Source organism: Scleropages formosus, chromosome 22 (assembly GCF_900964775.1).
Source record: "Scleropages formosus chromosome 22, fSclFor1.1, whole genome shotgun sequence".
Classification (NCBI taxonomy): domain Eukaryota; kingdom Metazoa; phylum Chordata; class Actinopteri; order Osteoglossiformes; family Osteoglossidae; genus Scleropages; species Scleropages formosus.
In genome coordinates, this window is record NC_041827.1 from 24,446,317 (window position 1) to 24,516,564 (window position 70,248).

A 70,248-nucleotide genomic window follows, 5' to 3' on the forward strand; every position below is an offset into this window, starting at 1 on the left:
TGAACCAATCAGGCTCTTGAAATATTGTGCCACGGATTTTTAGCAAGTGAAATTTTTAAAAAGGTAATTTTTTAAGCGTTTTATTATGATTATATGACACGGCGATCCAAACAATATGATGCGTGGCAGCGGACCCATATATATTTATTTTTTCCATTCAGTGGAAAGTTTGTAATTTGTGAAAGCTGGACCTTCTCTGCAGGACTGCAAGTGCTCCTCTGAAATGATCGCCGCACCCAAAACTGCATCATCTTACAAAGAACGGCGAATGTCACATACTTAGTTAACTTGGTAAACTGGCATCACTTCCTAATCCTTCTTTTCAACACACAGAACATTTACACTGTGCATGCAGTCATGAACAAGATGGAGAAAGAGGAAGTGTCAGAGACAGTGGCTTTGCCGGGGTGTTCATGAAGAATCTGAGAGAAGTTTCCAATGTGTTTTGGAGAGCTGTGTCCGCGTGAAACTGGATGAGAAGTTCGGAAGCTGGGGTCCACAGATTTCAGAGGGTCTATGAACTTTAATGGGAAAAATGACCTCTTTCTGAAATGTAAAATTTCTATTAATTTTGAACATAGGCAATATTAATATTTGTATAGCTTTATTTCAAAATAAAGTTGTAATATAATTGGTTCCCTTTGTAATCCTAGGGTTTTTTTTATTAATTTAAATACAATATTCTGAGAACGGGTCCACAGGCTTCATCTGAGTGACAAAGGGGACCGTGGTATGAAAAGGTAAAGACCCCCTGAGCTAGACGGATGTGTCTATGAACTTAAATGTTTCCTTTGGGTGGACTTAACCGGTTCATAATTCAAAATTAATTTGTAAAGCTCCTCCTTTTAATGTTCCATTCCAGACAAATCATTTTCAGGATAAATATCGTCTTTTTCTGCAAAAAACACTCGAAATATAACACAACATAATAATTGACCACAGTTGTGATGGTGGTGGTGATGATGATGATGATGATGATGATGATGATGATGATGATGATGATCTCAGCCACAGTGGTGATCTCTGTTGACGATATCATCTTGACAGCTTGATATTGTGTTTTGCTACAATCAGAAGTACTCAGTGTGTATCTTTTGCGTAGATAATCCAAGAAAATTTATATTGAAGTGTGTTAAGTATAAGGTGAATTAGCATGACAAAGAGCTAAAAATCAATATTACTATGAACGTCTTTTGGGAGCTCGAGCGACTGATGTGACTGTGATAAAACCTTATCAGCGCTGGACAAACTCTTTCATTAGAGCCTCCGTTAGAAAATGTTTTTAATTAATAATTCTGGCTGCCCAAATGCTGCACACTTGGAAGATTCGTTCATCAGTTAAACTTCATATATTTGGGGGAAGTAATGAAGCGACATATTATGAAGTTACCAGCTTCTTGCAATTCTGTGCGCTGCACAAGGGAATTGCTGTAAACCTACTTTAAAATCAAAGCAGTATTATTATAACCAGTATTATTTATTTTCAGTTATATAACTGCAGACGCTTATATTAAACACTGTATACGCATGCATGTGTCAGGAATGTACTACTACCACTACTACTACTACTACTACTAATAAAAATAATGGTAGTAATAAATAGTAATAATAAAAAGAAGACGGAGAAAAAGCGAAATTAATAAATGTAAATGTACGAAGAGCAGTAGCAATAGAAATGCTGTATTTCTTTGGATTTACTATGACTTTTGCCTTTAACTCTTTTTTCTGGCAACCTTGCTGATGACCTTACTAGGGTAGGGACATTACATGTGATTTTTACTGTTACCGGCTTTGCTGGTGACCCCACTGCTAACTTCACTGTTGAAATTATCACTAGTAACTTTACTTTGGTGGTGACATTACTGGTGAAATTACGGGTGTAAAATATCACGGTCATTTCCAAAGTGCGTTCATTGTTTATGAATTTACCGTGAGGAAAAGTGAGCACAGAAATAATAATAATAAAAAAAACACGCTTCGGATTCCCGGGTCCTTCTTCTTCTTATTATTACCATCCAGGGGTAATTTTTCATCGGTGCACGCTAATCTTTGTTCTTTGTGAAGATAATATATAACCTAATCGTTATCAGGCAGCGGCTGGAGGTGTCAGGAGAATAGGGCTCATCGGGACTGGAAATGGGCCCCAAAGTGCCGCCGAATAAATGGCCTTTCTTATCTCGCGCTCCCAGATTATCGCCGCCTTTTCAAACCCGCGCCACGAACACATTTCAATGCATCTAATGCATCATTTTTACCAGAAGAGATGTGGCATCAGATAGAGACAGATAGGCCACGGGAGAGATAAATATTTACACGCTGAACGCTGCAATAAGCAACCTTGTCCCCCCGCATATTTGAGAGCGCATGTTTGCGAAGAGTGCGCGACTTACATGCAAATAAACATCTTCTTCATTCATGTCGCTTTCAGACATGACTCACTGTAGCGTCGGTCGTTTTGTTGTATGCGTGTGTTAAGGGCTGCATGGGATGTATTTGTAGCAAGCAAAACTGAATATTTATATCTGCCATTTACCCCATGAACTCATTCTCATTGTCATTCATTCATTCATTCATTCATTCATCTACATCTATCGAATATATTGTACAGTGACATTTTAATAGGCAGCTACGAAGACCCAAGAAAACAAAACTTGATTTTGTTCAAACATATTATATAAGAACCCAAGAGTTCTTTAGAATCTCGTTGAACGAATTGTAACGACCCGCGTTACCGTGACCTTGAGCTGGAAAATTTGTTTCTTGTAAATAGTTGGGAAAAATGTAAGTGTGCAACCGCTGAGGGGACTTACGGGGAAAATAAGGTGGCGACTGTGTTTGCCAGTGGATAAAGTCTGAAGTGTTTCTCACGAACTCTGTCTGTGCGTCTTTTTCGGCCCCTGGTGATCCGTAGGAAAAATAAAAAAATAAATAAGTAAGTAAGTAAGTAAGTAAATAAATAAATAAATAAATAAATAAAGCCCTTCTTCGTCCCCTCCGACTCCGAGCGCAGCGCGCCACAGTATATATTTACCTAAAATGTTATTACGTGCAAAATAGTAAAAACATAAATATATCGTTAAACGAATTAAAAATAATGATAAATAAAGAGCCTATCATTTAATGTTTTCAAGAAATTGTTATATTACAAAATACAGCATGAACACGTGTCCGTTAGGTCTTATTTCTAATAAGAATAAAACCATAGAATGATGATACTTACTAGATACACGAAATTCAAGAATATATCTTTGCGTCCCAAGGCAATGATTGTGCTCAAACGTTGTATGTCAAGTAAAACCGAGCGGTCACAGAAACCTGATAGGTATCTTCGTGTTATTCATCCTATCCAGGTGAACATATGTACTTTTTGGTTAATCGATTTATCTGTAAACGTGCCCTTCCAGAGAGCGTTGAGTGAACGGGGATAGCTGGTAGCGTAGTGGTTACAGCTACTGTCTTTCGACCCAGATATTGCAGGTTCTATCCCCCACTAAGTTATGGCTGTAGTACCTTTGAGCAAGGTACTTTCCCTAAAATTTCCTAGCTGTATAAAGGGGTAAATGGCTATAACTGTAACCTTAACATTGCAAGTCGCTTCGGAGAGAAGCGTCACCTAAATGAATAAGGTAAAAAAAAAAAAAAAAAAACGGTGTATTAACCGCACACGGGCTAATTATACCGCCACTAACTGACAAGCCACAAGGGCCTTAATTTGCTACTGTGCGTTAATGAATGAGCATAGTATGTCTCCGGGTGTCGAAACTGTCGGGCTTCGAACCAGCACTGCTCTCACACCTGCGGTTCTGGACCTCCAGCTCTGTGTTACCCTTTGGTCATTTGTTTTACACTGAAAAAACTGGTGAATGATCAACAAATTCTACAATCGCTATTGAAGTTTAACAGTTTATTTAGAATACTGAAAGATCACATGCGATTGTCCAGCAGGTGGCGTAATGGTTAGCACCACTGCGGTATGCTCAAAACACCCGGGACTGAATCCCACTTCCTGCTGTAGTACCTTAAAACAGCTCCAGTAAAATCAACCCAGCTGTATAAATGGGTTCTCGTTGTAATTTGATTAACACTCTGAGTCGCTTTGGAAAGATTCGTTATGTAAATAACTAAATATTGTTCAAATTGACGTTATTTTTTTTGTTGATTATTATTCAGACAGCTGATGCCTTGCTTTGTCAAACTGACTTACAGTATACAATGTAACACATTAGTGCTTAGGAGAGCGCTGGGTAACAATCATAACACTGAGAACACGAGGTCAATCTTGCACTAGACAGAAATGCCAAAATATCTTAAATAACGAAACAATATTTTAAAAGTAACATATTAGCTAACGGTTCTAGGTCTACATTTCGGAAATGTCAAAATTTGCTTGGATTGCGACAAATGCAAGAGGTTTTGGTTCTTCTTCTTATAATAATAATAATAATAATAATAATAATAATAATAATAATAATAAGAAGAAGAAGAAGAAGAAATCGTTTTGTTCAACGTGATAAAGTTATTATCTGTCATGTCTATGTATTGCTTGACAACTGAGGAAGAATGTAATGGAAAGAACTGAAGTTTTACTGTTTGTTCTTTTCTCAGTTGTCCACGAACAGAATACAGTTATTGTGAGGCGGAAAGTACAAACATAACCGATGCAAAAAACAGCTGGATTAGGTACAATCGACAGCTGCTTTGAAATCACTACATGCAGAAAGCAGTTGTAACAACTGAAAGATGACATTGTCCGCGTTATATGACGAGGGTTTAATGCGTTGCGACAGCCAGTAATTTCGTAGTCTAATGGTTTCCAAAGGTATTATGAATTTAATAACAGAGAGAACGAAATAACAGACTAATACTACAACAAACTACATAAAACCTAACATACAAGTAGTCATAAATTAATAGTGAAGTTTGATTTTACAGTCATTCAGTCTCATCATTCAAATTTCAGTTTCACATTTTCTTTTAAAAAAATCAAAGAAATTGATAAAACAAAGCCAACTTATTTAAGGGATTTTGAAAACTTACTTTATTGCTACCAGGCTGATTTATGAAAAATTCTTTTGCATGCTGTGCATAGGCATGTTAGTGAACAATTTATCAATAAAGAGACAAATATTATAAACTGCCTGTATTAATATGGAGTAATAGTAGAAATTGGTCAAAACTAAAACGTCTTTTTCGTTTCATTCCAGTGTTACAAACCTTAACCACCAGCGAAAATTTGGACTCTGTTATGCCGTGTTTTGTGTGACACTTGTGCCCAAATCTGTATTTGCACACATATATACAAACTCCTCGTTTAATAATGAAGTATCTCCACGTGTGTCTGGCGCTTCGATGGTTGCCACGGCAACCCAGATAAGAAAGCTGCAGTTTTCCATATCTTCCCCAGCCTGTTATATTGTGGGATTAGCCCTTTTCCGGAAAGGTCAAACACAATGTCATGAATTCTGGCATTTTTACTATTTATATTCACATCCTCGATGGTTACTTTTTGTAAAGAGTGCTCCAGCTGATTTTATTTTTGCTTCTCACTTAGAGGGAAAATACAAAACTATTTGAGACAGCATGTAACAAACCTAATGGTAGACCTATAAAAACTAATCGAATCTCACATCTTGCCCCAGAGCAAGGTTCTTAGTCTAAATTACTCCAGTAACAATTGCAGAGGGCTTGACGCTGTAAATCGCTTTGGAGAAAAGGGTCAGATGACAAATAAATAAATGCAGAATGTTTACATCGGCTGAAGCCACTAAGGTTGCATTCACACTTGTGAGGAAATGGCGACACCTGGTGGCAATGTAACATAATACAACACGTGCTACTGCGGAACTTCCAAGAATATAAAGATTTCATTTTTTGTGACTGTTGCAGTGCGCACATGTTCAGTCGGCAGTTTCTTATCTTCAGTTTTTTTCTCTTCATTATCCATCCACCCAATGGCAACTTGTCCTTATGGTGACACTAAACAGAGAATTTAGCATCAACAATTCCCCTGAATAATATGTTTTTGGACTGTGGGAGGAAACCAGAGCACCCGGAAGAAACTCACAAAGGCACAGAGCGATCATGCACGACCCACACAGACTGAGCTGGGATCGAACCCACGTTCTCTCGCACCACCCAGGCGCTGTGAGGTCACTATGCCGCCCTCTCACTGTCACAAACATTTCAACTATTCGCCAGTCACTATTAAAACAGTTTCCGTCTGAGCTTCTCGGTATGATCAATGGTGTTCTTGGAATTGGACTTCCTATAGAGATCCTTTATGTTAACATGCCCCCTTTAAAATTTCTTGGGACCTTCAGTTTCATGTTCCCCTTCTTTTTGACTGATTACCCCTTCTCAACAGGCGCAGGAGGTACAGTTCTTTCAGGAGGCAAGGTACCTTCTGCCCGAATTTTACACATACCATATCAAATACAATAAAACTTCTTTCTTTAGTTTTTTATTCAAGCAATTTTACTCAAACTGGACAAATAAAATACTAAACAAACTTTAATCAGTTGAGTTGAAATTATCAAAGTTAATGTATTACCTAAGAACTAAGAGTTCAACAGTCTGTTACATTCTAATCTAAGCGAAACAATAAGAATCTTGGAATCTTGGAAAAAGTAAATTACACTTTGAAATTTTGAAAACATTTATTTTGCCCTTTCAGTCCCCAAATTATCAATCGATGGACATAGTAGTGGCATTTTAGAAACTATTGTCATGTAACACTGCTCGGGGCATGTTATGCTAGAAACATTGTGTACAGTATATAATAAGAGCAGTGCTGTTTTTATTAACTTCTTTTTCAACAGTGCTATTCATTGCTATGCAGATCAGTGCGAATTTTGTGCAGTTTCGCCAATTCCTACATTTTTTTATTTAAATGGGAGGAATTCCGAGTTTGTGACTTTAGGTATATGGTTTTCACAGTAAGTGCGATGTCAGTCTTTGAGTGTGTGGGAAATGGGCAATAGCTGTTGCCAGAGGTGAACATGTGGAGTGACACAGGAAGCAGGTGTAAGAGAGGAATATTTCCTCCCCGTCTCACAGTTCCTGACTCCTTAGGGGTGGCACTGTTTGTTTTCTCCATGTGCTATAAACACAGCTGGGAGTCAGCTGCAGCTGTGGGGTGGCATGTGGGCCACTGAGGAAATAGACTCTCACAAGGAGGAAACGACAGGGGATAGTGGGAAGGAACTCGATTTCAGGAAGAAAGCAGCTATCAGCGTGAATGCGAGAAACGTTTCACAGCTCTATTTGTTATTCTCGCTCACAGTGTCTTGCCATTGAGTGGGCGCGCCTGTGTCCTAGTGAGGGTGTCTGGCAGCCCTGAGTGACATGAGGCCTTTCTAATGGACAAATGGGAAGTGTCCCTGTAAAATCAGCCCTACTGATAAAAGGGGGGAAAATGTGTATGCGCATGTCTGCAGCTATTCGTGTGATGAACATTGGTTCATACGGTGGAAAAAAAACAAAAACTCTACTTAAGAATCACGTCTGCAACTATGTCTCTCCTTTTCCTAATGTAATGAACACATTGTATTTTTGATGAGATGTACGTTGCTTTGGAGAAAACTGTCTGACAAATGAATACATGTAAATGTATTTAAATGTCTGAAAGAGAAACTATGCATTTGCCAGGGTAGGTGATGCTTTCTGGGTTTAGGCATGTGAAAATGTCAAGTCAGATATTAAATGTATTTTTCTTTTTTTATTAGTGTTTTAAGACAGACATAAATATACAATAATGAGTGCACAGCAAACCAGCACACACTTTGGTGAAGTTGCCGAATCCCAAAGCCACCCATATATCATAACCACACTAAAACTATAAAGAAGAACAGAAATAATAATAATAATAATAATGAAAAATAGATGAATATATTGTGACAAAAACTTCAGGTAGACACCCAGATAAAAAGAAATGAAGACAGAGGACAAAGAGGAGAAGGAGATAATGAAGAAGAAAAATATGAAAGTCATTGTAACACAAAGTAAATAAATTACAAACAGTACTTAGGATAATACAATATATTAAATGTAAGTATTATGACACAAAAAGTATATCTTAAATTTAGGAATAGTAAGTAATATGAATGAGAGATTTGACAAATAGATTGCATAGTTCAATACTGCACAATTTCAGGAGTGCAGTGGGAATGGAAAAAAGTGGAATGGAACAAAGAAGAAAGATAGCATCAATAAATAAAGATAATAATAAATGTAGCAGGCACTTTTCTGCAAAGCAACTTGTCAAAGTTCAGCTACTTAGAATTATTTACCCATTTAGACAGCTGGGCAGTTTTACTGAAGCAACGTAAGGTTGTTCAGCGGTATGACAGATAGAGGTGAGATTCAACCTGTAACCTTTGGGTCCAGATCAGAAGCACCACTCCTGTATTATACATATCTAACATCAGTTGTGCATTTGTAAGAGAAATTAACTCTTTTTTCGGTACGTCCGAGAGGTTCTGTGTGTGAAGAAATGTTTACATATATACACGTGTGCGTAGTTACTCTCTAAGGCTTTCCACTAGAAGAAGAGACTAATGGCACAGCACCTCCTTGGAAACTCCATGCTGGCCAGACATTGGTGGGGGTGTCACACACTTGGGATCAGGGGCTCTTTATGCAAACACATACAAAACGAGGACTGCAAAGGGGATTTATATCTCATTATGTGCAAGCAGAAGGAGGTGGACTTACACAAACGAGCACACATACTCAGACCACTCAGATAATGCTACTGACACTACCTCTCTCTCTTTGTCGCTCACACATACACACATCCTCCAGCCTCAGACAGAGTCTCTCTGTCAGCACCGGAATCTCATCTGCTGTTTCAAGTTGTGATGGTGAAGCCCATACAAGCCTGTTCTTCTGGGCTTCAGTTTGGGCTAAACGGTGTCCCACTTGTGTCTCTCTGTCTGCCCGCTTCTAGTCTCTCAAACGGCAGCTGTGTGCAATACATGGGGGGCTTTGTTTTCCCAGACACCTGTGCAGGACATCATTTCACAGTAAGGGAGCAATTCTTGGGTGCAAAAAAATTGTTACAGTAATCATTTCCATGTTTAAATCCCACACGGGGCCATTCCTCCATGTGCACATTAATTCAAGGCCTATGAGCCTCTTTGTATAATATTATATAAACTAATACTATCATGGGGCAGCTGGTGACATAGCTGCCTAGCACTAGAAGGACCCAAGTTTAAATCCCAGCTGCTGCAGTAGCACCCTTGAACAAGGTACTTCCTATAAAACTGCTCCCGTAAAAACTACCCAGCTAAAAACTGATGTGTAAATCAGTGTCATAGATTAATAGTACAAGTCACGTCTGTAGACTGTGGTGAAAAACAAGAGTTGCTGTATTCGCTTGGCGGACCTTCAGTGACGTCACCTGGCCTTCATCCATGAAGCCTTTCTGGGACATGATCATGTGTCCCTGGGAAAATATTTTTTTACTCATTATGAATTTCAGCTTTTCACTCACTTTTGGAAATAATTGAGCTGATGTACTCATGGTTTAAGGGATGTCATTTTGCAGTTTGATGATGGCGCTCTCCCGGGTTCCAGCAGTCAGCTGCTCTGAAGCATGTGAGAAGGAAGCTGCAGAACTGATTGATCTCTGAGCTACAATAGAAATATGATGAATGCATAAACTACAGATAGAGCATGAAGTAGGCAGCTAGCATCATTTTTTTCTGTGTAATTTCTTGCCCTTTCTCCTTCCTCAAGATCAGTTTTCTCTCTCCTGTATTTATCAAGCCCGAAATGGTCTCTGTCTGAGTTCCGCTGCCTTCCTTACTGTTCTCACTGTACAGCTGGGGATTCCAACTCTGGTCTTCCAGGTTTTCACTTAATCTTAGTCTGGGTGACTATAGACCTCTGTGTGTGCTTCCATATGTCTGAGAGCTTATTTTATGGTGTGTGTGTCACTATTTTACAGAAGCAGATCAGCCCTCTGTAATTCTGGCGCTGCTTTGATCTACATCTGTAGTTATCCTTAGGTTCCTGTCCACCTCCTACTTCCCTTTGCCATTTCTTTGTGTTTTTACCTTTTGTTTATTCTAATAATAACGAAATATGACAGTGAGTTGTAAGATTAGCAAGTAGCAAAAGGGATGCAGAGCAAAGCCTTTACAGTAAAATGTGTGAACATATAGCAGGGATCAGAAAGGCAGTGACACTAACATGCGATCAGTGTGTGTATACACCTTTCATTGCGTGTTTTTCCTTCATAGGTCTTCCTGTGAATTGTTAATTGTTTATTTTTGATGAGATGTACGTTATTTTGACAACTGTGCATACACTGAAACCCTTTAACACTTGAGTTTCTCACCTTGTTGAGAGCATGTTGGTTAACCATTTCTCAAACAGAATTAAATGCCATCTATTTCAAGAGAAGGGGGTGTGGTGGTGCAGTGGGTTTGGCCACTTAATGTTACATCTGAGTAACATTAAGGGAGCACCAGAATTTGAACCTGGGCCCACTTGATGTGTACACCAATGCTCCAGGCAGCTGATACTGTAGTGGTCAGTGCTGATGTCTTTGAAGCAAAAGGTTGCTGTTTGAATCTCACCTACTGCTGTACTATCCTTGAACAAGGTACTTACCCTATATTGCTCCAGTAAAATCATCCAGCTAGATGGATGGGTAAATAATTCCAAGTTTCTTTGGGGAAAAGTGTCAGCTAAACAAATATCTCCCCCCCATGGAATGCTCTACCCACAACTGGTTAAACTTTTCAACTGGTTTCCTCCTAGTTAAGAGACAAGTGTTTCAGGAAAACTGGCCAGTCTAAATTGCCCATTGTGTGTGCAACTATGTGAGTGAGTGAGTGGGTAAATGAATGGCTTCCCTGCAATGAACTGGTATCCTGTCTTTGTACCCCTGCTAGCCTAGCAACCCGTGATTCTGGGATAAACAAGTAGTTAAGGAAGTGAGTTGAAACTGATGGTTGTAATTGGCTGAGACTGTTGGTGTGGTACAAGTAGGAAGTTACATAGAGTACTGCAGTCAGTTTTGTTATAAAAGCATACATTAGCAGTCACTGTTTCCAGGGTAACATGGAAGTAAATATACTACATTTAGCTAGACTGATATCTCAGAGGGGAAAACTTGGGTTTGAGACTCCAAGTGTGCATCTCAGTACAAAACCATCTGCAACAAGTAACAGATTCAAGCCATTTTATAGAACAGCTGCTGTAGAAGTATAATGGCTGCATAACCAGCAAAATGTTGTTGTACTGAACAATAAGTTAATTAGTTGAAGAAAGACATTTTAACAAGCTGTAGAAGTTTAACACTCTTACTTGAGGGCTGAGTGTTAAGTCCCATAGTACTGTAATCGGTTCCTGCCCACTATATTTACATTTACTTATTTAACAGACACTTTTCTCCAAAGTGACTTCCAATGAAATCCATGTAGTGTTATCAGCCCACACACCTTATTCACCAAGGTGACTTACACTGCTAGATACACTACTTACCATGGGTCACTCATCCATTCATCAGTGGAACACACACACACACACACACACACACACACACACACACACACACACACACACACACACACTCTTGTCACTCACACACTATAAGTGAACCTAAATAGCACGCCTTTGCACTGTGGGAGGAAATCAAAGCACCCGAAGGAAACCCATGCAGACACGGAGAGAACATGCAAACTCCACACAGACTGAGCGGGATTAAACTAATGTCCTCTCGCACCACCCAGGCGCTGACATAGCAGCACTACTCACTGTGCCACCCGCTAGGCGGAACCATTTCCAAATCTGCCACTAGGTTTTAAAAAAAAAAAAAAAAAGTTGTGATTTTACTATGCCCTATATTTCCTCAAGAAAATTACTCCATGGCATATTTTAAAATAAAATAGTAAAATTTAACAATACACTTCACTGTTATACTAATATTGGGAGTGTGGGGGCGCAGCGGGTTTGGCCATGGCGCGCTGTGTGACAGGTCTGGGGTTCAAGCCCTACCTGGCGTGCTTTGCAGCGGACTAATGTCCCATCTGCGGTGTGTACCTTCCCCCTCCGGCCTTGCGCCCCGTGTTGCCGGGCTAGGCTCTGGTTTGACGCGACCCTGCTTGGGAAAAGCGGTTGTAGATATTGTCTGTTACACTGATTCACTGTGTGTACTTTAGCGTAATAGAATAAAATCAGACTTGCAACTTTAAGCAAATGAGTCTTCTACCTGAATTCTGAGACTGAGCAAAATGCATGACTTTAATCGATGTCACTACAACCTCTAACTTCAAAGATTAAAATGTTTTGCTGTTGAATAAGTAAAACTTCTCCATATACCCTGTGATGGACTGACATCCTGTCCAGGCTGTACCATGCTTTGTACCTGTGCTTTCTCCAACAGCCTCCAGACCACTGCAACATTGCTGTGGACAAATAAGTGATAAAAGCAGAAGGAAAAAAGGAATTCCCACAAAGGGTTAAGCTCTGAAAACAGACTTCATGAATATGTAGACTTTTCAAAAATGTTGTATAGGTGTGAGGTGCATTGATGAAAGGCAGGGAAGGGGAAACGTCAGACTATGTACAGGAAAATTAAGTTATCGAATCCCCACCACTTAGCCCCTTGAGTCCACAGTTTGAGCAGTTTCAGTTTAAAGCAATTTTAATATGGACCAAAATGACATGACATATTTTCAAAACAAAACAAGATATACGTTTATCTTTTTTAAACTTTATTTCAAATTCGGTCTCCCCTCCGCTTCATTTGCAATTTATAATTCAAGCCCAAGTTCCCTTCAGAAAACACTACAATCACATGCATGCATAACTCAAATTACAGCAACCGTGTCATTTACACAGGAAAATTACAAATGTATGAAAGCAATATTCCATTACTGTATGTTAAAACAAAAATGCAAGTCTTCTAGGAGGGAAAATGCATGTGAGAATTTACTTGAATTTTTAGTTAAACTGGCTCAAACAGATAAAATTGTTGGATATATCAAGAATCAATTCTTTATTAACCCAACATGAGCTCTGCACAGCTGTTAACACAACCGATGCACAAAAGAGGGAGCTGTATTACTGTCCCCATTTACCAACACAGATCAGGGGAGTCTACAGTAAACTCTGCCTCATATCCATACTGATTTGTCATAAAAATCTTGTTTTTGAGAGGGGGGGAAAACAAAAAAAAAAAAAAAAAACTACCAACTAAAGCCTTTAATGGTGGCAAAAATGCAAAAAAATACAAAACAGAAATCCAGGAATAATTGTTTTAAAAAAGAGCACTGAATTTCCACTGAATGCACCCACCATTTTTTCTTTTTTTAAAGCCCATCACCCTTCATACATTATATCTATGCTCCCAGTTAACGGAACAGCGGAAGGAGCCTGGTGCTTCAAATGAAACCGTAGACAAGCCACTTGAACTACATGAAGGCAGAGAGTTAGAGCAAACTGCATGTAGTTTCCATATGTTGTATACTTGTGTGTGTGTGTGTGTGTGTGTGTGTGTAGCTGCAATATGAATGGGTGGGTGGATACTGGTCTGCACACTCACAGTGCATCCAGCAGGCTGTCAATGCGATTGATCAGCTCCTGCCTCTTGCTGGCCAGTGACTTCTCATTCTCAATGTAGGCCTCCTTCTTCACTTTGCCTGCCACCAGCCGCTCCGCCTCTTGACAGGAACGGCACACCAGCTCCTTCACTTGGCTGTCCAGCTTTTGCACCTCGGCCACCTGAGGAGTGTGGGTCCATGTTCATCATCTTAGTCATTTAGTTATTTATTCATTATGTTGACACTTCAACAAAGTGAGCTACAGTGTTATGTTACATGCAACAATTAATGCATTTACACAGCAGGATAATATTCGCTGGAGCAAATATTGATGCGTACCCTTATGAAAGGCAATGCTAAATTTATTAATGTGCAATTTGTACAACTTCATGACACTGCTGAATGTATACAAACAAATTAGCACACAAGTAGTTATCGACACTCATTCTGTTACTCAGGCTCCTGATATCCATTTTTTTCATGAATCTGGTGTGTAACTATTAATACCATCTATCAGTTCAGATCTTCCTATCTCTTCTCTCATATCCATTCCGAACCCGTGAGATTCGGTCCAACATGATAACCAAGACTGCGTTCAAAAATTGTACCAAGTGCCTATGTGAGGGAAAGACACACTGCATACCCACACTCACAGCTCCCTTCTGACACTCTGCATCTCACTTTTATACTCATGTTTGTGGTTGCATCCTTCAATTCTGCACCATTGTGCAATAATTTCCTGTAATTCTCTTCCTTGAAATGTCATAAATTCCATACATGCATCTCTGAGGAATTTGTGGGGGGGGGTGGGGGCGTAATTTAATTTCAACCTAAAGGGGTTGGGGGTTGAAGCCACACCAAGCACTGCGCTGCTAGTGCTTACTGATCCTATGCTTATGTGCCATGGTCTCTTGAAACTGACAGTTGCCAGGGCACAAAGGGGTGATTTAACAATGGATTTATCCCAATAATTAGGGAAGCCAAGCTAAAACCCACCTTGTCTGCCAGATCGGAGCCCTCGACTTTGAGCCGGGCTTGTAAAGAGGAGATGTCATTGGTGAGGGTGCGGTGCTCCGCTTCCATGGTCTTGCGGCCACCATTGAGCGCACCAGTGTCTCGCGACTGCTTGTAACGGTTCACCACGTCATTCATGTGGCGGTACAGGCCTAAGCGCTTGTTGACCAGCGTCAGCACCTGCTCTGTGATGGAGGCCACCTTCATTCGCACCTCAGCAGCAGGGTCCTAGGAAGTAGAACAAACAGAAGTGGTTGGACGAAAGAATGATATGGCAGTTTAATGGCACAGATCAACCAAACACCTGCAGGGTCACCAGAAAATGCAGTACCTTGGTGATAGAGAAATCCAGGCGCACATAGATAATGACGGTGAAGAACATGATGTAGAAGGCTCCAACCACTAACAGTGGCTCCTGCAGCATCAGAATTTTATTGAAGGTGTAGTGAATCTAAGAGACGAGACAAACACGCTGCTTAAGCAAATTTCTGTCAGTCCAATACATTAACATTTGTTTAGCAGACACTTTTCTCCAGAATTCTATGTAGTGTTATTAGCCCACACACCATATTCACCAAGGTGACTTACACTGCTAGATACACTACTTACCATGGGTCACTCATCCATACATCAGTGGAACACACACACAGTCACTCACACACTATGAGTGAACCTGAACAGCACGTCTTTGCACTGTGGGAGGAAACCAGAGCACCCGAAGGAAACCCATGCAGACACAGGGAGAACATGCAAACTCCACACAGACTGAGCGGGATCAAACTAATGTTCTCTCGCACCACCCAGGCGCGGACATAGCAGCACTACTCACTCTACCACCCGCAAGGCGGAACCATTTCCAAATCGGCCACTAGGTTAAAGAAAAAAAAATTCCTCTCAAGTTGTGATTTTACTATGGCCTATATTTTCTCAAAAAAATTACTCCATGGCATATTTTAAAAAAGTTCAATTTAACAATATGCTTCACGTTACACTAATATTAGGGGATGCGGGGGGCACAGCGGGTTTGGCCATGGCTCGCTGTGTGGCAGGTCTGGGGTTCAAGCCCTACTTGAGGTGCTTTGCAGCAGACTAATGTCCCGTCCAGGGTACATCCCTTCCCCATTTTTGCACTGTGGGAGGAAACCCACGCAGACACGGGGAGAACACGTAAACTCCACACAGACTGAGCGGGGATTGAACCCACGTCCTCTCACACCACTGAGGTGCTGTGAGACAGCAGCACTACTCGCTGTGCCACCACGCCAGCAGTTGCAATTCTATGCCACTCCCCTTGAACCTCTTCCAAAATGAAATGTGTGAGACAAAGTTTATTCTGACCAGTGTTCCAATACAGGATGGCTGATCATTATTAACTCCAGCCACAGTACTTCCATGCATACAGGAATTTTAATTACATTTACAACAACATTGTCATACAAAGCCCCTCCCCTCTTACTACATTTCGTCAACTATTCCCTTTGGCTCACCACCACATCTTGGATGTGCTGCTCAACCAAGTTGCTCTTTGTGGCCACAAGCACAGGGCGGCCAAAAGTGTCCAGATAGGTGTAATGCAATTGGTCAGGCTCACGGTCAATCTGGTAGGGTGTGTCTAAGTGGATATTCCTAAAGTAGAGAGGGAGAAGAAAAACAACAATCAATAAAATAAAAAATAATATAGACAGGAACAGTCCAATCTATGAGATATCCTTACCTTGCCCCTTCAGGAAGAATGATTTTGACAGTAAGATGGTCAATGACTTGGTCATCATAAACATGGTCCACTAGACGCATCTTCAGAGCGTACTGATCACCTAAAATAAGAGTTTCCAGAAGGCAAGGAAGAAGTTGAGTGTTTTTTTTTTTTTAAGCCGATATACAAATATCATTGATTCAAGGTACAAAATACTAAAATGCCATGGATAAGTTAGGAAACTCACCCAGAGTATACAGGTACTCGTAGCTCGGCAAGTTGTAACCAATGATGTAATGGGTCTTCCAGCCACCGAAGAGAGGGAAGCGAGGCCGCACCTCTACTTCCACAGCATCTTCCAGAACCAGGAGGTGGGAGGTAGAAATATTACCTATCTCATCCCGGTAGTAGACATCCTGTGCAGATGCTGGAAGGATGGTCTGACAAAAACAGCACAGGGTGAGCCAAAAACAGAAAATGTCTGATCATAAATGTACCATGCTGAAGTAATTAATGGCCACATACCTTAAAGGATTTTATGGAGGAGATGCCGCTGTCAGACTGCCGCTGGTAATCGTAGCGTGAGAAAGGCCCCTTTAGAAAAGCTCCTGTATGTCTCAGGTCTATGGTCTCTTCTACCGCAATATTACCCCAGTGAGAAACCTCGATGGTGCGGGTAATACTACTGATGGTAAGGAAGGGACTGTTGTTTTCATAGTGGATTTTCATGGGGTCCTGCACAGTAAATAAATCTTTGTTACTTTAATTTCTGCATATATGTGCCGTATATAAACAAAAATATTTAATCTGACTCATTTGCACAAGCAAAACTGTTCATGCTTGTCTTGCAAAACTGATTTTCAGAATTACCAGAAATTTTTAAGGGTGTAGCACAGGTATCTTCAATCTGTTTATCAGGTGAAAAATAATTCAAACCATAGCCCTCTGGGTACTTTTGAATCTTTTAGCAGCCACAGATGTGGCTCAATTTGTCCTCAAACATATTTTGGTCACACCCGTTAGCCTATTTTTGATTTTCTAATAAAATTCAGCTCTCTTAAGTGTTGACCTTCTTCCACTCTTCAAGAGATCAAAATAAAAACTGTAAACTGAAACACTTTAAAGACCACAAGGAAAATTACCTGGCTGAAGGGAGGAATGTCCTGGAAGGGGCCGAACTCGATTATCTCATCACTCTTGCTGGGATTGCCCAGCTTGGTATAGCTCTCCACATTTTTTGAGGCGAGCCGAACACGGGTGGTCTGGCTGGTAGTAAGGTAGGGCGAGTACAAGTAATGGTTGCCTTGGAAGACCACAAGCTGCCGTTCAGCCTGGGTGATGTGGGTGGGAAAGGGCCGCAACACATGGCTCAGAACAGTTTCTACTTGCAGACGCAGTTTACTGCCTCCTGCCAGTCCGGACAGCAGCTGAACTTCAAAAAACTTTCCACTGCAAATAAGTGAGGTTAAGGTTAGGCTACAAAACATACTGTGGGCATAGCATTTCTTGTTTACATCATGCTTATTTGGCTCAAGAGTCTCCTGTGCAACTTGACAGTAATGCCCCTGGTGCAAATTCTACATTACAAAAATTACTGGAGTGGGCTGGAGGAGGTAAACTAACCAACTAATGAAAGTGTAAATAGACTGCACAGAACCTATAATCAACATCTGCTTTATACTACAGATACATTTGGTTTATTTCCAGTAATGTTCTTGGATATACATCAATCAAAAACATCTAAGAACAAGAGTTGTTGGTTCCATGAAAAGGCTTGCCATTGAACGCCCATATATTCATTTAGCTGATGCTTTTCTCTAAAGCGACTTACAATGTTAAGGTACTTATTTACTCATTTATAAACATCGGTAATTTTACTGGGACAATTTAGGATAAGTACCTCACTCACGGGTACTACAACCAGAGCTGAGATTCAAACCTGTGGCCATTTGGTAAAAAGGCAGCAGCTCTAACCAGTACACTACCAGCTGTCCCAAACTTCACCTGATTTCCTCAAGTGAAGTGTGCAGATATACAAGTTAAACAAAGTCATTTTGTAAAAAGCTGCAACAGATAACCACACACATCACACAATTATGAACTTTCACCTTTGGCCTTTAAGTGAGGTTTCTTTCAGCTCCAAAGAGCCATCCTTTTCTTCTTGACCACTCGCCTGATAGAGACAAACACATACATTCAAAGACGACCATTAAGAACAATACTTCTGCGATCTTCGTACACCCAAGCCAAATTAGGCAAACTCTCTCTCTCTCTCTCTCACACACACACACACACACACACACACACAAACACAAACTGAAACCGCTTGTCCCGAGCAGGGTCGCGGCAAGCTGGTGCCTAACCCGGCAACACAGGGCACAAGGCTGGAGGGGGAGGGGACACACCCAGGACGGGACGCCAGTCCGTCACAAGGCACCCCATGCAGGACTCGAACCCCAGACCCACGGGAAAGCAGGCACAGGCCAAACCCTTTGCGCCACCGCTCCCCCAAATTAGGCAAACTGCTCTGCTGAAATAGTACAAATTAAAGCAGGAAGCACAGATTACAGTCATGAACTTGCAACGTGAAGAATGTTGGTTCAATCCCCAGTTCCCGCTCCTGTGGTGCACCTGATCAATGACAATGAATGTATTCAGACTGAAGACAATGCTGCACGAAAACGTCCAGCTGTAAAGACTGGCAAAAACTTTAAGCAGTTTTAGCCGGTAAAGGCGCCAGCAAAGCATGGAAATATGAATATTGTAAACGACCCGCGTCACTCTACCATAATATATATGTAAGGTGCAAGAAACATGACAGCAGCTGAGCCCTCTGGCTGGATCATAATGACACGTCTTTTCTTGCGACAGACACACGAGGAAAAACGGTAGGATAGACGGACCTGAACGCACGCGGCCCACAGACTCTCGTGGCGAGCCGCCGCTGACGTGTCACACGGCCGTTCGCGCGCGCTGACAGCAGCGCACTTCCGGAAATGACATTCGCTGGCAGTCCAGCTCATTTTACAGAACGTCTGTCAGTTGCAGTCACGACTAAATGTGTATAAACTTTATTATAAAGTTTGTGGCACGAGGAACTGTTCATTTCCGCCAAGATCAAGAAAAGACGCGAACTGGTGAACGGAAGAGACCGGTTTTTGAATAGAAGCGGCCGGCGCGCGCCCGCTACGAAGAAGCGGTGGCCTCCAATCCCATCGCATCGACTCGAGGAAGACAACATGATCATCATCATCATCATCATGTCATGAAAAGATACATACTAATTAAACTCCATCTCTGCTATGCAGAAACTAAACTGCAAGGTGCTGGGCGTGCAGCGTTTTACCCACGGTCCCCACGAGAGCATGATGATTAATAAAATTAACAGACAGAGTGTACAAGAGAAGAGTTGACCTGCTGTGTTTCCTCAAAATAAAAAACGTGTCACAACAATCAACGATGTCATGATGGCAGCAATAGCCTACTGCCTACTAGCAGCAGAACCTCAGTCGAACTTGCGGCATCACAAACATCACTCGCTGTCCGTCATTCATTCCCTGAAGCAGGAGGCTGGTGAACCGCGCCGCGCCTGGCTGCTGCTCCTGTTACTCACGGTCACTCCGATGAAGGCGAGGTGCGGCGCCAACTCAGGCTCGAGCGCGACCACGAAGCTGTTCACGGTGCTCCTTCCCGGATTAGAGAGCAGCACCTCCGTGGTTATCTTTGCCAGATGCGTGCTCAGGTCCACCGTGCGTTTCACCTCCTCGTTCACCAGCGAGCCCTCGGCCGTTTGTGTGCAGAGGAGGCCGGCGGTGAAAAGCAGCGCCCAGCAGGACACGGCGAAGCAGATGAGCGTGCGAGACATGATTGGTCAAACAAACAGAGCTGTAAAGTCTGATGAGCTAGTTCAGCTCAGATTCTTCTTGTGTTGTTTTTGTTTGTTTGTTTTTTTAGGGAAAATGGGAGAAAGGCCTCGCAAAGCTCCAGTATCCCAGGCGATGTCGAAGCGATGACGCTTCATTCATTCCTGCATGCGCAGACGCAACATGGCGACGATCAAACGTAAAGTGGTGGCAAGTGTCGCAAATATCAATAAACGAAACACGCGCCCTTTTCTCTTTACCGACGACATTTTTCCAGCTGACAAACACAAAAGGCAGCTACAGTGCTTGTTTCATGGTTTTCTTTTTCATTGCTTGTGTTTGTATTTAAAATAAATGTATTTAAATATGAACAATTCGGCTTCATTATGCACAGTGATTGCTGTATGTTTCTCATTAAAATTCCAGCAAGACTAGCCTACAGTCTTCTCTAGTCTATTTCTGTATAACTGAAGTAATTGCTGACTTAACATTTCGGCTTTTCGACAGAAACAGATGCGAAACTAAAACAGACAGATGGCATGCTACAGCCAATTTCCACCCGCATCATTTCAAGTCTTAAGTGCTAGTTATTTACAACATCTGATTGTTAGGATACTAGTAGTATAGTGTATGAAATCGACGTCGCTAGTGGAGTTTTTAAGGTAACCGTATTCCTGTCACTGAATGATTTTTAATGTCTTTGCTCTGTAAGAAAAGGGGGGAGGGGGGAGAGCTGGTAGTAGTGCTACTACCTTCTTTGGATTTGAAGGCTTCCCATTTCAATTTTACCTGTTTCAACCCTAGCCTAGCAGGACAATAATTCTGAAGATACTGAGCTATAAATGGGTAAATTAGAGAGCTTAACAATAAATCGCTTCAGAGAAAAGAGTAAGTTAAATAAATAAATATAAAATTATGCTTATTTTTATAACTGTTCAAAAGCAGGAATTAGAATGTATAACTCGGTAAACCTCACGGTAACGCAGCGATTGCTGAGCACACGCGGCAGGCTGAGTGGAAGTGGGCGTGGTCCAGGGCGTGGCGTGCCGGACGTGCGCTTGACGTCACTGCTGAACGGGTTGTTTTGGAGGAAGTAAGCGGACAGGGAGAAAGAAAGAAGGACTCAGCTGTGACAGACAATTGTGCGCTGGCAAATATATATATATATATATATATATAAAATATGTATATATAAACCGAAAGGCGTGACGACGCAAAATAAATCTCCCAGACCGAAGAAGCAGTTCGAGCACACAGAGAAACACATTTCATCTGTCTTGCTGGAAATTGAAATCATCTTCTTCTCGCTCTGTTTGTTTCCTCGCTCAGAACGAATATTGAGTCCGGCCCGGGGGGAGGAGGGAGTGAAACACAACAGCAAAACAGCGCACACACACACAGCTGCCGTGAACCGCTGGGACTGAGACGGGTAAGTGTATTTGCTGTCTGTGTTCAATTAATACCATCGTAAATTGAAGAAGGCAGCCGGTGGGGATGGAGTGGACTGAGGGGCTGCTCGCTAGCTAGTAGCTGCGCCGCAGCGCTGAACGCCCGCACGCCTGTCCTGTCCTGTCCTGTCCTGTGTGTCTGTCACTTCTGCCTGGCTCAGTCTAACCGACTCGACTGAGCCGTGGCGTGGGCTCTCACGTACTGAGGAGCAGCAGGCCGCGCGGTTCCCCCGAAGGCGGGAGGAAGAAGTGCGGAGAAAGCATTCATGGGCTTCCAGTTAGCGAGCGAGTCAATGATGAGCGCTCAGGCTCATCATCCGTGTCGGCGCCAGCCCAGGGCTCCTCGTTGCGACACACACACACACTGACACTGGGCTGGCCTGCCTGGGACAGGCGGAACAGGCCGCGCGCGGCTCAGTGCAGAAGACCCGACGCACACGCAGCTGGATCGATGACGCCGAGAGAGAGGCGATGATGAAACGTGGGAAATGAAGCACATGATGGTTCGTGCGCCGTGTGTCGTGTGTGAATCGGAGGTGGGGGAAGGAAGCAGGACTCAAGGAGGGAACAGTTTGTTGAAACGACTGGTGTTTTCAGCCCGCTGTCACAGAGCAGCTGCACGCGGTTGGCTTGTTCACAGAATAAACCTGTTTCGCGTGTTTTATTATTCCCCGTGTCTTTCGGGATTCACTCGCATTCCTAACAATAATAACATGACTCTCCTGCTGCTGTACGTAGATGATGATGATCCCCTCACTAGTGGGTAATTGTCCCCGAACAGAGCTGCATTTGTGTTCTATGGTAAATATAATAACATCACGTTGTCGATTATTTGTGCATTATCAATCACTTCAGACAGTTTTTCCTGCTCCTCCTCTGTATGGTGTAAGACCACATTACCAGCGCAGCGGCAGTGACTTATTGCTTGTAGACCGAATGGGTTTCAACTGTGAATTGAATGTGGTATTTCATTATTTCTATGACAGTGTGTGCTCTATATTGCGCTTCCAAAATAAAACGGATCTTGTGGTTTATGAAAACCTGAAGCAGGCTGAGTGTTGGAGAGAGCAAAGTTGGCCCATGTGATCCGACTTTCCTGAATGTCATGGGTTACAGATTAAACATGGTCACTGAAATGTAGAGGAAACTGCAGTGTGTTACAGTGTGACAGGCGGTGTGTGTGGAGGCTGTACACTGGGATTGACTGTGGGGGTGGGGTTGGGCAGTCCCAGGGGGCTCCAGTACATATGACTTTGTAATGCATAGCATTTCATTCACTTTATATTTTTCAATCAGCATAATCGGGATGCATGTTCAGTTTTTAAATGAATTTGTCATTGATGTGTGCTAATTTATTAAAATGTAGATGAGTAACTATAACACACTATGTGCCTCCATCTTTGCCCAGTTAGTGATGAAATGCACGAGAGGTCCAAAATCGAAACCACGAAGGTTTTTGTCCTGCCTCCAATGTGGTGGAATTATCTCCCTCTCCCACTGAGAGCTGCTGACTCTCTCTCAACATTCAAGAAGGGTCTCAAAACTCACCCTATGTACAGCTACTCGTGTAATATACAGTTTATATGGTGGTATGTGACAAATTGACTACTCAGTCAAGTGTCTGCATCCTGATCGCTTCTGTTTGTGTAATGCACTTTTTGTATTGTTCTTCAAGATGTATGTTGCTTTGGAGAAAAGCATTTGCTAATTGAATAAATGTAAATGAAAAGTAAAAGTTGCTTTTTTGCTCTCCAGCTCCAGTGCAGACAGTTACTGGAGTGACTGCAAAAAATTAAATTTCTTACCAGCAAACTTGATGATATGCCCACTGTATTCTTACTAACTTGTCCAACAGATATATTTGTCAATGAAATGTAATTACAGCAGAAATATAATAAGCAGATATTACACGTGAATGGTTCACTGAGTGCGAAAATGGTTCACCACTGTAATAAAGCAGTGAGGAGCAGTGCTTTATGAGACTGCTCTCCCAAGGCTTTGTGTTTTCAAATAAAAATTCCAAAAAGCTTTTTTTTTTAAACCCTGAAATGACTTGACTATTAATGTTATGGTTTTGATGAGAGGTCATAAAAAAAATCAACAATCACTTATTTAGAAAGGACACTGTATTTGATGGCAGTAAAAGGTAATTATTTTGACTCCGTCCTCTGAAAGTCTCTGGTGCGTGTCCTGGAGTCCTTGGCAAAGTGTGGCGCTGGTAGAGCCTGATCACACCCAAATTGTGAAGGAATCTGTGGTAGCTTCCTGGAGTAAGCCAGGGCAACCAAATTTAGAAACCAAAACAAACAACCACCTTTCCAAGACAGGCAAAATTCACACTATAACTATGTTGGCGATGGCACTAACATCTTGAAGCAGCAACTACCTGGAAATCCTCAATGTGGAACTTTGGGGAATCTGCTGATTCATCTTGTAGGTTCGGTGGTGTTCCGGTTTCCGCTTGATGTAGCTATTATTGGATATTAACGTCTGCTTGTTGCCCCGAGAAAGGATCAGCGGTGTACCTGGGAGAGGCAGAAAACATTTCAAACAAGAAACTGCTTAATACTGTTAAAATAAGGCTATGATTTTTATTACGCATTAAAAAACAGTGCAGTCGTTGTTGTTTGTGGAAGCTCTGATTTAAGTGTCAGAGGGCTGCTAGTGAGAAAGAGTTTGGAACATATTTCTTCTGTGTAATTTGGGTGGGGGGTGGAAGTTAAGTCTGGACAGGAAGTACTGTAGCCCCAGTGTGGACATGGTTTTTTTTTTTTTTTTTTTCCTTCTTCTTCTTTAAGTTCCTCAATATAGCATGTGATAAGAAGACTTTTACACCCCACTCCTTTTGTAATTGTTTAAAGTAGGATAAATACTTCATTGATCACCAGGGGGATTTTGTAGATGTTGGTTTGAGTCTTGGCATCAAAGAAATCTGTTGGTTGGTGGCTTGAAATTTTCATGAGCTGTTCAGTGTTAAATGGTTATTGTTCCTTATTGAAAGTCATTCTTTATCTTTGCTGTATTCTTTACATAATGCTCTGTGGCAACTTGCTGAATTGAGTGTTAGTCCAGGGATTGGCAGACATGTTGAGTAAGAAAAATGTGCAGAATTGAATTTTCTCTTTTTTTTCTCCCCTCTATCTTGTACGGGGCAGCACGGTGGCACAGCAAGTGGTGCTGCTGTCTCAGCGCCTGGGTGATGCATGAGAACGTGGGTTCGATCCCCGCTCAGTCTGTGTGGAGTTTGCGTGTTCTCCCCGTGTCTGCGTGGGTTTCCTCCCACACTCCAAAGATATGCTGTTCAGGTTCACCTATAGTGTGGGAGTGACAGAGAGTATGTGTTCCACTGATGAAGGGATGAGTGACCCACTGTAAGCAGTGTATCTAGTAGTGTAATTTACCATGGTAAATGAAGTGTCGGCTGATAACACTACATAGTTAGTATCCATTGGAAGTTGCTTTGGAGAAAAGCACCTGCTAAACAAATAAATATAAAGCAGAAAATGACACTGAAGACAAAATGTATGTTACTCTGCCTAAAACATGTCTATGAAATGTTCTGTAGCTCTGCTTGATTGTTCATGAGTTAAAAAAAAAAAAAAAAAAAAAAAAAGGCTACAAGCAACTTATTGGGAAAATTTGACATGTCATTGCATGTAAAGTTACTTGGACAAGGGAAATTCTGACAGCACTCATGCCAGGAGGCACTACTGATGATACATACTGTACTCACGTCAGACATTGTTCTGCATGTTTTGAGAAAATAATTAACCACTGCAAGGAAAAGGAATGCATTTGAGTAGTGTTACTGTTAATTTCAGAGTTACAGTTTCTATGGATCCTGATATTTTCAAAGCTTCTCAGATTTGAACCAGCTTTGGTAGTACTTATAAAGGACTGGGAGGATACAAAATGGCACTTAAAATCCCTTAGTTACGCCTCTTAACCCCACCATTTTAACACTTATCTACATGTGGTGTCATTTAATTTTAGAGTAAGATCTAAAGCCATATTACATCACTCTGGAGCAAGTGAAATGGTTTGTTTTTCTATTTAAAACTTGACTTCATAGTGAAAAAACAGTGGTTGTCCACTGAGTGGGGTTTCCCTGATGCTGTCACAGCAGACTCTTGGGCTAATTCAATCAGATTAGGCAAAGTAGCCAGTTTGCATATATGAGAAAAAAATGAAAATAAACAAACACTTTTTGACAAAGTTAAGTTTAGCAGTTCTACAGTCTCTCAAAAATGCCTAGAGACTACATTCAGCATGATTGTTGGTTCATCATGTGTTGTGATGGATGGTGCTCCCATGGTTTTTATATAAAAGAGCAGTTTTCCTGACTTTTTCCAGATATTTGATATTTTAAATACAACTTTTCAATAATTGCTTTTATGTTTTTGAATTTTTTTTCTTTCATTTGAACATGTGCCTACGGCAGATATAATGGGATGATTGTTGTCAAACCTTGTTAACAGATCTCTGTGGAACAATGGAAATTTTGACAGTGTTACCGGTGTTCCTTATCAGTATGAAGATTTGCTCCGGCATTCAAATTCCCTGGAAAGGATGTATTAATCTCTTGGCTATGAAAAGAATCAGCAGTGATGAAAGTAAAAATGAATGTTGCTGGAAAGCTTTCACATTCTTATTTTGAGCAGCCCAGGGGTGGCTCACATGGAGTGTCAGATGGTGTCTTCATATTAGAACTGTACTGTCATCTCTTGGATGTCTGTCCTAAACCACAGTTCTCTGTGATTGTGTCCAAGACAAATTCTCGACACTTGTTTTGCGCCCTCTTAGTGCTCCTCTGCTACACCTGTTTCTTGCTTGCTTGCCAGTGTTCAACAATGTTGGAAAGACAAAATTGTTAAATGAAAGTTCTGTTTCTGCATTAGGGAAGATTGTGAAATATTTTTGTTGCTGCTTCCAACTTGTGGCCTGGGACATGCGGTTAAAAAAATATGTTGACCAGCTCTACCTCCTGGTGGCAGCTGGCCAGCTCTTAATCGAGGATACGGTGCTGTAAACATGCCCCACCGCTGCAGTAGACTAGATTACTGGTATTCTTTGTTTACTGGCTGTCTGGCTGAGCACACGAGTGAAAGTGGCAGTGCTGGTGTGGTACAGAGGGCACACCTTCTGATTATAACTGTCCGAATGATGTTCTTGACAGGACTGTTGCCATGTTTGTTTTTTTTTTTTTTTTTTTTTGTCCTTTGTGTGCCCTGCATCTGCCTGTGTGTTTTAAAAGGGTGAGTGTGTCGTGTGTGAATGTGTTCCTCGTGACTGAGGGCTAGCAGCTGAGAACACATGACTGGTGTAAGGCTGAGCAACAAAGTACAGAGAGCAGAATTCACACTCATTGCTGCATAGCCTGTGGCACACAGCAACAGAGCAGCATCAGCAGCAAATGTGTTGCACAGCTGGCCGTGCATGTGTGTACACATAGTCCAGTGTGCAGGTCTCCCTCGACATATAAAAGTAATCTCTTCCAGCAAACACTATATTGAATTTTTGAATACTGATTCCTGCTATGCATCTATCTATACATATGCATCAGAAGCCCCAAAAATATTTCTCCAAATGTCACTAAAACACTGCAAAACACCTATATAATACAACAGCGTGGCTTTACAGTGCTTTTAGTGGGATTGGGACATGGAAGTGTAAGAACACAAGCTTGATCTTGGTGCAGCAGTGTGACACTGTTGTACTCACAAAGCGCACTTACATGCGCATTTACATGTACATTTATCCATTTTTTTTACATTCCCCCCCCCCCCCCCAATTTAGCAAACGGTTTTTTCCAAAGTGACATGCATCTAAGAAAACAACACTGAATTGCATTACGCCTGTTACTTTTGCTGTCTTGCTTGCAGACCGTGGTCAGAAAACCTAGAGCAGTTTTTTTTTGTCTCACTGACTTTTTGGTTGCGGAGAGCATCCAAAATCTGCATATATACTGTATCTGAAAACCACCAGCTGAAATTGTTTATAATGGTGAAAGTGTAGCTAAATGAATAAATGTAATATTGGGTCAGTAATTTCATTATTTGAGCTTTGGGGAATGTTTTTCCAGTGTTTAAGTATCCATCATGCAGTATTTTTATTGGTTGGTTTTATTGAATACATTGTACTATATATTTTTGGAGTATGCATGACAGATTTTATGGGCCTATTTCTTGAATACAAGACTGCCAAGATTTTAATAGAGCAGAAATGATGAATAGAGAGACTTTACCTGTCATGTTGGACAGTCTGCGTTACCCGACACTTATGGTGTCTTAGCCCATTCTGTTCCACTACAGAAAAACCTCGCTAATAATAATATCTCTGCTGTCTTCCCAGTCATTCCAATAAAGGGCAGCTGCTGCTGTTTTTTGTTCACCGCACGGTTTTTGTTACCTTCACACTTGAAGGCGATTTGCTAGTGTAGTGGTTAGAGCTCCCGGATCTGAAGGTGACTGGTTTGAATCTCACCTACTGCTCCAATACCCCTGAACAACGTACTTTCTATAAATTGCTCTCACACAAATATCCAGCTGTGTAAATGAGTAAATAGTTCACTGTAGCTTAATATTGTAACGACCCACATTACCAGGAGTTTGAGTGGAAAATGGGTTTATTGTAAATGGTTGTATTGTGGGGAAAAATGGAATTAAGTGTTCACCAACTGGAGGGACTTGTGCGGAATATAGGGGATTGACTGTTTGTCAGGGGGAAAAAAAAGTCAGAGGGGCGCTAAGCAGGCTGGGAGGGCTGTCTTGACGTGCAGGTCCTGGTGGAAAAGTGGTCCTCGGACCGAGAGCATTATTTCCTTGTGTGCTGGTGTTCCAATAAATGTTCGTAATGAACGTTGTCCGTATGTCCTCCTTCGCCACATCTGAACCCAGAGTGCAGCACTCTACAATATCATAAGCTGTTTTGGATAAAAGCATCAGTGAAAGGAAGAAATGTAAATAATACAGCCAATATGGCCGACAGACACTCCGCTTCCCATAATACAACACTGTCACATTCTTACGACACCAACAGATAGACATTTGGATGGAGACACATGAAAAATTTCTTGGTTCTCAAACACTTCATGAGTTAAGTAATATGCCTATTTTTAAGCAGTGTGTTTTCAAAACGAGTTTTTTGTTTTGTAATCGACAATTGGGTGTGGAAAACCAAGAGCCGTTATGCCAAAATTTTGGTTACAGAGAGTTTGTCAATGGGCGGACGCCTTTATTCAGTCTTCCCTCGGGAGATGTTCTTGCTGAGTGTCTTTGGGAGAAGCAAGAATCTGCATCTCATTATTGCTTGAGTTCCCAGGGTGCTTTCTGCATCCACAAGCATAGCCACATTGTTTTGTTAGTTCATCCTATCTTATTTACAAGACTGGAATTATAATTCCCCCCCCCCCCCCCCCCCACCATTGATTAACAAAATGTAAAAAATCCTTCTTGGTCTGTTGGTCAAAAGGAGCCAGCTACTGTTTTATTTAATGGAACCCACGGAAATTTGACAAAGTAATAGATGCGTTCGTTTGACATCCCAATTACGGACTTATCGTGCACTAAGGAGAGCTGGAAGGCGCAGTTTATTCATGAAATACTATTGAATAAACAAACCAATGTAAAACACTGAATCTGTCACCTTTTGTTAAGTTTATTAAGTTCTAAGCCTTTGGTACATGCATATGGTAATTTGATTAATGTGCTGTTTGAAGCATTAGTTTCAGCCTTGTGCAGAAGTAATTGAGAATCCATCTTGACATGGTAGTTAGTCTCTTATGATGTTTTTGAAACACAGAGACATGTACCAAAGGATCCAGGAACTTTCACTCAATTTGGATATGTTTGCAGTTTTTTTTTTTTTTCTCCTTTTCACAGCTGAGACAAAATGACATCCAGAAAGAAAGTGTTACTCAAAGTCATCATTCTAGGTGATTCAGGGTAAGTACCAACTTAATTCCTTTCTGTCTTGTCTTTTTTGCCCTTCTTTTGCAACACATTTCTTTATAACTTTGTATACTATTATTTTCCAGATGAGCTTTCAGTGAACCTGCTTTATTCAGTCCAAACCTTGTTTAACTAAGCACAATAGAGATGGACTCCATAAACTTTTTCAATTATGTGAAGCTGAATTTTTGTTGGTTCAGTTAAGTTAAATGTTTAATCCATTTACTCAGTCCAGAAGTGTAATCAAAGCAGAATAAACAGGCACTGGGCACCATCCAAGACAGTTACTTGATTTTTGGAAAGGCTTTAGAGCATTATATGTATCCACTGATTCTTATGTCTTTATTTAAACTTTGACCACTGATTTAAATTTTTTTCTGCTGATCAGTTTGCGGGGGCGTGGTAGCGCAATGGGTTGGACCGGGTCCTGCTCTCTGGTGGGTCTGGGGTTCGAGTCCCACTTGGGGTGCTTTGCGACGGACTGGCGTCCCGTCCTGGTTGTGTCCCCTCTCCCTCCAGCCTTACGCCCTGTGTTAGGCTCTGGCTCCCCGTGACCCTGTATTGGACAAGCGGTTCAGGCGTGCGTGCGTGCGTGCGTGCGTGTGTGTGGGGGGTCACTTTGCTGTTACATAATATTCCTTCAATAACACACATTTAGTTTGACACAGTTAAAGTGATGATGAATACTCTGACATGTTATGAATGTAAATGTACGTTATTGTGAATGCTTTTTATTTGCTGAGTAATGAAACAAATGGATGAAAAAAGGGTCAAAACATGCCAAAATACACATGGATCTACCTAGAGCAGAGCTAAAAGTAAATGTTCTTTTCCTGGGAGATTGTGCGAAGGATTCACATCACACAAGAGTAAATTTATTACATTAATTACAATTGGTGGCCTGTAAGATTCAGCTGAAATCTAAAATAGTAAAGCCACAAAATTATTGCTCAGTGACATATAGATGTGCGTTCCTCTTTATTCAGTTTGCACAAAGAATCGATATGAGATTTGTAAAACTAATAGCAACAAGCATGCTTATTTGCCAATCATAATTTTCCAGTTTTTGTGCTGAAGCAATGGGCCTTTGTTGCTGTGGTGTGTAGGAGTTACACAACAGTTGGGAATGTACTGAACTCTTGAGTACAAGTGTTTAAACTTCCTCCAAAATGATGTGTATGAAATGGTAAAATAAATATTTGAAAGCACGTTTTTGGATACTGTCAAAGACTTGGGTTATCCTTAAAGACATACTGTATGTGTGCATATTGCTTAACACATGGCATATATGAAATGCAGACAATATAGATTTCTAAATGTATTCCTTTTGTGTTTCACTGCATTGCAGCATTCTTCATGGTGGCAGAAGAATGTAGTATAATTTGCAGATGTTTTCTATAAGAATAAATATGAATTGTTATTTGGGAGGCAGGGAGAGGGAGGAAATCCATTGAAATGGTCCGGTCTTCAGTGGCCATGTTCCTTAGCAAACACTGAAAACCCTAAACACCAGATTAAAACACTATCTAGAGGAATATCTTCATATGAAATAGAAAATACTGGTGTCCCTTTGTCTTTTGTGGGGACAAATGTTGTACATGAAAGTGCCCCTGTAATCTGAAACAACCGTGTTCTCAAGTAAACAAGTCTGTGAACTAATGGGAGTGTTTCAGACACATCTTTTGTTTCTTCTTTCCTTTTGTTTTTTCAGTTGCATATTAATTTTGCACAGAAAAAGTTACAGTAATGTTCTTGAGGATTAGAGAAGCTGCAGCAGGTTAAAAATGGAGTCTTGTGACCATGAAGTTTCTTTCTCACCTGAAATCTTTGTTTTTTGGTTTTCCTTCTAGAGTTGGGAAGACTTCTCTGATGAACCAGTATGTGAATAAGAAATTTAGTAACCAGTACAAAGCCACAATAGGTGCTGACTTTCTGACGAAAGAGGTGATGGTGGATGACAGACTTGTTACAATGCAGGTATGGCAATGGGGTGCTTTGCTATGGTACCAATTAGCGGTGTTTTATCAAGCACTCAAGTTTTCCTTCTTTTACTTCTACTTACATTTAAATTTATTCATTTAGCAGACACTTTTCTCCAAAGTGACGTACATCTCATAGAAAATACAACATGTGCAGAAAGAGAGACTTAGATGCAGACATGTGGTTCTAAAGCACAGTTAGTTTGTTACTTTCCACAACATGAACCAAGGTACATCGCACAAGTAGCTGCATAAAGGTTTATCTGAATATCAGCAATTCCTAATCACATTTCTGTTTTTTTAATTAAATATTTAGATTACACTAGTAGATGCGTGAGAGTTTGTTATTCAGCAGTTATAATCTCAAAGTTATAGATCATGAACATTTACACATCACATGAACTTAAGAGATCATGGGAGAAGTAAAGAGGTACTTCATTTTCTTTTTCTTGATCTCACTTTTTGAGTTCATTATAGTCAGTGAGCTAAGTATTGTCCTTTTCAACAAAGCTATTTTAAATGATCCTGGATCTATGAATTGCAGTAATGAAGCATGTTTGTCTTCATGGTTCAGATCTGGGACACGGCAGGGCAGGAGCGCTTCCAGTCACTGGGAGTGGCCTTTTACCGTGGAGCAGACTGCTGTGTATTAGTGTTTGATGTGACTGCACCTAACACCTTCAAGACCCTAGACAGCTGGAGAGATGAGTTTCTGATCCAGGCCAGCCCTCGTGATCCAGAGAACTTCCCATTTGTGGTGTTAGGCAACAAAATTGACCTGGAGAACAGGCAGGTGTGTACATGTGTACAAACCACCTGTAGACATGCAGTTTTTACATTTATCAATTTACCATGTGCTTTTCTCCGAAGCATCATACAGTATATCACATTAGAAATGGGCTATTTGAAACTTGACACAGAAGGCTGTTGGCATTTATGGAATTGCTGCATCATTTACTGTTTGTATGTAATGAACAGAATGTAGTGTGACTCTGTAAAACTCTGTTTTAGTTTGGTTGCTTCCTCCTTGCTTCTTAATACAAATTTGTTTAACAAAACATGTTCAACAGCTTGTTTCATGGTGGTGTACTGAAGAACACACAATCAGCTGAATGCATTAAAGCAGACAGTCAATTGAACAAAGGCCGTGTATATGTTTTACAGGTAACGACAAAGCGAGCACAGGCCTGGTGTCAGAGTAAGAGCAATATCCCCTACTTTGAAACCAGTGCCAAGGAAGCTATCAATGTAGAGCAGGCCTTCCAGACCATCGCACGCAATGCACTGAAGCAGGTAAGAGGTTGGATTTTTGCTTTAAAGAGTGTGATTATTGTAATTATATTTTGAGGCTGAACTGTTTTCAATTTCATTTCTAACAAAATTCTTTCAAATAAAATGTGACTTGCATGGAATCAAACAGAACATTCTGCAGCTGAAACAATGTTTTTGTAAATAAACCACAATCACTGATAGACACACTGACTCAGTCAGTAAGAAATATGAAGTCTTTGGCAGCGCAACTCACTGATGTTATCGTACAGCAGACCAAGCAGTCGTCCTTAGATATCACAACCAAATGCTGAGGTTCAAAAAAAAATATATAGTAAGAATAATGGGATGGCCATCGTAACTCTGAGATGATGTGAGTCACATATGTCATAAGTCAATGACTACATGTACTTATTGCATATATATATATATATATATATAATTAGTGTGTGTGTGTGTGTGTGTGTGTGTATGTATGTATGTCTTGTGACAGAGGCTGTTAGTAGATGGCGGTGCAAGGTGGTGGTAAACTATGACTGACTGTTATCAAAGAAATGGAAATCTGTGAGACGCTAAATCATCATAATTTGCTGCCTTCAAAATTTCCTGTTTCCCCCCCACCTTAACCCCATGTCCTTCTGTTTGTCTGTTTTAACACCTGTTTTTTTTCTACTTCTCTGATTAAATCCCTACATCATGTTTACATGTCCTTTTTGTAATGTTTGCATACCTCTTGCTTTCTCATACTCAATTCATCAGGAGACGGAGGTTGAGTTGTACAACGAATTCCCAGAGCCGATAAAACTGGACAGAAATGAGCGAGCCAAGCCATCAGCAGAGACCTGCAGCTGCTGAAGGCCGTGCAGCCTCTGGAACCCCCTCTACTGTGGTTTCTGGCCTTCTGCAGCTCCGCCACCTTTTTCCCCAACTCTCCATCCATGTGTCCAAACACCACTCGTTTACAAAAGTAGCTAACTGCCATAGTAAATGAGTCCACTTTCCCCCTATAGAATGTAATAGATTTCACACCCACATTCACATAAGAGTGCAAGTGCACACACACACACCGCACACAGTAAAAATCTCTATCAGCAAGCACTAATACAGATTCACACCCCAATTATGCTCATATCTCTAAAGTTCACCACTTCCCTGTTGTAATTCATCCAGTGACACATCCTACTTAAAGGGGGTTGGGGTTTTAATCATTGATTAGATACATTTTAACTGTTAATTCCTGATATTGACAGGTTGGAGATGACTGCAAAGGGGTAGTTATCATTTGTAAGATCATCCTAGGTTTCATATTGAGCCATACCAGTTCACATAATCTTTTTTTTTTTTTTTTTTGGTGAACAGAATATTGTTTGCACTTTTTTATTAATGTATTAAACTCCTTAATTTGGGAGCTACAACTGAACACAGTTGAACAGATAAACCTCTCTTTTTGCTCACCTGGAATAGTAAATTGCTCTCAGTCCTGCCTTCTGTTACCTTTTATGGGAGAAAAACCCTTGAAAACTGATGTTCCTCATTCTACTCCTGCACCCCTTCTCATTTGCTCTTTGCTCTGGGAAGTCTGAACTGTCCTCACAGTATATACCAAGGTGTCTTCACCTCCTCCGATTGCCATTCTGCAGGTAAACCTGGAATCGCAGGGAAAACATTGAACGTGGATCAGAACATGGAATGCAATGTAAAAAAAAAAAAAAAAAAATAGAAAAAAGGAGAGGTGTTCTGATGTCTTTAAAATATTAATACTACTTACCATTAGTACTGCTTTTACTAGTTCCATTTTGTTGTAGGCCTACTGTGTTTATTGGCAGCTGTATTGTTGCAAGACTCAATTCCATACCTCTAGATCTTGGTTTATTTGATTGCAACAGTTTCAGCAGTTTTTTTTTTTTTTTTTAATATCCATCTGTTTGTGCTGGTAGCTCAGGTTGGCAAACAATTGTTAATAAGTGCTTGATATTACTTTTAATCAACTGGATAATCTTTTACAATCTGTTCATGTGCTATTCTGATGATTAGAACTTAATTGCATCAAGGAAAAAGTACTTTAAACTGAAAAGTTAAAGTACTGAAAACTCATTAGGATCCATCACGGTATTAATAAGAGTGCACAGAGTGTTGTTTAAAAATAAATGTATCTGGGTTTCAGAGTAATAATGATAATAAAAGGTTCTTGAATACAATGTCTTGGTGCATTCTTTCTGATAGAATATATGGCCAGTTTTACATACTGTATGTACAATATCTAATTACATTTCACTCTCATATGTAGTGAAAAATTTCTAATTATATATGTGTGTATGTATGTATGTATGTGTGAAAATATATACACACACACCCTAAATTGCTCCAGTATAATTACCCAGCAGTGTTAAGGTGGTCCCTGATTTACAATGGTTCAACTTATGATTTTTTCAACTTTACAATAGTGAGCTGGCAATAGACAATCAGTAGAAACCATACTTTGAATTTTGTTTTGTTTTTTTTTTTTTTCCCCGCCCAGGCAAGTGATACGTGGCGCGAGACTCTCGCGATGCTAGGCAACGACAGCGATCCGCGTTTCCCATTCTGTCACGCAGAGGTGTGTATTAGGTGTATTGAATGTATTAAATGCATTTTCGACTTATGATGGGTTTTGGGAACGTAACCCCATCGTAAATCGGGCACTATCTGTAAATGGGTAAATAATTTGAAGCTTGTGATAATTTAAGTCGCTTTGGAGAAAAGCATCAGCTAAATGAGTAAATGTAATCTCTAGCATGCACTAGAATTGTTTGCAGCAGACTGTAACAGTGGGAAAGAAGGTCAGCACCTTCAGATCTGAGCTGATGGTTCTCTCCTAAGATAAGATACGTTGTTCCGTTTAGTTTCTTTATTTTAGTTCTATTTAGCAGCTGCCCCAGGTAGTGGAGTTTACACATCTTAGGGGTCTTTTCATGCATGACAATGGGAAAATCAAGATAAACCAACAGCTCGCTGGCGCAGCTGCAATTTTGCAGATGCTGTACAGAAGTGTGGTGGTTAAGCGATGCCTGAGTCATGGGACACAACTCATACTTTAGCATTTTGGCTGCATCCCAGTCCTCGCAATCATTTGTGGTCATAACCTTTAGGTACTGACCAAAAGAGCATAAGTGTAGGTACAAGTGGAAGAAATTAGCTTTGTCTGTAGGTTGGGGGCTCACTTCATAGACAGGCCCTCAGTGTGCAGTTTCTGCTCCTCAGATCAAGAGAAGCCAGTTCAGGTGGCTTGGGTATCTAGTTAGAAGGCTCCCAGAGTGCCTCCTTCAGGAGGTGATTGAACACCACACAAAGGAGGGCACAAGGCAGATCCAGGACATGTTAAACACATTATAATTGTTATCTGGGCTGGAAATGGCTGGGGACCCACCAGGAGAAGCTGGAGACATCCTGGAGAAAAGGAAGTATTAGGTGGCCTGTTCGGTCTGTTAAACCACCACAAACTGGACAAGAATAAGTGGTTTTAGAAATGGATGAATGGCAGTTTGCTCATGAAAAATGCATGAGGTAGTGTTTTTCGGCATCATCTTTGGATTAAAAAAAGATCTTACTCTTGTAATATTTTATAATATTACACAGACTCAAATCAGAATTACCTGATCTGATGGGACAGCTGGTAGTGTAGCAGTTAAAGCTGCTGCCTTTAGACCCAAAGGTGGCAGGCTTAAGCCTCTCCACTAGCTGTAGTACCCTTAAGCAAGGCACTTACACTAAAATTGCTCTAGCAAAAAATTACTCAATTGTATAAATGGATAAATAGTTGTGAGTTCCTTAACATTGTAAGTTGCTTTGGAGAAAAGTGTCAGTTAAAAGTAAATCTGGCTCTCATGCTTAATCTTTGGCTGCTATGTGTAGTCACTATCATGTCCTGTTTCAGCTGTCAGAAGTGTTGTGACATCCATCAATTTCAGCCTGTCATAAGACTGAGGGACATAATGAAAGAATCCTGATATTCAAATGACAGATATGAAGTTGCATTTCAATACAAAGTAATTACATGTTCTTTTTTCACAGGACCAGGAAGACACATGTAGAAAAAAGAATATATATACACACACACACACACACACACACACACACACTTTCTGAACCGCTTGTCCCATACGGGGTCGCAGGGAACCGGAGCCTAACCTGGCAACTTGGGGCATAGGGCTGGAGGGGGAGGGAACACACCCAGGACGGGACGCCAGTCCGTCGCAAGGCACCCCAAATGGGACTCGAACCCCAGGCCCACCAGAGAGCAGGACTCAGTCCAACCCACTGCACCACTGCACCCCCCAGAAAAAAGAATAATGGGCCCATAATAGAACCCTTTGAATATATATAACTAAGACTAACTTCTTGTGCTAAATGATCATGCAGAGCAACATGATGGTCTGTTGTTCAGATATCACTTAAGTCAAAACAAATCTCTCTTAGAGAAACCTAACAACTTTTCAGGAAGATGACTCAGTACAGGGGGGCGCGGTGGTGCAGTGGGTTGGACCATGGTCCTGCTCTCTGGTGGGTCTGGGGTTCGAGTCCCACTTGGGGTGCCTTGCGACGGACTGGCGTCCCGTCCTGGGTGTGTCCCCTCCCCCTCTGGCCTTACGCCCTGTGTTACCGGGCAGGCTCCGGTTCCCCGCGACCCCATGTGGGACAAGCGGTTCTGAAAATGTGTGTGTGTGTGTGTGTGTGAGAGAGATGCAGTACACTGACATCAGGATCAAAAGTGAACAGAAGTTAAAAAAAATCAAAAAACAGCAACATTACTGGTGTCCACCTTTAGACTCAGGTCATTTAATCTATAGTATGAGAGCAGGGAGGTATGGTGGCACAGTGGGTTGAACTGGGCCCTGCTCTCTGGTGGGTCTGGGGTTTGAGTCCCTGTTGGGGTGCCCTGTGGTGGACTGGTGTGGCGGACTGGCATCCCGTCCTGGGTGTGCCCCCTTCAGCTGTATGCTGTGTGTTGCCAGGTTAGGCTCTGGCTCCCTGCAACCCTGTATGGGACAAGTGGTTCAGGCAATGTGTGTGTGTGTGTAATTTGAGAGCAAGAAGAGGGGAAAAAGAAGTCATTCCATATATGCTTGCAGAAAGCAAGAGCAGAGTAGAAACTCCACAGCAGTGAAATGAAACCAAACCCATGTAAGAACCTTTGATCTAAGACAATGGTCTTAAAATGCTGGCTGTGTATATATTTACCTGTTAAAATGACACTTTTCTTCAAAGAAACGTTTGATTTATACAGCCAAGTCATTCTTGCTGGACCAGTTGAGTTGTAAGTACCTTGATCAAGAGTCCAGCACAGCAGGAGGTGGGATTCAAAGTCCTGTTGTTTGAGTGCAAGGCAGCAGCTCTATTCACTACTAATGCTGCAGGGGAGTCAGTGTAGAGACCAGAGCAGAGGACATGTGTCTGTATACAAAGGAACATTAAAAACTAGTCAAAATAAGGATTCTGTATAAGCTAAAGTTCTCACACAGTTACACAGAGCACTGGGATCACAGACATGATAAGGTTGGTTATACATAATTAATATAGTTCTTGTAATAATTTTAAGAAGTTGGGTAGTTTGTTTTCTCAGCAATACCATTTCTGGCAAGATATTCATTTGGTCGAATGAAAACCACTTCAGAAACTTAGTGAAAGAAAGGGATGTTGTAAGATTGCTGGGTACAATGGGGTCCATTTTTAGATTTGTGAAGAAGAGTGATTTAAAATCACCTGAAAAACTGAAGGTGCAGTATTCATTGGCAAGGACATCATCTATTGGAGAAGTTAATGAGAAGCAAATTTTATTACATTTGTTCATTCAGCAAAATATTTTCTCCAAAGAAATGCGCATGTGAAAAAAAATACAAAAGTGTATTACACCAAAAGATGGAGATATCTAAATGGAGACACGTTATTCTTAAAGTACAGTCAATTTGACTCATACTGAAGTATGAACCAGTATATTTTACACAATTATCAGCATGGCATATAGATTTAAAACAAAAATAATACTAGTGTATCAGGCACATATGAGATCAGAAGGCAAATGAGTGTGAAAGATGTGTTTTGAGACCCTTCTTGAATTTTGAGAGGGATTCAGCTGGTCTGAGTGAGAGAGGGAGGTCATTCCACCACACTGGTGGCAGAACTGAAAACATTTGGACTTTTGATTTTGTCCGTCTTGTGTGTGGCACGGCCAAGAGGGCAAAGGGGGAGGAGCATGGCGAGCGATTGGGTCCTATGTCAGTATTGTGGTGTTCTGATGTTTAATGGAGATTTTGTGTCTTAATGTGTCATGTTATGATTTAATAGTCTAATTAAATAATTTGGGGGGGGGGGGGGGGGTGGCGCTGCGGGTTTAGCCTGTGCCTGCACCTGCTCTCTCGTGGGTCTGGGGTTCAAGTCCTGCTAAGGGTGCTTTGCAACAGACTGGCATCCCATCCTGGGCGTGTCCCCTAGCCCTGTGCCCTGTGTTGCTGGGTTAGGCAACACAACCCTGCTTGTGACAAGCGGTTTCAGACTCTGTCTCTGTGTGAGAAAGTAATTTGGTATTGACCACAGGCACCAGTTGGCTGTCTCCTCCTAACAACCGATTACACCCAGCTATGCTAGAAACTTGCCGCACTTTACATTTATTCATGTAGCAGACGCTTTTGTCCAAAGCAACGTACATCTCAGCAAAAGTACAATTTATGCATTAAGTTTAAACATCGAAACACAATGGTATACATTACTTTCTTTAGCAGATGCTTTTCTCCAAAGCAATTTCCAATTAACACTATACAGTGTTAGCAGCCCACACACCACATTCACCAAGGTAACTTACACTGCTATATACACTACTTACAATGAGTTGCTCATTCATACATCAGTGAAACACACTCTCTCTGTCACTCATTCACACACTGTGGGTGACTTAGAATCACCAATCTACCTGAACAGTATGTCTTTAGACTGTGGGAGGAGACCCATGTACACACAGGGAGAACATGCAAACTCCACAGACTGAGAAGGAATCAAATTCATGTCCTCTCATTCCACCTAGATGCTGTGAAACAGCAGCACTACTTGCTGTGCCACCAATATCTTAAGAGCAAAAGACACATACAGGGTGGTGAACAAAATTATGGAAACCACAAGTGAAAAAGGAGTTTAAAATTTAAGTAACTAAATCACAATTACAAAGGCAACTACAAAGGGGAGTCATATTAGGTTGAATGCTAATTATCAGTATGTGCCTGCCATAAAAGAGTGTCGATACTTAGCATTTAGATATGTGAGTTTAAACAACATGAGGCAAGTAACAGAGTTCCAGCGAGGCTAAACAGCCAGTGAATGAACTGCAGATACATTTGTGTCAAAAACTGCAAATTTAACGTGTTAAACGGATCTGCCTCAAAAATAAATACAACATGTGCCAAACGTGGAATTTCTGCAGGGCATGGTGCCTAATAGATTTCTTTCATCCCAAAAAGAACTGGAGGCTTCTTGAAGAACAGTGAAATATCCCACTGCGCAAATTTCAGGATTTGCATGACAGTATGAGTATCCCAAGAAGGGCTGAAGCTGTTGTGAAGCCAAAGGGTGGTCCGAGTACTTGATATTAATATCTTGTGTTTCTGTTATTTTGTCCACTCCCTGTAACTTCAGGCTAACGCTTGGACCTGAGGGACCTGCTGAGATGTTCGTCGCTTTGGACAAAAGCATCTGCTAAATGAATAAATGTAAATGTAAATGAGGGAAAGAAAACTATAACTCACTCTAAAAAGACTTTGTGACCACAGGTGACACAAGGGGCAGTACGGAGGCACAGTCAGTAGCACCACTGTCTCATGGTGTCTGGGTGGTGCAAAAGGATGTGGGTTTGATCCCTGTTCACTCTGTGTGGAGTTTGCATGGGTTTTCTCCCATAGGTCAAAGACATGCTGTTCAGGTTGACTGGCGATTCTAAAATTACACGTAGTGTGTGAGTGACAAACAGGAAGTGTGTTTGCCTGGTGTATGGATGACTGACTTGTTGTAAGTAATGTATGTAGCACTGTAAGCCACCCTGGTTGGGAAAAGGTGTGGTCTGGTACTACCACATACTAGTGTTCAGGGGAAGTCACTTTGGAGAAGAGCAGCTGATAAATGAATACACGTAAATTACTGAGCTCATATGGTGTCACTCGCAATTAAACTTTTTAGCTGATTTTGGTTGAATTATTAGTGGACAGTTCAAAGCACAACCAGACTCTCTTGGTAATAATTTTCCATCCATACCATAGGGGTGTGCCTGTGCGATGCAACAATAGCGTCTAGTATCTACGCTTTACTTTTTTCAGTATTCTATTTATGCTAAACACGATCGGTATATTTTAGTTATCCAACAGTTGTCGCAGTCCTAAACCATAAATCTACGTTTCTATGTTTCGAAAGCGGGCTGCTGGGCCAGTTATTGCGTATTATGCACCAAAGGCATAACCGAGAGCAGAAAACAACCTCATATCACCATGCAACGTGCCGCCGCGCGAGGGCGTCCGTTGTGCTACTTGACACAAATTAAACTTTTAATAGCCAAACATCCCTTTAATGCTGAAAGGCAAATCGGGCCAAGGAAAATTACTTGGACCCCGCTTTATTAATAGAGGTGAAGCACGCGCAATTCTGTTGCTCGTTTTCGCAGATATCCCGCTCCGAAGGGAGTGCCCCCATCCTGGAGAGCCCTGCGATGCCGAGGCGAGCGCTCAACTTCGCCCCTTTTCCCAGGAGCTGCTCCGCAAAGCGCTCCTGTCCGCACGGCTTTGCGAACGGCTTAGCCGAGGCTTCCGGACTGGTACCTTTCTCAGCTTAAGAGCCCTACCGTGTTGGAGGAAACTGAGAGTAAATAAAGCAGAAAAAGCACAACCTCTCGCACGCCGTGGCTGCCCATGTTGTTGTTCCCAAACAGGTCCGCTTCTGTTATATTATATCGCCGCGCCTGAAGGCCGTAGTCGCGTTCATTTAAATCACAGCAAAGAAGCAACTGCCACAAAAAAAAAAAAAAAAAAAAAAAAAAGGAAACCTAAATATCAGCGTGACAGTAAACACGCTTCGGTCTTAAAAGCGCTCTTAACCATATGGCCGCTGCGCAGGAAGCCGCGCCCGTGTCCACCTCGGAGGAGAGCCGCTCGGGCAGCAAGAAGAAAGCTGCGGCGACCAGGAGGGCCAAGTCGGCGGCTGCTGGGACTGGCAGTTCCACCAAGAAGAAGAAAAACATCATCATCATCAAGAACAACAACAACAACAACAACAACAACAACAAAAAGAAGAAGAAGAAAAAGAAGAAGAACCAGCCCGGTAAATACAGCATGCTGGTGATTGACACCATCCGCAAACTGGGCGAGAGGAACGGCTCCTCTCTGGCCAAAATTTACAACGAAACCAAAAAGGTGTCGTGGTTCGACCAGCAGAATGGGCGCACGTACCTGCGCTACTCCATTAAGGCGCTGCTGCAGAACGACTCGCTCGTCCAGGTGAAAGGCACCGGGGCCAACGGCTCCTTCAAGCTGAACAAAAAGAAGTTCGAGAAGCCTGCAGAAAAAAAGATACAGTCGAAGTCCGCAAAAAGCGCGGCCACCGCCGCGGCCAAGAGAGCAAAGAAGCCCGCCGAGAAGAAAGTGAAGGCAAAAGTGAGTCCTAAACAAAAGACGCCGTCGAAGTCCCACGCCACTTCGAACAAGAAGACCGCCAAGCCTAAGAAGGTGGTCAAGAAGCCGAGTGCCAGCCCTCCCAAGAAGGTAAAGAAGTCTAAGAAGAGCAGCAAGAACACGGTACCGAAGATGGCAAAGAGCTCTCGAGCGGCGCGAGGGGCCAAGTGAGAGAGCGTGAGGTGGAGCGCGTGCACGCATCTGGAACGCGCTCCCATCCATCCAACCATCCATTCATCCATCCATCTACTTGTCTATCCTTATACTCTGTGTTTTACTGTAAGCAGCTTAGTGCTATTCGGTTTTACACTTGCTGAGCTTTGGCGACACATGAGAGTTTTAACAATAAAAATGAACCGTGGTAGGATGCTTTTCTGAATAAGTCTGATACGTGTGTGATAATTGTTGTATGCAACCTTTTTAGCTAGCTGGCAAACGTCGTTAGCCTCGTGTTTTTTCTGTTATATATTTTTTTTTCTTCAGATTGTGTCCACGTCTCTAACGTGCTCAGTTTAGACTACGACGGGTTGTTCTGATTTGACGTGTTCGGTTCACGCTCCCACATGTCTGACATGTGTATGTGTGTCAGTCCAAACGGGGGGGACCAAGAAATCGTGTATATTGTACATGTCATATATTTTTTGTGCTTTGCAACTGAGCTGAAATTGTTTTGCTTTTTTCCTTGAGAAAAAAGTTGTTAGCTTTTGTAAAGAGTTTTATTATTAGAAACGGAAAATGTAATCGCCTTGAAATATAGGAACAGCGTTTTTTTTTAACCTTATATTCCAGTGAAAGCAACTTATTAAAACTGACAGGAACTTTGTGGAATGTATTGCTGTTAGTGTCATGGTTTTGCACATACTTCTGTGTAATAAAGAGGTTAACCATTAAAGTTCTCAAAAATGTCATATCTATCTTCAGTCATTTTGCCGAGTGATCCATCCATAGCTTGTCTTGGGAGGTAAAAGGTGGGCTCTAGCGAGATGCCAGTTTATCACACACCAACTGCCAAGTAGGATCATCAGTAGAGTCAGGGTGAGACACTTGTCACTTCAAAGCTACAAGTGCTTAGTTGTACTGGTTACTCAGTTATGAAACACTGTGTAACTAATGTTGTTGTCATACTACAATACAACCAAATAGGCTATTCGTGTAACAGTTTAAACAATGATGACTGAAAAGAAAACTAATAATTAAAAAAAACCCTGAAATTAAATGTGGAGTCCTAACTGCTATTTTCTCAAGAACGTCTTAAGAAATTAAGCCTTCCACAAAGTTTAACTAGTCTCTGGCTTATTGGAGCATAATTCAAACCCTTTTTTAAAATTATTAAATAAGAGGGCTTAATATATTACTGCATGTGTCATCTCCCTTTGCACTTCTAATAACACAGAAAGGTTAAGTTGTCATAGTAATCATTCTACTGTATATTCCAGCTTTAAATTAAAATGTGTGCCAATAAAATGTATCTTATACCTTTGTATCAGTTTCCACTTGGTAGTATAGTTGTTAGTACTGCTGCCTTTGGACCCAAAGGTTACAGGTTTGAGGTTATTCCTTTTTAAAAAATCATGTGTTCTGTTTGAGTTGCTCTGGCTTCATTATACTGGTCCCTCTTTTGGTTTTTCTGGCTCTGTTCCTTTCTGTTGTTTGCAGTGGCATTACTGGGGGGGGTGTGGAGGGTGCGGACCGCACCGGATGACACTATCAGAGGTGGTGACACAAAAATGACTGCCTATAATTTTTTTTTTGCAGTGTTTCAGCAGAAATGTATATCCCTGTAGTTAGTTATAACAACAAAAAGATTTTTGGTAAGCCCTGTGGCATCCACAGGGAAGGTACACTGATCTTTGAGAGGTTTTGCTGAAACACGGCACTGGAACACTTTGAGTGCAAAGTAAGAGTCTATTAAGAAACAGCAGCTCACATCACATTTTTCTCTTCCTTTTTGCTCTCACCCAGGCTTCAACTAAGAACTGACCAATAGCGTTTAAGCAACATTTAACCTTACACCCTACAGGCTGGCTGGAACCTTTCTTTTACATAAATTCTAAATGATTTGCTCCTGCTGTAAAAACACCACAGGCACAGCTCCTCCCCTGTAACTTCCAATCGCTTACTAGTTCTTAAGAGAACATTTCTTAACAATCATTAACAACACTACAACCAACACAAACATTTGGTGCTTACTTATAACCAACACAGACTTTTTTTTTTTTTTATAAAGTCAACCCTTTGGGAGCACGCCTGCTATGGACAGGATGAGCTTTCACAGGAACACTTCCAATTGCTGATGCTGATGGCGGTGGCACTGCTTCAGGTGCCGGCTCTGCCTCTGATTCAGTCTCAGCTCTTTCTGATATGACAATTTCATTGTCCCTTTCAATGTCCATGTCAGTGTCACCATAGTCCCAGTTTCTTCTCTTGTAAGAAATATGACCTTGTTCAACAGCACCACTGTTATACATGGATTTAATACTCAACATCTGATTCGCGTGTCTCTTTACACAGTTTTCATTCACACCAACCATGTAAGTTACTAGACCCAGCACTTTGAAAATGATACCATTCAACCATTCCCCCTGCCCCCCCCCCCCGGTAATTTTTTACCAAAAACATTTGCCCCACAGTAAAGGTCCTGACTTTACAAGGTTTATCAGTTTTTGAAGAGCTCTCACACTTCAAAGCCTGTGAAAAGTGTGGCTTGATAAGAGACAAATTGATCTCTTGAGAAATAATTCTGTTGGTGTCTTGTGAGTAGTTCTGTGAGGTGTGTTGCAGTAGCTGTTCAAAAAATTAGTGACACAGTGTTGAAGCATCCTACTCCCAACTGTTCTGTTCTTTGCATGTGCATTTCTTTAGATTCTGCACCAACCATTTGGCCAACCCATTTGAGGCGGGATGATACGCAGGAGATTTAGTGTGCTTTACTCCATTTAGCAGTAAGAATTCTTCAAATTCTCTGGATGTATATCCTTACACTATTGTCCTTTTTGGGAATACACACAATGGGCGCTTCCCATTCACTGTAACTGACAGGAGAGATTACACCTTCTGCTTCTAGCTTGCATAACTCTTTTTCAGCATTATCTCTCAAAACATAGGCCACAGTGCATAGCTTGCAAAATTTTGGCACAGCCTCTTTCACTACATGGAGTTTAGCACTGATTCCCTTAAGCATCCCTAAATCTGACTGAAACACTGAGGAGTATCTGTCACACAACTGCTCAGCTGTCTCACTAGTCACGTTAATGCATGAACAATCTCAGTTCAGGTGACTTATCCAGTCTCTACCCATTAGAGAAGGCCCATTCCCTTTACAACCATCAAGTCTAGCAAGTGTATTTGTTCCTTACTCTTCACTCTTACTATGATTTTACCCTTAAGCTCTAGGGACTTTGCTGTATGTTTTCAGAACACAATTAGCTGGAAAGAGTTTTACTTTGTGAAATCTGCGGTGGTACAACTTCCCTGAAATCACAGAAACAGCTGCCCACCGTATCGACCTCCATTTTCATTCGCACATTATTGATTCGGACATAAACATTGTATGGTTTGTTTGCTTTGTGCACATTCGTGTCAATAGCCTAACCCTAACCCTTGTATGTCACTTTCTTTGTGAACATCACCAACTTTTGACTCCTTAGTGCGGTCAAGTCCAACTTTCTGTAGCTGGAGTGCATTTCAACCACCCAGGCGCTGTGAGACAGCACTGCTAGTTGCTGTGCCAACATGCCGCCCAAGGTCAACTTGTGTCTCGACCATTACATTTACATTTACATTTACATTTACATTTATTCACTTAGCAGACGCTTTTCTCCAAAGCAACTTACAATAGATGCTATGTAGTGTTACTAGCCTACACACCTTATTCACCAAGGTGACTTACACTAGATATACTACTTACAATGGGTAACTCATCCATACTTCGTGTCTGTTCATGGTATGAAAGCACTGAAATATATAATTATTGTATATATAATAATTATATATATCACTATTATATATCTAAATATGTGGCCTTTTGGCTAAGATCAAAGTGTATATATAAATATGTGGACTGGGGTAGTGTTGTTCTCTACAGCAATAATATGCATACGTGAACTCCAGATAACAGCCACAGTACTGGATATTGTAAATCATAATTCTTGTAGATCACTGAATGTAATGGCAGGAGTAGTGACGTATTTAAACAACTAGCAAAATTTAAATTACACCTTTAAATTACAGTATCATACACAGAGCCTAAATGTATTTACATTTACATAGTTTCATGTGGCGTGGTGCCACTGCGGGTTCAGTGGTGCTCGCTGTGTGGTGGGTCTTGGGGTTCGATCCCTGCTTGGGCTGCCTTGCGACTAACGTCCCGTCCTGGGTGTGTCCCCTCCCGCCTTGGACTTGTGCCCTGTGTTTCCGGGTTGGGCTCTGGCTCGCCGTGACTCTACTAGGGTGACAGCGAACAGAGCTGGTGAAAAATGGCTTTCGGTTAGCCAGAGGATTTCCACTTTGACGAAAGCCAGGAACAGTTCGATGCCTATTTGGAAAGGCTTGAGCAGTATTTTGCAGCTAATGTAATGGATTGAAGGACGCCAACTTAAAAAAGAAAGCAGTATTCTAACCATTTGGGGAAAAGGACTCACGGTTTGCTAATCATGGACTTATGCACACCATTATAGTGTAAAAGATTTAACTTCTGGATGTGGTGACACTAGGAGACTGTTCAATAGTGGTGCATATGTATGTATGATGAGTCTTTTCTCCCCCTCGGGGTTTGCCATAGGCGGGATTTTGTATGTGCGCACTGGAGCGCATCAGCCAGTCTTCTTGTAAGTTTCCCATGTGTTGTATCGAATAAAAACTTTGAAGGTGTTTGAAACCAGCCTGGATGGGTATCGTTTGTTATTTTCTGGAACCCTACCTGTCTAGGCGAATCCTACAAGAATACTCAGTTACATTGGTGGCAGCGGTTTTGTTTTGGTTTTTTCTATCAACATTTTAGTGCTACAGCGTGTTTGACTAGTTAGCCCAGCGATAAAAGTTGTTAGCTAGTTGGCACATGCGAGTTCAACGCTTTGTGGTCAGGGCGCTCACACCGTGGCTTGGAGTCACGGAGGGAGATGACGCTGCTTCGTATAATTACGAATTGGTGAGGATTTTACCGATGCGTTAAGCAACGCAGCATTTCTCCTGTGAGACAGCCTCCCTGCTACGGTTCAGACTGATTACCAGGCTGTGAAAGAAAAGACTCAGCATACACACATATGCACCATTATTGAACAGTCTCCTAGTGTCACCACATCCAAAAATTAAATCTTTTACAGTACTAAATAAACCGTCGCAAAAGACTTTCACAGAGCTGACTGAGCTGTTAAGTGCAAATTCCACTCCAGGAATCAAGTGGATGGTGAATCGATAAGTGAGTATGGTGCGAATTTGAGAAAATTTTCGGCCACGTGGTGAGCAAGTTTTGACAGTTTTTAGATGAGGATTCGTAAGAGATCGTCTGTTAAATGCAGCACATTCTCAAGACATAGCACTTGCAATAGAAACGGGGCTGCTGGCATTTGAAGTGACTTTAAAGAGTTTGCAAGGGTTTTTCAAAAGACCTGTGAGTGACATAGTGTGTGTGTTCCACTGATATGGATGAGTAACCCATTGTAAGTAGTGTATCTAGCAGTGTAAGTCACCTTGGTAAGGTGTGTGGTAACACTACATAGTATCTGTTGTAAGTCACTGGAAAAAAGCGTCTGCTAAGTGAATAAATGTAAATGTGTCTCTCCTCCTCTTTGAAAAACGTGGTACTGTGATTCTGACAGTGCTCTGATCCAATGACGTTGAGCATCATCAGATTGACAGTTCTCTGGTTCAATGGCGATGGGGGGGCACAATCATATTTCGGGAGGGCTGGTGCTGTCATGTGCCACCTCTTTAGACATGCCCCTGCATGAATTACCACACTGAGTAACCTTAACCTTAGTGATGCCACTGTTTATTTGGGTGTGTGCTTAGAGTGATAACTGGATTTGTGTAGAAGACAAAGTTTGTCTGTTTTTTTGAAAAAGACCTTAGTTTTTAGTGATTTAAGGCCATTCTGAGATTCACTGTAATATACAGCGGTGTCCAGGAAGTTTACTTCCAGTGTGTCTCAGTGTTGTTTTACTGTTGTTTTTGGAGAGTGTGTGTTTATTACAACTGTGAATGTGTTCAAGTCTGTGTGGCTGTGGTGCAAGACTCAGAAAATGTCATCTAGATATCTGTAGTAGAGAAGTGGTTTGATTGGGCATTTGTTAAATAATGTTTGCTCCCAGTCTGCCACATATATTGTAACAACCCCATGTTACTGTTTTAGGAGGGAAACTCCTAAATGTAAATAGTTGCATTATGGGGAATAATGTGATATATGGATGTGCAACCACTGGGGGCACTTCTGAAGGAAATGATGGGGTGACCGTGTTTCTCAGTGTGTGGTCCTGGTCCTGGTCCTCTGATGTTTCAGTATATCATTCTTGATGAATTCTATCTCTATGTTCTTCTTCACCCCATCTGAACCCAGAGTGCTGCATGCTACATGGGTGTCAGAGTGGGATGGGAGAGGATGATGAGATGCTGGATTTGTGAGTGACTGAACACCAAACAGGAAGAAAGGGGAAACAGTGTTCTACTGAAAGTTAGCAGGATGGAAGAAGCTGTGAAGTGCCACTGAAGACGGTCAAGTGGAGTCTCCCTGCACCCACGGTAGGAGTGGTAGGAAGAGGCAGTAAACTGCCATCAATCGTTGGGGCTGAGGAAAGTTGCCCCGCGGTGAGTTTCCCACGCAAATTTGCCCACGGAGCAAGATTCCGCTGCTTTCGTGGAGAAAGTGCCCAGCCTGCCTGAAGCCCCGGTGAGCTTTCAAAAGCAGCAAAAGGAAGAGGGCTGTGCAGCAAGAAACAGCCAAATTTACGAGCTTCGCAGTGGGCTTGGCGTGTGGCGAGGCGGCAGAGGTGTGAGCGGCAAGCAGGGGAATTTTTGCCTGGTCCTCTGCCGAAAGATGACCGAGCAGCGAGCCGACGGGGCGCGACAGGGATGTTCGCCCCCGACGATGGAGCTGGGACAACGCAGAGCGGCTGCGGGGAGCGCAAGGCAGTCGGCAAAGACCATGTGGGCGCTGCCATGTCTGGTATGTGCCATGTGCGAACGAAGAAGCCATACTGGGACCGAGGCCACGTGGACAGGGGACGAGGATGGCCGCCTTGACCCCTGAGTGAGCCGCCACGGCGGGCTGCTGCAAGTGTCCTCGTCTTGACCACCAGCGCTGAGCGTTTGGGACCTGGGCTCCGACTGGAGGCATGTGAGAACAGCACCGGACATTGGGACACTTATGTGGCGCAGGCAGCAGCGGGGATGCTGCTATATTTTTGAAGGGGGGCTGCATAACGACCCCACTTTACTGTTTTAGGAGGGAAACGCCTAAATGTAAATAGTTGTATTATGGGGAATAATGTGACATGTGGGTGTGGAGGAAATGATGGGGTGACCGTGTTTCTCAGTGGGTGGAGAGAGAGAGCCTGGGGGTGCTAAGCAGGCTGGGAAGGCTGGCTGTAGGTGCAGGTCCTGGAAGAATCGGGGGTTATTGGACTAAGAGCATTATTTCCCTACTGCTGGTGTTTAAATAACTTCTTCGTGATGAACGCTGCCTCTGCGTCCTTCGCCCCATCCAAACCCACGGCGCTGCGCCCCACAGTATGTAGCTGGGACAGAGGGTTCAGATAGCTGTCAATGTGCTCTGCTATAGGGTACTTTCACTATTTCAGTCTGACACTATAGGCCTTTCTTTAGGGATCTCTCTAGGGACCGTCCATGTTTTGGGGTCTGCATGTATTTTTGGGAGGAGGTAGAAATTTTTGGGCCCGTGGAATTTCAGGTCCCGTTAAGTAATGTTTTGTTTTTTGTTTCTTTGTTATATACTGTTTGATTTGTAACTGTGTTAAAATCTCGTTGACTTCTTTCTGGTCCCAGTGGATATGGGAGCAGAGTGTAATGTTCCGTATTACTTAGTTGTCATGTGGCCTCGTATTTGTACTGTTGTGCGTCCATTATTACGATTGCAGAACCTTTGTCTGCCGGTTTAATGACTATGTTTCTCTTTCCATAGTGTCTGTATTGCCCCCCTTAAGGGTGGGCTGAGGTTATGTTTTTGGTTGTGTGTGTATGTGATGGATCATAGTATGCTGTTGCTATCTTTGATTAATTTCTGAATATTGGGACTAACTTGTTTCAAATTTGGTTCCCATTTAGATGATTTGGCAAATGGGGTTTGTACTGTTCTCCCTGCGTGTTGTGCACACCCAGTACGTTAACGCAGTTTAACAGCAAGCCAAACTCGATTCTCACGAGCCAGGATTATGAGCGTCTTGCTCCTTTATTGTCTCCAAATGTGAAAATGCGAGTGAAACTATAATAAACAGAAACAGTAAAGGAAACTTAGTCTAATTACAACAATCGTCATAATAACTAGTTAAATCGTTTGCCGATAGCACACTTAGCATGACACAGCGCGAACTCACACACGCATTTTACAAGACAATAACGTGGAGTTACGGCTGAATAAACAGAGTTTACATTACAAAGGTCAAACTTAAAGCACGTAAACATTTTAGCCAATGTCTGCAAGAACTTCACAACTTACAGTTATTGCTTCCACGGGCGTAGGAAAGCACACAGAACTCAAGACGCTTCCACTATGCCTATCGCGACAGTAGCGCATCATGGAAATAGCGCATGTGCACAAATTGCGTATAACTTACGGAAATAAAGGTTCCGCTCAACAAAGCAATTAATCACATGAACTAAACAAATCTGCGGGCAGAACAGGGTTAGCTGTTTCTTTTGTTGGAAATTGAAGTAGTCTAATACTTTTAATTTTCTGTTGTATGAATGGATGTCCCTGAGGAGTTCCCCAAGTCTGGTCCATCTGGTGTGGGAATGAAAGTGAGGCCTCTCTCCAGAAGTTCCTCTTCTGGTTTTGGGCAAATTGATAATGTTGGTGTTCTTTGTGTTTTTGTTGCACGTCTCCACCCTTAAAAGTTTAACTGGTCCAGCCAGTGTCTGATGGTCAAATGCGCTGTTCCTGTTGTCCACCGTGTTACTTTAAGATGGCCAACTTTAAATAGAAGTTTGTTGATCATTGGTAATGAACTCCTATGTTGCTCAATGTGTCTGTTGATGGCGTCCAGTGTGTTCTGTTGCTCCCTGGATAACATGTCAGAGTATTGTATCAGAGGCGTGTGTATGGAGGCATTCGGGAAAGTTTCCCTTGCCACCCTCCACATGTGCTGTAGTTGCTTGATAGCTGTCTTGTACGGTTGTTGCAGACAGTTATGAAGTCCTGCAGCTAATACCTAACCTGTTGTGTGTGAAGGTGTACGTTTGTTTTTTCTAATATTTTGGCTCTGTGAAAGAAGTTGGCCTCTGGGTAGCTGTCTACCTGAACCCCGTTCGGCGTGGTGCCTGCGATTCTTCCTATATTTTCATCCCCTATAGTTATGCTCAGTTCCCTTACTTCTACAAACCCCATTTCTGGAAAAGTTAGGGCACTTTCTAAAAATGCAAGAAAAACTAAAAACTGTAATCTGTTCATTCACTTGAACCTTTATTTAACAGACAAAAGGACAAAGAAAAGATTTTCAGTGTTTTCACTGATGAACTTAATTCTGTTTGTTGAATATAAACAAATTTAGAAACTGATGCCTGCAGCACACTCCAAAAAAGTTGGGACAGAGGCATGTTTACCACTCTGTTACATCACCTTTCTTTTTAAATACACTTTTTAATCATTTGGGAACTGAGGATACTAATTGTTGTAGTTTTGCAAGTGGAATGTTTGCCCATTCTTGCCTGATACGAGACTTCAGCTGCTCAACAGTCCATGATTGTCATTGTCTGCTTCTCTTCTTTGCGATGTGGCATACATTTTCAATAGGACAGATCTGGACTGCTGGCAGGCCAGTCAAGCACATGCACTCTGTGTCCACAAAGCCACCCTGTTGTAGCACATCCAGAATGAGGCCTGGCATTGTCTTGCTGAAATAACCATTGACTTCCTGGGAAAAGATGTTGCCTTGATGGTAACACGTCTCTCTAAAATCGCAATATATGCCTCCGCGTAAATGTTACCTTCACACATATGCAAGCCACCCATGCCGTGGGCACTGATGGACCCCTGTACCATCACAGATGCTGGCTTTTGCACCTTTCACTGCTAACAGTCTGGATGGTTCTTTTCGTCTTTTGCACGGAGAACTCAACATCCATTTTTCCCAGAAACAAGCTGAAATGTAGACTCATCTGACCACAGCACACGTTTCCACAACATTTCAGTCCATTGCAGCAGCAGACTGTGTTAAATGACAACGGTTTGCTGAAGTACTCCCGAGCCCATGTGGCTATATTTGTCACAGTAGCATGACGGCTTCTCGTGCAATGCCATCTAAGGGCTCGAAGGTCACGCCTTGCCCTTTACGCACTGAAATTTCTTCGGAGTCCATGAATCTTTTCATGGTTACATGAATATTATGTACTGTAGATGGTGAAAGACCTAAATTCTTTGCAATCCTGCATTGAGAAATGTTCTTTTTGAACTGATTGACAATTCTCTCACAAAGTTTGGCACAAACTGGTGAGCCATGGCCCATCCTTGTCTGCAAAAACTGTGTCTTTGGTGGATGCTCTTTTTAGACCCAATCATGATACCCTCACCAGTAACCAATTCACCTGCTTATTGTGGAATCTTCCAAAACGGTGTTACTTGAATATTCTATAAACTTTCACTCTTATTTTGCCTCTGTCCCAACTTTTTTGGAGTGTGTTGACGGTATCAGATTCAAAATTTGCTTATATTTACAAAATACAATCAAGATGGTCAGCCAAAAGATTAAAAGTAATTTCTTTGTACTTTTTTTCAGTTAAATAAAGGTTCAAGAGAATTTACAAATTGCAGATTTTTGTTTTTATTGCATTTTAGAAAGTGTCCCAACTTTTCTGGAAATGGGGTTTCTAATTCCCATTTTGCAATCTTCCTTTCCGTGGCCAAGTGCCGTGTTAGGTGCCCGAAGTGCTACTGCAATCTGTGGCACCAATTCCTCCTCTGAATTGACAGGGGGGCTCCGGCTCCTGTACGTGTTTCTTATGTTATCTGTTTGCTCCTGTTCCACACCCCTTTCTGTATTGAGTGTTGCACTGCCATCTATGGCCTGTTCTACTTTCAGTAAATTCTGTGTCCCTTCCACTGTAGTCTGTCTGTTTCCCTCCCTGCTTGTCTGTTTTTCCACAACTGTTCGGCTCTCCGGGAGGGCCTCAATTATTGCTCCCTCCTGGGACCTTACACTGGTGTTGGTTCGTATAGGTCCTATACGTCTCTGTTCCCTTGCCTGTTTCTTCCGTCTCCTTCCCTTTGACATTCTGTTTATTTACTTCACTGTAGCCATTTTCTGTTTGCTTTCTTTTTCCTTTTTATCCGCTCTGTCTGTCCTGTGGAGCCCTAGGTGGTGTGTCTGCTTCCCTATGTACTTATGCTATTGTTTTACCTGTCCTACCCCTTCCTACTTTGTTCTGCTCCGTGTTTGTTACTTGTGCCTATGTCCGGTGGCTGTTTGCCGGCCCCAGACAGGTTACTATTCTGACCCTGTCTTTTTCCTCTCTGTTTTCCGTTCATTAAGACCCAGGATATGTTTCGTTCTGATCAATGTTTCTTCTTTTAATTTGTGTCTGTATCTACTTTTTGCCAACTTCACTTCCACCTCCAATTCTGCCTCACTGGCTAAGTCAGAAGTGGATTTTTGTGTGTGTATCATGTCTTCATAATGGGCCTGGAGTATATACATGTTACTTTTCATCCAGGCCTCCATGTTTTTTTGTACTGTCTGTCACGTAATGTTATTAGGGGATGAAGGTTTAATAAATTGGGTTATTTGGAGCTAGGTGTTGTGTCTTCAGTGAACAAGGGAAGCTGGAGAATTATGCACTGGTGCAGCAGTGCAGGCTCCTGATCAGAAGGTAAAGGTGGAAGGACATTAAGGCGCATGCGCATTTTTTGTCCATGAAGCAATTCAAAGGGTGAGATATCTGTCATAGCATGCAGTTTAGCGAGATATATCTGAAGGAAGTCAGTCACTGTTTCTTGCCATGGCGCTGATTGTATAATGGCTGGTTGGATCATGCTTTTAAGCACACAGTGGAAGCGTTCTATAGCTCCATTTGCAGCCGGATGATACACCGATGTACGAATGTGCTGAATGTCCCTGTCTTTCAAGAACGCAGCAAACTCAGGCAAAGTGAACTGAGGCCCATTATCAGTGACTAGTGTCCTTGGATTGCCATGTCTACTGAAAACAGAGACAAGGAAAGCAGTCACTTGCTTTGTTGCCACAGATGCAGTAAAGGCTACTTCAGGCCACTTACTATAGTAATCCATGAGCGTCAAGGCATATCGGCAATTCCAAACAGCTGACTCAAATGGGTCTACAATGTCTATCGCCAGTTGTTCCCAAGGTGCAGAAGGCAAAGGAACAGGCTGGAGAGGTGCAGCAGACGGTTTGGCTGTCTTATCCAAAGACAGACACAACTGGCAAGTGGCAATTTTCTCAGCCACAGGCACATCCATTTGAGGCCACCAATAGAGTTCACGCAGGCGTTGTTTTGTTCGCACAATTCCCTGGTGACTTTTATGTGCAAGACGAACTAACGTCTCTCGGAGTCCCTTAAGTGCCACCAGCTGCAAACCTCTAAACACAGAGTCATTCTGCACACTGAACTCATGCCGTAGTTTGTAGTATGAACATAATACCGAGTCCAAAGCAGCAGGAGAAGGCGGCCACCCATGCGCAATTTGTGTACGCAGAGCAGAGAGTTCAGAAAAGTGAGCCGAAGCAGCAGCAAAGTCTTCTGGTGAGACGGCGGTCAGAGCAGCGGACAGCAAAGCCACCAACTCAGGTTCGGTGTCTTGTTCAGTGGAAGGACATGGCAGAGGCAGGCGAAACAAACAATCTGCAGTGCGATTGTCGGATCCCGCACAGTATTGAACAGCGTAGTTAAAGCAAAGCAACTGAGCTGCCCACCTTGCTATGTGCATGCCAGCTCTATCAGTCCCTTTCGTAGTCAGCAGCGTAGCTAATGCCTGATGGTCAGTCCGCAAGGTAAAACTGCGACCCTATAAGTATGTCCTCCACTTTTCGAGGGCCCAAACACACGTCAAAGCCTCTTTCTCCACAGTGGAATACTTCCATTCAACTGGGGTGAGTGTGCTTTATGCAAAAGCAACAGTACATTCACGACCATCAGCGTGTATCTGTGAAAAGACAGCACCCAAGCCATAATCAGATGCATCAGTGGAGATGACAGTTGGCAGGTCAGGGTCAAACAGGGGCTAGAGCAGGACTGTTCACAAGAAGCTGTTTGACTGCAGTCAAGCTATCTTCAGCTGCTTCAGACCAGCAAAACCCACTGTCATCCTGCAAGCATGCACGCAAAGGCGCCACCACAGAAGCAAAATTGGGAATGAATTTGTTGTACCAAGAAAGAAGACCCAGCAAAGAACACAACTGAACAGCATCTGCTGGTGCAGGTGCATCGATTATTGCAGAAAGGTGTTCATGGTCTGGCTGAATACCCTGTGCAGTCACCATGTGCCCTAAGAATCTCAAACTCAGCCTCCTGAAGTGACACTTTGACTCCTTCAGGAGCAATCCAGCATCTCTGAGGCGTTGCAATACATCCTTCAGTGCTTGATCATGCTCCTCTAGCGAGCGTCCCCATACGATGATGTCATCCAGGTGGTTTGCAACATTCCGGAATCCCTTAAGAATGACAGCCATCATCTTCCGGAAAGCTGACGGAGTAGAAGCTAAGCCATAAGGTACCCTACAGAACCTGAAGAGACCCTCATGTGTAATGAAGGCTGTGAGGTCCCTGCTGTCTTCATGGAGAGGTACCTGATGATACGCACTTTCTAAGTCTATGGTTGAAAACACAGTCGCACCTCACAGTAGCATCATCATCTCGTCCATATGCGGCAATGGGTAGCCATCCACTAAAACTGCATTATTGGGCCCTCGCAAATCCACACACATACGAATTCCCCTCGTTTTCTTCTGGACCATTACTAGGCACAGGGTTGCAGCAAGTGTTATAGTTGGAGCTTAGGTTTGGATTGGAGCTAGGGTTAAGGTTGGAGCTTAGGTTAGGGCTGGAGTGAGAATTAAGGTTGGAGCTAGGGTTAGGGCTGGAGCTAAGATTAGGGATTGAGCTTGTGTTATGGTTGGAGCTACAGTTAGGGTTGGAGCTAGGCTTAAGGTTGCAGCAAGGGTTATAGGTGGAGCTATGGTTAGGATTGGAACTAGGGTTAGAGCTAGGGTAAGAGCTGGATCTATGGATAAGACAGGAGCAACAATTAAGGTTGGGGCTAAGGTTTTGGCTGGAGCTGAGGTTAGAGGTTAGGTCAGGGTTTGAGCTAGGGTTAGGGTTGGAGCTTAGGTTAGGGCTGGAGCTATGGGAAGGGTTGGAGCTAGGGTTATAGCTGGAGTGAGAATTAAGGTTGGAGCTAATGTTAGGGCTGGAGCTAAGGTTAGGGTTTGAGCTTGCGTTATGGTTGGAGCAAGGCTTAGGGCTGGAGCAAGGCTGAGGGTTTCAGTTAGGGTTAGGCTGAGGAGAGTTATGGAGTTCGTTTACACAATTGTATTTCGGTTGCTCTAGCAACACCATGTTCTCCTCCAGGTTGTAACATGCAGTTTTGTTTTCGGTGTGTTTGTGCATAGTGGAGTGATGCTGGTGAATGAAGCATTGCTGAGAGGTGTGTAAAGGCGTTCTGTATGTATGTGTTTGCCTATGGCAGGGGTGTCCAAAGTTTTTTTTGGTGAGGGCCAAATACAGAAAAATAAGCAAAGGCCCGGGCCACACACAAGAGGTGACATATTGACACATGATTACTGTGTGTATTTCTAACTCACTTCTTTAAAGAAATATTCATTTTCCCACCGTGTTTGAAATCTTCTACACTCACTTGCTATCTTGCGTTTCTTCGGTGCTGCCATTTCTGGTGACTCGTGGTAAATATTTTTCTTTGCTTAATTTTGTTTAGTGGAGAAGCACCTTTTCTGTGACTGGCTCCATCTAGTGTTGAAACTGAGAAGTGCAACAGAGTTGAGCTCAAGCGCCATGTGCGGGCCATATTCAATTATATTTTCAGAATTTGCTGCGGGCCAATAAAAACTGACCCGCGGGCCGCAGTTGGCCCGCGGGCCGTAGTTTGGACACCCCTGGCCTATGGGGTGTCCAGTTGTGGGAGAGAGGTGGACCAAGAGTTAGATGTGTTGTCAGAGAAATTCTTTAGTTTTTTGTTGCGGAGTAATGTCTTCCCTTGTGAGTATCTTGTGGAATTGCAGGTGGGTTGAAATTTCTGTGGTTAATGTGGTGTGATGTGGTTGGGGTTTAGGTATTTAGAGCAGGTTTGTATGGTTAGGGTTAGATGTAGGATTTGGTTTGGAGCTAGGGTTAGGGCTGGAGCTTGAGTTAGGGCTGCAGCTTGGGTTTGGACTGCAGTTTGGGTTAGGGTTGGAGCTAAGGTTAGAGATAGGGTTAGAGATAGGGTTAGGGTTGGAGCATGGGTTAGAGCTGGAGATATGGTAAAGGTTGGTGCTATGGGTAGGTTTGGAGCTTGGGTTAGGGCTGCAGCTAAGGTTAGGGTTGGAGCTAGGGTTAGTGTGAGGGTTCGGACAATGGATGGAAGCAAAAGTGGAGAACCGAAGTAGTAGGACCAAAAATGTTTATTTTTCTTTACTTAAAAAGATGATCTTCAACAAAACTTTAACCCCATCCTAATACAAAAATAAACATTGGGTTACAAAAGAAAATAAGGCCTATGAGCAATGGGCTTGATCTTCTTACACCAACAGCAATACACAGCTCTCCCTAGAGCTAGGGTTGGGGTTGGAGCTTGATTGAGGTTGGAGCTAGGGTTGGGGTTGCAGCAATGGTTAGGGTTGGAGTTTGGGTTAGGACTGCAGCTAGGGTGAGGGTTGGAGCTAGAGTTAGGGTTGGAGCTTGGGTTAGGGTTGCAGCTATGTTTAGGGTTGGACTGAAAAGAGTTATGGGCTTCGTACACACCGTTGTGTTCTAGTTGCTCTGGCAACATTGTGTTCTCCTGCAGGTTGTAACATGTCCCTTTTGTTTTAGGTGTGTTTTTGCATGGTGGAGAGATGCTGGTGAAGGAAGCATTGCTAGGAGGTGTGTAAAAGCGTAATGTAAGTGTATGTTTGCCTATGGGGTGTCCGGTTGTGGGAGAGAGGTGGATCAAGAGTCCCACGTGTTGTCAGAGAATTTTTTAATTTCTTTGTTGCTGAGTAATGTCTCCCCTTGTGAGTCTCTTGTGGAATTGCAGGTGGGTTAAAATTTCTGTGGTGAGTGTGCTGTGGTGTGTTTGGGGTTTAGGTGTGCAGGGCAGGCCTTGATGCTTGGACCGGGGTAGGCTGAGGATGGGAGATTTTTTAGGGGAAAAAAAATTTTGGAGTGTGTATGAGTCATGTGTGGTCTGGGGATAGGTTTAGGGTGATGGCTGGGATCAAGGTGATGACTAGGGTTTGGGTTGGGGTTGGGGTTAGGGTTCGGGTTCGGGTTGGAGCTAGAGTTAAGGTCAGATCTTGGGTTAGGGTTTAGAATGTAGAGTTAGGTTTTGGGTTAGGGTTGGAGCTAGGGTTAGGGATAGAGCTAGGGTTAAGGTCGGATCTAAGGTTAGGGTTGGAACTAGGGTTAGGGATGTGTGTGCTTGGTTCACCTCACCTGAGCCCGTCAGGAGTTGGAGCTAAGGTTGGAGTTGGAGCTAAGGTTGGAGTTGGAGCTAAGGTTATGGCTAGAGCTATGGTTAGGGTTTAATCTTTTTGCTTTCATGGGCTTCTTCTTTTCTGCGGATATTGCAAACATAAGAACCCTATTCTGTTTTCTGCACATGGCGCAAATGCGTTATCTTTTTTGTCTCCAGCTTTGGGTCACTATACACTGTTTCAGTCTCTACTTGTCTGCATGTTTCTCACAGCTTGGAGGTGGGTGAAGGTTAGGGTGAGGGTTAAGGTTAGGGTTAAGGTTCGGGGTTAGGGGTTCGGGGACAGGGGTTAGGGATAGGGGTTAGGGGTTACGGTTTAGGTGTAGGGATTAGGGTTTGCATTAGGGTTAGAGTAAGGGGTAAGGATTAGGACTAATGTTACAGGTAGGGAAAGAGCTGGAGCTAGGCGAAGGGTTGCAGCTTGGTGTGGGGCTGGTGCTGTGGCTTGTGCAGCAGCGAGAGTTCAGGTGAGAGGAAGGGTTAGGGCTGGAGATAGGGTCGGGGCCCGAGCCTGGCCTATGGCTGGAGGTAGGGTTTTGGCCGGAGCTAGGGTTAGGGTTCGGGCTAGGGCAAGTGCTGGAGCCCGGCTAAAGGTTTCAGCTTTTTGCGGGGCCGGCGCTGTGGCTTGCACAGCAGCCAGAGTTCAGCTGGGACCTAGGGTTAGGGCTGGAGATAGGGTCGGGGCCCGAGCCTGGCCTATGGCTGGAGGTAGGGTTTTGGCCGGAGCTAGGGTTAGGGTTCGGGCTAGGGCAAGTGCTGGAGCCCGGCTAAGGGTTTCAGCTTTTTGCGGGGCCGGCGCTGTGGCTTGCACAGCAGCCAGAGTTCAGCTGGGACCTAGGGTTAGGGCTGGAGATAGGGTCGGGGCCCGAGCCTGGCCTATGGCTGGAGGTAGGGTTTTGGCCGGAGCTAGGGTTAGGGTTCGGGCTAGGGCAAGTGCTGGAGCCCGGCTAAGGGTTTCAGCTTTTTGCGGGGCCGGCGCTGTGGCTTGCACAGCAGCCAGAGTTCAGCTGGGAGCTCGGGTTAGGGCTGGAGATAGGGTCGGGGCCCGAGCCTGGCCTATGGCTGGAGGTAGGGTTTTGGCCGGAGCTAGGGTTAGGGTTAGGGTTCGGGCTAGGGCAAGTGCTGGAGCCCGGCTAAGGGTTTCAGCTTTTTGCGGGGCCGGCGCTGTGGCTTGCACAGCAGCCAGAGTTCAGCTGGGACCTAGGGTTAGGGCTGGAGATAGGGTCGGGGCCCGAGCCTGGCCTATGGCTGGAGGTAGGGTTTTGGCCGGAGCTAGGGTTAGGGTTCGGGCTAGGGCAAGTGCTGGAGCCCGGCTAAAGGTTTCAGCTTATTGCGGGGCCGGCGCTGTGGCTTGCACAGCAGCCAGAGTTCAGCTGGGACCTAGGGTTAGGGCTGGAGATAGGGTCGGGGCCCGAGCCTGGCCTATGGCTGGAGGTAGGGTTTTGGCCGGAGCTAGGGTTAGGGTTCGGGCTAGGGCAAGTGCTGGAGCCCGGCTAAGGGTTTCAGCTTATTGCGGGGCCGGCGCTGTGGCTTGCACAGCAGCCAGAGTTCAGCTGGGACCTAGGGTTAGGGCTGGAGATAGGGTCGGGGCCCGAGCCTGGCCTATGGCTGGAGGTAGGGTTTTGGCCGGAGCTAGGGTTAGGGTTCGGGCTAGGGCAAGTGCTGGAGCCCGGCTAAGGGTTTCAGCTTTTTGCGGGTCCGGCGCTGTGGCTTGCACAGCAGCCAGAGTTCAGCTGGGAGCTCGGGTTAGGGCTGGAGATAGGGTCGGGGCCCGAGCCTGGCCTATGGCTGGAGGTAGGGTTTTGGCCGGAGCTAGGGTTAGGGTTCGGGCTAGGGCAAGTGCTGGAGCCCGGCTAAGGGTTTCAGCTTTTTGCGGGGCCGGCGCTGTGGCTTGCACAGCAGCCAGAGTTCAGCTGGGACCTAGGGTTAGGGCTGGAGATAGGGTCGGGGCCCGAGCCTGGCCTATGGCTGGAGGTAGGGTTTTGGCCGGAGCTAGGGTTAGGGTTCGGGCTAGGGCAAGTGCTGGAGCCCGGCTAAGGGTTTCAGCTTTTTGCGGGGCCGGCGCTGTGGCTTGCACAGCAGCCAGAGTTCAGCTGGGACCTAGGGTTAGGGCTGGAGATAGGGTCGGGGCCCGAGCCTGGCCTATGGCTGGAGGTAGGGTTTTGGCCGGAGCTAGGGTTAGGGTTCGGGCTAGGGCAAGTGCTGGAGCCCGGCTAAGGGTTTCAGCTTATTGCGGGGCTGGCGCTGTGGCTTGCACAGCAGCCAGAGTTCAGCTGGGAGCTCGGGTTAGGGCTGGAGATAGGGTCGGGGCCCGAGCCTGGCCTATGGCTGGAGGTAGGGTTTTGGCCGGAGCTAGGGTTAGGGTTCGGGCTAGGGCAAGTGCTGGAGCCCGGCTAAGGGTTTCAGCTTTTTGCGGGGCCGGCGCTGTGGCTTGCACAGCAGCCAGAGTTCAGCTGGGAGCTCGGGTTAGGGCTGGAGATAGGGTCGGGGCCCGAGCCTGGCCTATGGCTGGAGGTAGGGTTTTGGCCGGAGCTAGGGTTAGGGTTCGGGCTAGGGCAAGTGCTGGAGCCCGGCTAAGGGTTTCAGCTTTTTGCGGGGCCGGCGCTGTGGCTTGCACAGCAGCCAGAGTTCAGCTGGGAGCTCGGGTTAGGGCTGGAGATAGGGTCGGGGCCCGAGCCTGGCCTATGGCTGGAGGTAGGGTTTTGGCCGGAGCTAGGGTTAGGGTTCGGGCTAGGGCAAGTGCTGGAGCCCGGCTAAGGGTTTCGGCTTTTTGCGGGGCCGGCGCTGTGGCTTGCACAGCAGCCAGAGTTCAGCTGGGAGCTCGGGTTAGGGCTGGAGATAGGGTCGGGGCCCGAGCCTGGCCTATGGCTGGAGGTAGGGTTTTGGCCGGAGCTAGGGTTAGGGTTCGGGCTAGGGCAAGTGCTGGAGCCCGGCTAAGGGTTTCAGCTTTTTGCGGGGCCGGCGCTGTGGCTAGCACAGCAACCAGTGTTCAGCTGGGACCTAGGGTTAGGGCTGGAGATAGGGTCGGGGCCCGAGCCTGGCCTATGGCTGGAGGTAGGGTTTTGGCCGGAGCTAGGGTTAGGGTTCGGGCTAGGGCAAGTGCTGGAGCCCGGCTAAGGGTTTCAGCTTATTGCGGGTCCGGCGCTGTGGCTTGCACAGCAGCCAGAGTTCAGCTGGGACCTAGGGTTAGGGCTGGAGATAGGGTCGGGGCCCGAGCCTGGCCTATGGCTGGAGGTAGGGTTTTGGCCGGAGCTAGGGTTAGGGTTCGGGCTAGGGCAAGTGCTGGAGCCCGGCTAAGGGTTTCGGCTTTTTGCGGGGCCGGCGCTGTGGCTTGCACAGCAGCCAGAGTTCAGCTGGGAGCTCGGGTTAGGGCTGGAGATAGGGTCGGGGCCCGAGCCTGGCCTATGGCTGGAGGTAGGGTTTTGGCCGGAGCTAGGGTTAGGGTTCGGGCTAGGGCAAGTGCTGGAGCCCGGCTAAGGGTTTCGGCTTATTGCGGGGGCCGGCGCTGTGGCTTGCACAGCAGCCAGAGTTCAGCTGGGAGCTCGGCTTAGGGCTGGAGATAGGGTCGGGGCCCGAGCCTGGCCTATGGCTGGAGGTAGGGTTTTGGCCGGAGCTAGGGTTAGGGTTCGGGCTAGGGCAAGTGCTGGAGCCCGGCTAAGGGTTTCGGCTTTTTGCGGGGCCGGCGCTGTGGCTTGCACAGCAGCCAGAGTTCAGCTGGGAGCTCGGGTTAGGGCTGGAGATAGGGTCGGGGCCCGAGCCTGGCCTATGGCTGGAGGTAGGGTTTTGGCCGGAGCTAGGGTTAGGGTTCGGGCTAGGGCAAGTGCTGGAGCCCGGCTAAGGGTTTCGGCTTTTTGCGGGGCCGGCGCTGTGGCTTGCACAGCAGCCAGAGTTCAGCTGGGAGCTCGGGTTAGGGCTGGAGATAGGGTCGGGGCCCGAGCCTGGCCTATGGCTGGAGGTAGGGTTTTGGCCGGAGCTAGGGTTAGGGTTCGGGCTAGGGCAAGTGCTGGAGCCCGGCTAAGGGTTTCAGCTTTTTGCGGGGCCGGCGCTGTGGCTAGCACAGCAACCAGTGTTCAGCTGGGACCTAGGGTTAGGGCTGGAGATAGGGTCGGGGCCCGAGCCTGGCCTATGGCTGGAGGTAGGGTTTTGGCCGGAGCTAGGGTTAGGGTTCGGGCTAGGGCAAGTGCTGGAGCCCGGCTAAGGGTTTCAGCTTATTGCGGGTCCGGCGCTGTGGCTTGCACAGCAGCCAGAGTTCAGCTGGGACCTAGGGTTAGGGCTGGAGATAGGGTCGGGGCCCGAGCCTGGCCTATGGCTGGAGGTAGGGTTTTGGCCGGAGCTAGGGTTAGGGTTCGGGCTAGGGCAAGTGCTGGAGCCCGGCTAAGGGTTTCGGCTTTTTGCGGGGCCGGCGCTGTGGCTTGCACAGCAGCCAGAGTTCAGCTGGGAGCTCGGGTTAGGGCTGGAGATAGGGTCGGGGCCCGAGCCTGGCCTATGGCTGGAGGTAGGGTTTTGGCCGGAGCTAGGGTTAGGGTTCGGGCTAGGGCAAGTGCTGGAGCCCGGCTAAGGGTTTCGGCTTATTGCGGGGCCGGCGCTGTGGCTTGCACAGCAGCCAGAGTTCAGCTGGGAGCTCGGGTTAGGGCTGGAGATAGGGTCGGGGCCCGAGCCTGGCCTATGGCTGGAGGTAGGGTTTTGGCCGGAGCTAGGGTTAGGGTTCGGGCTAGGGCAAGTGCTGGAGCCCGGCTAAGGGTTTCGGCTTTTTGCGGGGCCGGCGCTGTGGCTTGCACAGCAGCCAGAGTTCAGCTGGGAGCTCGGGTTAGGGCTGGAGATAGGGTCGGGGCCCGAGCCTGGCCTATGGCTGGAGGTAGGGTTTTGGCCGGAGCTAGGGTTAGGGTTCGGGCTAGGGCAAGTGCTGGAGCCCGGCTAAGGGTTTCGGCTTTTTGCGGGGCCGGCGCTGTGGCTTGCACAGCAGCCAGAGTTCAGCTGGGAGCTCGGGTTAGGGCTGGAGATAGGGTCGGGGCCCGAGCCTGGCCTATGGCTGGAGGTAGGGTTTTGGCCGGAGCTAGGGTTAGGGTTCGGGCTAGGGCAAGTGCTGGAGCCCGGCTAAGGGTTTCAGCTTTTTGCGGGGCCGGCGCTGTGGCTAGCACAGCAGCCAGTGTTCAGCTGGGACCTAGGGTTAGGGCTGGAGATAGGGTCGGGGCCCGAGCCTGGCCTATGGCTGGAGGTAGGGTTTTGGCCGGAGCTAGGGTTAGGGTTCGGGCTAGGGCAAGTGCTGGAGCCCGGCTAAGGGTTTCAGCTTTTTGCGGGGCCGGCGCTGTGGCTTGCACAGCAGCCAGAGTTCAGCTGGGAGCTCGGGTTAGGGCTGGAGATAGGGTCGGGGCCCGAGCCTGGCCTATGGCTGGAGGTAGGGTTTTGGCCGGAGCTAGGGTTAGGGTTCGGGCTAGGGCAAGTGCTGGAGCCTGGCTAAGGGTTTCAGCTTTTTGCGGGGCCGGCGCTGTGGCTTGCACAGCAGCCAGAGTTCAGCTGGGAGCTCGGGTTAGGGCTGGAGATAGGGTCGGGGCCCGAGCCTGGCCTATGGCTGGAGGTAGGGTTTTGGCCGGAGCTAGGGTTAGGGTTCGGGCTAGGGCAAGTGCTGGAGCCCGGCTAAGGGTTTCAGCTTTTTGCGGGGCCGGCGCTGTGGCTTGCACAGCAGCCAGAGTTCAGCTGGGACCTAGGGTTAGGGCTGGAGATAGGGTCGGGGCCCGAGCCTGGCCTATGGCTGGAGGTAGGGTTTTGGCCGGAGCTAGGGTTAGGGTTCGGGCTAGGGCAAGTGCTGGAGCCCGGCTAAGGGTTTCGGCTTTTTGCGGGGCCGGCGCTGTGGCTTGCACAGCAGCCAGAGTTCAGCTGGGACCTAGGGTTAGGGCTGGAGATAGGGTCGGGGCCCGAGCCTGGCCTATGGCTGGAGGTAGGGTTTTGGCCGCAGCTAGGGTTAGGGTTCGGGCTAGGGCAAGTGCTGGAGCCCGGCTAAGGGTTTCGGCTTTTTGCGGGGCCGGCGCTGTGGCTTGCACAGCAGCCAGAGTTCAGCTGGGAGCTCGGGTTAGGGCTGGAGATAGGGTCGGGGCCCGAGCCTGGCCTATGGCTGGAGGTAGGGTTTTGGCCGGAGCTAGGGTTAGGGTTCGGGCTAGGGCAAGTGCTGGAGCCCGGCTAAGGGTTTCAGCTTTTTGCGGGGCCGGCGCTGTGGCTTGCACAGCAGCCAGAGTTCAGCTGGGAGCTCGGGTTAGGGCTGGAGATAGGGTCGGGGCCCGAGCCTGGCCTATGGCTGGAGGTAGGGTTTTGGCCGGAGCTAGGGTTAGGGTTCGGGCTAGGGCAAGTGCTGGAGCCTGGCTAAGGGTTTCAGCTTTTTGCGGGGCCGGCGCTGTGGCTTGCACAGCAGCCAGAGTTCAGCTGGGAGCTCGGGTTAGGGCTGGAGATAGGGTCGGGGCCCGAGCCTGGCCTATGGCTGGAGGTAGGGTTTTGGCCGGAGCTAGGGTTAGGGTTCGGGCTAGGGCAAGTGCTGGAGCCCGGCTAAGGGTTTCAGCTTTTTGCGGGGCCGGCGCTGTGGCTTGCACAGCAGCCAGAGTTCAGCTGGGAGCTCGGGTTAGGGCTGGAGATAGGGTCGGGGCCCGAGCCTGGCCTATGGCTGGAGGTAGGGTTTTGGCCGGAGCTAGGGTTAGGGTTCGGGCTAGGGCAAGTGCTGGAGCCCGGCTAAGGGTTTCAGCTTTTTGCGGGGCCGGCGCTGTGGCTTGCACAGCAGCCAGAGTTCAGCTGGGACCTAGGGTTAGGGCTGGAGATAGGGTCGGGGCCCGAGCCTGGCCTATGGCTGGAGGTAGGGTTTTGGCCGGAGCTAGGGTTAGGGTTCGGGCTAGGGCAAGTGCTGGAGCCCGGCTAAGGGTTTCAGCTTTTTGCGGGGCCGGCGCTGTGGCTTGCACAGCAGCCAGAGTTCAGCTGGGAGCTCGGGTTAGGGCTGGAGATAGGGTCGGGGCCCGAGCCTGGCCTATGGCTGGAGGTAGGGTTTTGGCCGGAGCTAGGGTTAGGGTTCGGGCTAGGGCAAGTGCTGGAGCCCGGCTAAGGGTTTCAGCTTTTTGCGGGTCCGGCGCTGTGGCTTGCACAGCAGCCAGAGTTCAGCTGGGACCTAGGGTTAGGGCTGGAGATAGGGTCGGGGCCCGAGCCTGGCCTATGGCTGGAGGTAGGGTTTTGGCCGGAGCTAGGGTTAGGGTTCGGGCTAGGGCAAGTGCTGGAGCCCGGCTAAGGGTTTCAGCTTTTTGCGGGGCCGGCGCTGTGGCTTGCACAGCAGCCAGAGTTCAGCTGGGACCTAGGGTTAGGGCTGGAGATAGGGTCGGGGCCCGAGCCTGGCCTATGGCTGGAGGTAGGGTTTTGGCCGGAGCTAGGGTTAGGGTTCGGGCTAGGGCAAGTGCTGGAGCCCGGCTAAGGGTTTCAGCTTTTTGCGGGGCTGGCGCTGTGGCTTGCACAGCAGCCAGAGTTCAGCTGGGACCTAGGGTTAGGGCTGGAGATAGGGTCGGGGCCCGAGCCTGGCCTATGGCTGGAGGTAGGGTTTTGGCCGGAGCTAGGGTTAGGGTTCGGGCTAGGGCAAGTGCTGGAGCCCGGCTAAGGGTTTCAGCTTTTTGCGGGGCCAGCGCTGTGGCTTGCACAGCAGCCAGAGTTCAGCTGGGAGCTCGGGTTAGGGCTGGAGATAGGGTCGGGGCCCGAGCCTGGCCTATGGCTGGAGGTAGGGTTTTGGCCGGAGCTAGGGTTAGGGTTCGGGCTAGGGCAAGTGCTGGAGCCCGGCTAAGGGTTTCAGCTTTTTGCGGGGCCGGCGCTGTGGCTTGCACAGCAGCCAGAGTTCAGCTGGGAGCTCGGGTTAGGGCTGGAGATAGGGTCGGGGCCCGAGCCTGGCCTATGGCTGGAGGTAGGGTTTTGGCCGGAGCTAGGGTTAGGGTTCGGGCTAGGGCAAGTGCTGGAGCCCGGCTAAGGGTTTCAGCTTTTTGCGGGGCCGGCGCTGTGGCTTGCACAGCAGCCAGAGTTCAGCTGGGACCTAGGGTTAGGGCTGGAGATAGGGTCGGGGCCCGAGCCTGGCCTATGGCTGGAGGTAGGGTTTTGGCCGGAGCTAGGGTTAGGGTTCGGGCTAGGGCAAGTGCTGGAGCCCGGCTAAGGGTTTCAGCTTTTGCGGGGCCGGCGCTGTGGCTTGCACAGCAGCCAGAGTTCAGCTGGGACCTAGGGTTAGGGCTGGAGATAGGGTCGGGGCCCGAGCCTGGCCTATGGCTGGAGGTAGGGTTTTGGCCGGAGCTAGGGTTAGGGTTCGGGCTAGGGCAAGTGCTGGAGCCCGGCTAAGGGTTTCAGCTTTTTGCGGGGCCGGCGCTGTGGCTTGCACAGCAGCCAGAGTTCAGCTGGGACCTAGGGTTAGGGCTGGAGATAGGGTCGGGGCCCGAGCCTGGCCTATGGCTGGAGGTAGGGTTTTGGCCGGAGCTAGGGTTAGGGTTCGGGCTAGGGCAAGTGCTGGAGCCCGGCTAAGGGTTTCAGCTTATTGCGGGGCTGGCGCTGTGGCTTGCACAGCAGCCAGAGTTCAGCTGGGAGCTCGGGTTAGGGCTGGAGATAGGGTCGGGGCCCGAGCCTGGCCTATGGCTGGAGGTAGGGTTTTGGCCGGAGCTAGGGTTAGGGTTCGGGCTAGGGCAAGTGCTGGAGCCCGGCTAAGGGTTTCAGCTTTTTGCGGGGCCGGCGCTGTGGCTTGCACAGCAGCCAGAGTTCAGCTGGGAGCTCGGGTTAGGGCTGGAGATAGGGTCGGGGCCCGAGCCTGGCCTATGGCTGGAGGTAGGGTTTTGGCCGGAGCTAGGGTTAGGGTTCGGGCTAGGGCAAGTGCTGGAGCCCGGCTAAGGGTTTCAGCTTTTTGCGGGGCCGGCGCTGTGGCTTGCACAGCAGCCAGAGTTCAGCTGGGAGCTCGGGTTAGGGCTGGAGATAGGGTCGGGGCCCGAGCCTGGCCTATGGCTGGAGGTAGGGTTTTGGCCGGAGCTAGGGTTAGGGTTCGGGCTAGGGCAAGTGCTGGAGCCCGGCTAAGGGTTTCGGCTTTTTGCGGGGCCGGCGCTGTGGCTTGCACAGCAGCCAGAGTTCAGCTGGGAGCTCGGGTTAGGGCTGGAGATAGGGTCGGGGCCCGAGCCTGGCCTATGGCTGGAGGTAGGGTTTTGGCCGGAGCTAGGGTTAGGGTTCGGGCTAGGGCAAGTGCTGGAGCCCGGCTAAGGGTTTCAGCTTTTTGCGGGGCCGGCGCTGTGGCTAGCACAGCAACCAGTGTTCAGCTGGGACCTAGGGTTAGGGCTGGAGATAGGGTCGGGGCCCGAGCCTGGCCTATGGCTGGAGGTAGGGTTTTGGCCGGAGCTAGGGTTAGGGTTCGGGCTAGGGCAAGTGCTGGAGCCCGGCTAAGGGTTTCAGCTTATTGCGGGTCCGGCGCTGTGGCTTGCACAGCAGCCAGAGTTCAGCTGGGACCTAGGGTTAGGGCTGGAGATAGGGTCGGGGCCCGAGCCTGGCCTATGGCTGGAGGTAGGGTTTTGGCCGGAGCTAGGGTTAGGGTTCGGGCTAGGGCAAGTGCTGGAGCCCGGCTAAGGGTTTCGGCTTTTTGCGGGGCCGGCGCTGTGGCTTGCACAGCAGCCAGAGTTCAGCTGGGAGCTCGGGTTAGGGCTGGAGATAGGGTCGGGGCCCGAGCCTGGCCTATGGCTGGAGGTAGGGTTTTGGCCGGAGCTAGGGTTAGGGTTCGGGCTAGGGCAAGTGCTGGAGCCCGGCTAAGGGTTTCGGCTTATTGCGGGGCCGGCGCTGTGGCTTGCACAGCAGCCAGAGTTCAGCTGGGAGCTCGGGTTAGGGCTGGAGATAGGGTCGGGGCCCGAGCCTGGCCTATGGCTGGAGGTAGGGTTTTGGCCGGAGCTAGGGTTAGGGTTCGGGCTAGGGCAAGTGCTGGAGCCCGGCTAAGGGTTTCGGCTTTTTGCGGGGCCGGCGCTGTGGCTTGCACAGCAGCCAGAGTTCAGCTGGGAGCTCGGGTTAGGGCTGGAGATAGGGTCGGGGCCCGAGCCTGGCCTATGGCTGGAGGTAGGGTTTTGGCCGGAGCTAGGGTTAGGGTTCGGGCTAGGGCAAGTGCTGGAGCCCGGCTAAGGGTTTCGGCTTTTTGCGGGGCCGGCGCTGTGGCTTGCACAGCAGCCAGAGTTCAGCTGGGAGCTCGGGTTAGGGCTGGAGATAGGGTCGGGGCCCGAGCCTGGCCTATGGCTGGAGGTAGGGTTTTGGCCGGAGCTAGGGTTAGGGTTCGGGCTAGGGCAAGTGCTGGAGCCCGGCTAAGGGTTTCAGCTTTTTGCGGGGCCGGCGCTGTGGCTAGCACAGCAGCCAGTGTTCAGCTGGGACCTAGGGTTAGGGCTGGAGATAGGGTCGGGGCCCGAGCCTGGCCTATGGCTGGAGGTAGGGTTTTGGCCGGAGCTAGGGTTAGGGTTCGGGCTAGGGCAAGTGCTGGAGCCCGGCTAAGGGTTTCAGCTTTTTGCGGGGCCGGCGCTGTGGCTTGCACAGCAGCCAGAGTTCAGCTGGGAGCTCGGGTTAGGGCTGGAGATAGGGTCGGGGCCCGAGCCTGGCCTATGGCTGGAGGTAGGGTTTTGGCCGGAGCTAGGGTTAGGGTTCGGGCTAGGGCAAGTGCTGGAGCCTGGCTAAGGGTTTCAGCTTTTTGCGGGGCCGGCGCTGTGGCTTGCACAGCAGCCAGAGTTCAGCTGGGAGCTCGGGTTAGGGCTGGAGATAGGGTCGGGGCCCGAGCCTGGCCTATGGCTGGAGGTAGGGTTTTGGCCGGAGCTAGGGTTAGGGTTCGGGCTAGGGCAAGTGCTGGAGCCCGGCTAAGGGTTTCAGCTTTTTGCGGGGCCGGCGCTGTGGCTTGCACAGCAGCCAGAGTTCAGCTGGGACCTAGGGTTAGGGCTGGAGATAGGGTCGGGGC

General features: G+C 45.6%; 3 protein-coding genes across 4 annotated transcripts; 2 read left to right on the forward strand and 1 right to left on the reverse strand.

Moving 5' to 3' along the window:
* Positions 1-12,711: 12,711 nt before the first annotated feature.
* On the reverse strand, positions 12,712-20,323 carry rpn1 (ribophorin I). The gene is made up of 10 exons (XM_018734099.2): positions 19,877-20,323; positions 18,372-18,436; positions 17,406-17,712; positions 16,789-16,998; positions 16,511-16,703; positions 16,285-16,384; positions 16,058-16,196; positions 14,902-15,021; positions 14,553-14,798; positions 12,712-13,737 (listed from the first exon to the last, which is right to left on the reverse strand). Exons 1-10 carry the CDS (start codon positions 20,126-20,128, stop codon positions 13,555-13,557), a joined length of 1,815 nt encoding a protein of 604 aa, XP_018589615.1. The 5' UTR covers positions 20,129-20,323; the 3' UTR covers positions 12,712-13,554.
* A 99-nt stretch (positions 20,324-20,422) lies between these two features.
* On the forward strand, positions 20,423-34,124 carry LOC108923401 (ras-related protein rab7). 2 transcript variants are annotated; one of them, XM_018734101.2, is made up of 7 exons: positions 20,423-20,788; positions 21,456-21,555; positions 29,455-29,517; positions 31,374-31,500; positions 32,077-32,295; positions 32,667-32,795; positions 33,531-34,124. In XM_018734101.2, exons 3-7 carry the CDS (start codon positions 29,465-29,467, stop codon positions 33,624-33,626), a joined length of 624 nt encoding a protein of 207 aa, XP_018589617.1. In that variant the 5' UTR covers positions 20,423-20,788; positions 21,456-21,555; positions 29,455-29,464; the 3' UTR covers positions 33,627-34,124. The 2 variants fall into 2 exon arrangements, with proteins under 2 accessions (XP_018589617.1, XP_018589616.1); XM_018734100.2 differs by lacking the exon at positions 20,423-20,788 and adding an exon at positions 21,171-21,268.
* Positions 34,125-39,744: 5,620 nt separating this feature from the next.
* LOC108923334 (histone H1x-like) lies at positions 39,745-43,351 on the forward strand. The gene has a single exon (XM_018734011.2). The coding sequence runs from the start codon at positions 41,879-41,881 to the stop codon at positions 42,617-42,619; it is 741 nt and encodes a 246-aa protein (XP_018589527.1). The 5' UTR covers positions 39,745-41,878; the 3' UTR covers positions 42,620-43,351.
* Positions 43,352-70,248: the final 26,897 nt, after the last annotated feature.

What these genes read in the sequence shown, in the direction of transcription:
- rpn1 (XM_018734099.2), bottom strand. Translation starts at nt 20,128, where the DNA reads ATGTCTCGCACGCTCATCTGCTTCGCCGTGTCCTGCTGGGCGCTGCTT. An exon ending in ACATTCCTCCCTTCAGCCAG is followed by an intron (nt 16,999 to 17,405) that starts GTAATTTTCCTT and finishes TTTACTGTGCAG; the next exon opens with GACCCCATGAAAATCCACTA. An exon ending in AGCACATCCAAGATGTGGTG is followed by an intron (nt 15,022 to 16,057) that starts GTGAGCCAAAGG and finishes CTCGTCTCTTAG; the next exon opens with ATTCACTACACCTTCAATAA.
- LOC108923401 (XM_018734101.2), top strand. Translation starts at nt 29,465, where the DNA reads ATGACATCCAGAAAGAAAGTGTTACTCAAAGTCATCATTCTAGGTGAT. An exon ending in ACAGACTTGTTACAATGCAG is followed by an intron (nt 31,501 to 32,076) that starts GTATGGCAATGG and finishes TTCATGGTTCAG; the next exon opens with ATCTGGGACACGGCAGGGCA. An exon ending in TTGACCTGGAGAACAGGCAG is followed by an intron (nt 32,296 to 32,666) that starts GTGTGTACATGT and finishes TATGTTTTACAG; the next exon opens with GTAACGACAAAGCGAGCACA.
- LOC108923334 (XM_018734011.2), top strand. Translation starts at nt 41,879, where the DNA reads ATGGCCGCTGCGCAGGAAGCCGCGCCCGTGTCCACCTCGGAGGAGAGC.